This window comes from Hippopotamus amphibius, chromosome 8 (genome assembly GCF_030028045.1).
Source record: "Hippopotamus amphibius kiboko isolate mHipAmp2 chromosome 8, mHipAmp2.hap2, whole genome shotgun sequence".
Taxonomy (NCBI): domain Eukaryota; kingdom Metazoa; phylum Chordata; class Mammalia; order Artiodactyla; family Hippopotamidae; genus Hippopotamus; species Hippopotamus amphibius.
In genome coordinates, this window is record NC_080193.1 from 67,370,632 (window position 1) to 67,442,720 (window position 72,089).

The window sequence follows — 72,089 nt, forward strand, 5'->3', positions numbered from 1 at the left end:
GTAGCATGAAGCACAAACAGAATACTCTCTGGGCAACAAAAAATAATGTGTAGCCCACCAGAGCAATTAATAAAATGAAAGCACAGTTTCTTGCAGATGGATATGTAGGGGAATAATGGTGCAGGGCTGCGCTGAGCTGTCATGCATCAGATACTACATCTGTTATGGAAATCAGGGGAAGTGGGGGCCTTTTGTTCATGTGTGAGCCCTCCCAACAGGGATTTGGCTGGAGTAGATTTTCTTGTTATTAAACATGATTTCTGGCTAGTCGAGAGCAGATGCTTCTGCAGCATTTGGAACTGATAACCAACCTTCAAGTGCATGCCACCCCTTAAAGAGGCTGGTACTATTGGAGAGACCAATTTCAGCTCAAAGATAATGTGTTCAGTTCAGTTTCTACTTTGCACATGAATGACACTGATACCAGATGAGCCTTCTGGCCTAGAGTTTGCTGGAGACAGGAAAACAATGCCATTGGCCCTAAAGAAGATCAGAGTTTTCCAGGTGTACTTGTGAAGGACAATTCAGAATCAAGACAACAAGGATGACTTTAGCTGGAGAGCAGAGAATGGGAGCAAAGGGAAAGCTACGTGAACTCATACTGTATTTGGCAGGTACCCCCAGCCCAGGCTCTTTCCAGGCTCTCACATCTGGGCTGTGCCTTTTGTTGAATGAAAAATGATTCATGGGGGCCATAGGCCACCACCTAATCACTAAAGAACAGTACGTTTTCTGGATAAAACACTTGAATTCAACCGCCCAACATGTTACTCTTGAATTTTTTCCCCTATATTTCTCTCCAAACACAACACATTACTTTAACAACAGCAACAGCAACAAATAAACAGATAAAACATTCTTTCCAGCCTAACTCTTATGTAGATGATTCTTTTTAAATAACAAATAGGCATTTGGATCAAAAATTTTGCAGTTACAAATGAAATTTGAATTAAAGTGAGGACTTTTTTTTTTTGGTCTGAAACTCAAAATCAATATTTGAAAAATCCTAAAATGCAAAGACTAGAAACAGCAAATAAATATATTTTTATATTTGGTAGGTATTCTTATTTTAATAGATATGCGTATAGATATAGTCAGTGCTTTCACTATTCACCTCAGGATCTTTTTTATTCCAGGAAATATCCTGTAGCTAGAATTTACCTCCCTAGAAATGAGACAGTAATTCTGGACGGAGCCCGTGCCAACCATGACAGAGCTTGAAACGGCAGCATATTAGGCATTTCTAAGCGTGAAAATAAGAGTTCCTATTTTGTTTTTGTAACTTTGCCCACATTTTAGAGGCTGAGTATTGAACTTGCTTACGCAACCCTTGATTACAGCTTGAAACGCTAATCCTAAATATATGAATTTTGATGTCCTCTCCCAAACTTTCCCCTATGATTCTCTGTGGCCCATCTGTTAACAGCTGCCTCAACCTGTTGAGCTCCCACACACTCCATAGGATCCCCTCTTTGACACAGATCCGATTCAATATTAACTAGCAAATCACCTAGAGGCTGGGTCCAGAGCACTGAATTAAACTGGAAGTTTTGGTTGATAGAGTAAATCTACTCCTGAGAAACGTGCCTGCCTATTCATAGATAAGCCCTCCAACCAAGGCTTTCCAACGTTGCTACCTAGCTGGGACCTGCAGGCACTAACACCATAACAACAACAACAACACAGTTTGCATGTGTAAGTTGCTCTCAGTTTATTGTGTGCTTTCACATGGTTGAGGGTATTTGATTCAATTCTCACTATTATTCGGAGAAGGTAGTCGGTGACTATTGTCACCCTCATTTTCCAAAGAAAGGAACTGAGGGTGACATGGGCCACGTATCTCACTGGATACCACACAGCCAGAAAGTGGTGCAGCTAGGACTGATTCCTGGGACTCTGACCAGTAAGGAAGGGTCCATTTAAAAGAAACTCATTTGTAACTCTTTTATATTCTGTTCCTTTAAAAGTGCAATTGATATTTCCCACCCTGAGATTATAGTTAGAATTCTTGCTAAAATCCAGGACAAATAAGATGCATGAGCACTTTCGGAGTTAACACTGTCTTTTCATAGCTGCTAAATCTTTGCCATGTTGTTTGGCGGGCATTAGGGGTATTGAGGGCAAGAAGGCTTTTTAAATGAGATGTCAACCTGGACATCCCAGACACTTGTGATCTATAAAACCATGGTGGGTATATATTTTTTATGATTAATTTTTCACAAACAGGGTTGTTAACCCTAATGCCCTGGCCAGTTTCCAGATAAAGGATTACAATTTGCCTTGCTAAAAACGTTCCCTGCTGCTTTAATTAGATATGGTATTTTCCCCTCCCTTTTGGGCACAGTCTGTAGCACGCTCTGTCCTGTCAACCAGCTGCTATCACTCACTCTAGGAGGATGAAATGATTCTTCCAATATCAAGAGACAAAGCAATAGCCACAAAGCTGGATTTCAAAACAATATATAAACTTAAATGACTGATGGTTAATATTTTAAAATAAAACCTTAGAACAGGAAAGAAGCTCTGAAGATTATCCCTTTAAGCTGGGTCAGACAGAGGCCACATTGCCAGGAACCCAGAGCACCAAATTAATTTAGTCAACTCTGCTTTTAAATAACTACCCAATTCTGGCAAAAGGAAAAGAACAGGAAGAAAGAAAGAAAAAGAAAGAAAGAAGAAAAGAAAGAAGGGAAAGAGGAAGAAAGAAAGAAGAAAGAAAAAGAAAGAGAAAGAAAGAAAAACAAAGAAAGAAAGAAACAAAGAAAGAAAGAGAAAGAAAGAAAAAGAAAAAGTCAAACCAACTGTTTTTTGTAAGAAGGTTTACTCAGGTGTTTTGCTATTATATGTGCAGAGTAAGAAAGGTAAGCAGATTCCTATTTATTATCATGATGGCAGATAATTTTAAACATTTTAAATTTGATAAGGAAGCATTTATTTAGCTAAGTGAAAACCATTTAAATTAAGAACCAAGAAAGCAAAAAAAAAAAAAAAAAAAGAAAGCAAGAAAAAGAAAAGGAATATTCCACACCTTGGAAGTTGATTTGTGAAGAAAAATGAAATATTCATAACGTGTGACTGTAAAACAGTTTTCATGGGATTATGTGGGAAAGGCTATATCCCATATGGTGTTTCCAGACTGCATCCCAGAGAGCTGCCATAAGGTGAGAGCTGGCTTGACAGAGGCGGCGTCCATCTGCATTTGGAGATGCTGCCACCGACAGGGCAGATCTCCATATCTGGACCTGGCTCAAAAGCTGGATGGTCCACTTCGAGCCCACACAACGACTGTCCTTTGCCTTACAAGTGAGATTGCTGTGTCTGACTCTGCCTCACAGATAATGCAAATAACTGCCTCCCCACTATGAAAATAATTCCCATTTGGGTTGCTTCCTGTATACATACATTTCCATGGATTCCTTTTATTCATACTGCTGCCGAATCTCACAGTTCAGATGCTTCTCCCTTCTTTTCTGTTTCACCAACCCATTTTCTCCCTTTCATTCCTAATGAACCACAGAACTGGAATTTGAAAGTGGCAAGGACCATTCTTCAGGTGCTTAAAACACTCATTTAGGAAATTAAAAATCTACCCAATTCTGGCGAAAGGAAATGTCTGAACATTTGCGTAATAAATCCATGGAGTTTCAATGGCAAACATAGCAACTTGTTATGTTTATAGCATAGCACATGGAGCTCATCTTGAATGCTTGTATTCAAAGAGGTTATCAGGCCCAGCAATATGGAGTGGTGGGGACTGTGGAAAACTGAAGGGCTCATTTCCTGTATAAAAGGGGGAGCTTCTAGTCAGCATGACATTTGATTTGTGAATTATAGTAACTATTCAAAAAAATTTTTAATTCCATCAAGGTCAAGATAAACACAGGTATGTCCACTGGTATATGTATTTGCATTCTCAGGAGAATAGTGAGAATGTTTACTGATATTAAATTAAGTTCAGTGAAGCAGCAAGGATTTACTGTATAACACAGGGAATAATGTTCAATATCTTGTAATAACCTATGATGGAAAATAACCTGAAATATATATACATATAAAACTGAATCACTTTGCTGTACATCTGAAACTAACACAATATTGTAAATCAACTGTACTCCAGTAAAAAATTTAAGTTCAATGAAAAACTAAACTATAGAACAGTCTCAATAGTTCAAAGATGAGAGGTTGGTTTTCCTAGTCATCCAACATAGGCAGAATTTTCCCTCAGTCGTGGTCCTGTGAAGAGGACTGACACATCACATGAAGGGCAAATCAGATTACTTCCAAATCTAAGGTAGGATTCTAAGACTAGGGACATTTCCAACCAAGCCAAGATGCTTTTTTCTCATTACTGCACTTCATTCATCTCTGAAAGAATTATTTTTAAGTGTCTGGTTAAAGCAGATAATGGGACACTTATGGAACTGTAAAACAAGTAAGTAATGCATGAAAAAAAAGAAAAGGAATACAAAGCAATTAGAGTAACTGTGGTTGGTAACACCAGGGTGGCTAGCAGGACACCTGATTTCTTGGCTTTGACCAGACATGTGTCCTTGGGCAACCCATTTAACATGGCTTGATCTTGTATAAAAGAAGGTAGTTGCACTATATCAATCTAGTCAAAGACCCAGGTCGGTCTTACATTAACAGCAGACTCATTTTTCAAATTAATTTGCGTATAGAACCCACTAACAGAACAGATAAAGTGGAGTAGCTTGCATGGGAAAATGTAAGGCCTCTGACAACCTGTTGAAATTACAGGAAGGGCTTCTCCAAGCCCATTTTGAAGCCACTGGACAAAATCATCTCTAAGTTCCTTTCTACTATTGAAATTCAGATTCTCAATTTACCAGACATACATTAAGTTCTACCCACAGTGAAAAGTAAGTGATCTTTTTGGCTCAAAATAAACTTCTTCCACAACTTCATTATCAATATTAACAATCCCCTATTAAGTGCCTGTTGTATACTAAAAATTGTCCTTGCCTTCAAGAAGCAATATATTTGTGATGCTGAGATTTTAGTATGAAGTGACTCTATCATTATAAATCCACTAATAAGAATGACAAATAAACTTTACAAATAATAATTGTGTTACATATATCACACGGTTTATCTGGTAATAAATGAGGTCATCTTTATTTTATGGTCCAAATGACACTGATTCAAACTCCTAATTCCATAATATCCTCTAATTATTGCTGGGACTCCCCAAGGGTTACTTCATACTTGTGCTCACAAAAGTCTGCCTGCTGGAGTCAGTCTTCACCCTCAGCCAGTAACTAACTGCTGTGATCTTTCTCTGTGGCTACAGTTCCCTCCGTCAATGTCAACTGTTCTCCAAAGGGACTGTTGGTTAGCCCGCCTCCAATTCTCCTCAGGAGACAGCCAGTCTTGTGGATACTCCAAAAGTCCCTCCTATGTGAGCTACGGCAGCTTCCAGTTGCCGTGGAAATGAGGAACATTCCCAGGAACATGCACGCCCATCTGTTTAGTTCATCTTCAAAGCATCTCTCTGCATTTCCAGAATCCTGAAATGACTCTTAAGAGCTGGCACTCAGATTCTTCACTCTTGATCATGTGATATAAACGCTCAGCTCAAGTCTCAGTAATTTAACACCTGCATTTAAATAAATTATGCTTTCAGAGTGTTCCCCCAATACTGGAAGGGCACCTTCTTTATGTTTGTGGAGTGAAAGGTGCATTTTGAAGATTTTCTTAGTGTGTCATTCAGAATTCGCAGGAACAACAAACAACCCCTAAAGCTTTGTGACTTAAAAATCAAGATTAATTTCTTGCTCCTGCTGTCTGCTAATCATGGGTAAGCTATATGAGTCATGAGTTGATGGACTCCGGCTCACGGAGGAGAGGTAACTTGGTGATTTGATGGGCTCTTTTCTATATCATCCTCTAGAACCAGACTGAAGTTTCAACCACTATTGGTTATATTGCTGGTTGCTAAGGCAGAAGAAAGAATTCGGAAAATCACTCATTGACTGGATGCTTACAACCAGAAGTAACGCATGTGACTTAAATTCTCAGTTCATTGGCCAAAGTAAATCATGTGCCCTTTCCTAAGTTCAAAAGAGCAGTGTGGTCCTACCATATGTCCAAATATTTGACTAAAGCTAATGACCACCACACCCCGAAACAATCTTCCACAAAAGTTAATTGGAATCTCTATGTCTAAAGATAGAAAACCCTTGCAATTTTAAAGGCCGTCCTCTTTGCCCATCTTCTTCTTCTCAATATCCCCAAAAATCTCAAGGATTAGTATTACCCAGCAACTTGACTTATGGTTGTTAAAACAGTTCAGAGGGAGCAGTGGCTATTGACATGGGGGAAGTTAAGGAAGGTCAATGAAAAGGGAAAAAGTATGAATTGGACCTCGAAGGAGAGGATTTAGATTTTTTAAACGGAAATGGAAAAGACTTGCTGGAATCACAGACATAGAAACACAAAAGGGAGAGTGGGCTGGGAGAGTGTGGGGATCCGTGAGTAGAGTTTGCTTCACTGTGTTGTATATACTTTGTCATAGAGTAATCAGCAACGTAAGGCTGGAGTGGTAGTTTGGAAACAGATTGTGGAAGGCCACGATAAAGAATTTGGTCTTTGTTCTACAGAAAATTGAAGCCATTAAAGACTTTGAGACGAGGTGATGATTGCAACGTGAGAAGATAAATCTGTTCATGGAGAAGTTGATGGATTGGAAGAGGGAAGGCTGATAGAAGAAACTAATTAGTCCACTGTTGCCATCTTGAAGGCCGAGACAAGGATGGTGACAGCAGGAACGGTGGGGAAAAACAGCTGGGGAAAGCTTGAAAGATTTTAATAGGATTGGATGTGTGACTAAAGGAAAGGAGAAAGGGAGAGTAGCCAGGTCCATGCATACTTACTCTTCTGGTTAACACTGCCAGGATTGACGGCAACCTCTCAACACACTCTGCATTTGTGTGTGTGTGTGTGTGAGAGATGTGTGTGTGTGTGTGTGTGTGTGAGAGAGAGAGAGAGGTGAGGGGGAATGGATATCTGTGGCTGCCCCTATAAGACTTTTTCTTTTGCATTTAGCTGTGTATATTAACTTGGCCCTGGGTACCCTTAAGAGAGACTTACTGTCCAATAAATTGGGTAGTGTTATGATGGAAGCTTACTGTTTTTAAGGTAAATGGTGATTTTGCTTGTTAAATAATATGCGTTGCTGAACTAGTAGGACCATTTTGTGATGTCAGTGTTTTACTCTTAAAAATCCTTCTCTTGGACTTTGCAATTCAAATTGCCCTAAAACACAAACTAGGTTTGACTTTTCAGCTAATTTGTGCCAACAAGCTCTTCTTGACGAGTTCAGATCATACCTTCGAACATTTTTATCCCCCTACACAGCCCCTTGATCAGACTTCCCTTGCAGCATCAGAGTCTGTGCCTTAAGTTTTACCATATTTTGCCTGCTAACATATTTCCAGCAACATAGTATTAATATTTGTAAATATTTTCTTTTAGCTCATTCAAGAGGTTTTGCTCATGGAGTTTTTCCAACTGACTGATTCAAAGGATTCACAGGGCCAGCTGTAATTTCTCCAAGTCACTCTACTTTCTGTACTTCATCCTCTGCGTCTGGCAACTTTGGGCTGTAGCAGGTATTGCTGTTCATATAGGATGCAAAAATATGTGCTTTATTCCCAGCCCTCCTCCCTTTCTTTAAGTGCTGCCTGGAGTCTGTGCTGCCAACGATAAAACACAACTCAATATTTGTATTTCATACCCAAGCACTTGCGCTGTAGAGCCAGTTCACAGTGGAGGGAGACAGTCACCAGGTTACTGAAGACATTCTTATTCGTAACTTTATTAAAGCCACCATTGTGTCCAAGTCAATTATTTATAAGAAAGAAGGTAATTTTTTAAAGTGGTGTTTTAAAGAATTCCATTTTTTCTTAAAAATAAATTGTTTAATACACCTCTAGCACTGAAAGTCAACACTGAATCAATTTTTAATCATAATCTGAACTACAGTATACTGAGAAAGGTATCATACTGATGTAAGAATGCACTGATATAAGCAGCACTGAGAGTAAATGAATTATTATCCTCCAGAGTTTGGAGTCATATTTGGCCTGACTCCAGTAATTACAATCCTAACAGCCACTCTTGGGTTCTTTTGTTTATAAGATGTCAAAGCACCATGCGACTTTAATAAAACAGTGTGGAGCAGCCATAATAATAGATAAATAGATCCTGGAATACAAGATAGATTCCAAAAAGATGTGTTTATGAGAGAACTTGGTACATCATGATGGTAAGGAAAAGACGAATTATTCAATAAACAGAACACTTTGGGAGAAAAAGGAATTGTGGTCTCACTTTCAACAATATACCAAGATAATTTTTGGATGCATTTAAAAAACCAAAACTATGAAAAGTAATAGAAATAATGTGGAATGATTAACATATGATTGTGGTTTCATTTATACCTTATACAATATTATTCAAGCATTAAAAATAAGGTTTATCTATGTGTGCAAATATGAAAGGACATCTATATTAAGTAAAAATAATTTTAATATAAATAGTATTAATTCCTTTTATGTAATAAATGTGTGTGTATATAAGCACATATACACATATACTCATGTATGTACACACACATGCACACAAGGAACTAAGTGAGGAAGGATAACCCTCACTGCTAACAGGAGACTGGTAAGGAAACAGTTTGTAGGTGATGGAAATATTAGCTCTTTTTCATTTATATTTTACTCTATTGCCTACTCTAATTTTTAAAAATTCAGCAGAAATTTCAGTTACCTTGAAATTAAAAGATATTTATCCTCCAAATAAAAATATGGTATTTGCTACGTTCTGTGATGATGGAAGGAGACAAGGACATCGTCAGTTCCTTCCAAAAGGCCTCCCTGTATCATTAGGTGAGCTATTATTTGTCCATGGATTTGAACGAAAGCCTCCTGGACTCCTCTCATGCCTGCAGTCCAGCGCCCATTATTCCCGCCCATCAGTCCTCATAGAGATGACATGTGGAGAGCAATGCTCCAGCCCCTGGCTATGTCACCTTGGATGTCACTTCTGTGGATTCCCCTATCTAAATTGCTCTGCTGTTTTAAAACGTGCTGTGTTTCTTCCTGATACCATATAGCATATTTCTTTATTTACTATCTGCTTACTACTCTGTCCTGATCATGAGGACAGGGATCAGGTCTGTGTAGCTCCCTACAGAAGTTTCATCATCTGTCACAGTGCTGCCATGAAGTAGCTAATAAGGTAAATATTGAATGAATGAATGAATTGCACAAAATAAATGAATTGCATGAATAAACAAACATGGATTAAATGAATGAATGAATAACTTACTCAAGGCAGAAACCACTAGTTGTAAAATATATCCACCAAGGAGAAAATAGAAACCATAAATATCATTTACACAAAACCAGTGAGAATTTATACACAGGTACCCAGAGAAGAAATGGGCAGTGAATGAACACAGTCTCCTGATTTTCTTAGAGTCTTTTTGAACAAGAAGCATGCCAGGAAGCACTAAGTGATGAAGGTCAGATTTGTTATTTACAGAGCTGCCTGAATTTTCCAGCTGCATTTCAGGTCAGGACTGGCAAGATAACAGGATACCCAGGAGAGCTCTTCTTTGATTCTGTAAATGAATGTTCTAAAAGAAACATATTGGTGAAAGACACAGCTCTCAGACCCTGGAAGCAGCATAATGCAGGACTGGCCTGAGGGAAGGAAAAAAATCAATAGCTTTAAGAGAGAATGAGACCAGCTTCTTTATAGCTAATGTTGGCAAAGGGGGAAGCCTCAGGGGCCCTGCTATTGGCACTGTCTCCATCAATTTCCTCTGGCTCTGCTTGATAGCAGATACCAGCAGGGCTTAGGGAAGCAGTGGGGTTAGCTGTGCCAGAGAAGGGGAACCAGGGAAGCCCAGCTGGCTTGCAGAGATGATTTCCCCTGTTCAGTTGCCTCCACTCAGCCATTGGAGGCCCAAGGGGCATTCACTAGGCAAGAGCCTGACCCTGGGAACATTAATTATATGCCTGAATCGAAATTAGGCCTCTAATCAAGAGCTTTTCCTTCATCAGCCATTGTATTCTAGCCACATAATGGAAAAGAAATTAAAAGACTTTAACAATTAAAATCCTTCTATTGAGGCTATCTCAAACCATGCAAAGAACTAGGCATAGTCCTCCTCAATCCAATTGGTTAATGATGGACAAAGGTTTTAAACATAAACTTTGTCCTTATCTCAGGGGTCTGTGTTCTCTAAGGAAAAGAAAATGGTTTCCCATGACAGTATCCATTAATCAAAATCGATAACCATAAAAGCTTTTTTTTTTTTTTTTTTTTTTTTTTGACTTAGCAGAGGAGAAACCATCTGGAAAGAGAAACTTGACTCTTTAGAAAGGAAACATCCTCAGCCCAGCTTCCAAACTAAATAATCCCTTTACCAGAAAAAGTAAGGTCTTTTTTTTTTTAAACAATGATATCATCTAACCTTAGCCTGTGATATAGTCTTTCTGTTTGTGGTTTTTTGGTTTATTTATTTTTTTAATATAAGCATCACTTTAGATTCCGGACTCTCCTTCCTAACTTTAATTATGGCATCTTTCTAAAATTACATTGTCGAGATGGGTGCTCTGACCTATCTCTTCTTGGTCCATCTTTTATAGGTAACAAATTTTCATGACCATGACTCTCTCATCACTCTATCTTAACTACTTTGCCTCAATTTTGAGTTTCATGTGCAAATGACATTTATTGGTCATTTATTTATAGATTGTAGTATTTATTTAGTATATGCTACAGGCAATCTACAATTATAGAAAATTAACTTAGAGCAAGTTTGACTACAGGTTTCTGAATTTTAATTTAAGATGAGAATAGATAAGATTCCCTTGATGTGAGAGGGCAAATGCCCTATTTTTGCATTTTCTAGTGCATAATAGGAAATATAAGACCTAATTATAAATCAGAAGTCTCTCATTTTACTATTTATAGAGCAAACATTATTACTATTCATGCAACTTCAGTGTAGTTCTGTACTAGCATCTTTATTGGGTTCTTCTGATTTTTTGCAGTCACTTGGAGATGACTAAGTGAAACGTGGAGGAAGTCAACCTGGTCCCAGTTCCAGAAACACAGATACCTGCCTCACCAAAGTGGCAAACTTTTGAGTTCTGCATGTGGTCCAGCTGACAGCAAGAAAGTTTGACCTCTACCTGGCTTAAAAGAAGGAATTGCAAAAATTATTCGACTAACTTCAGTTGTTTCTCTCCAGTTCTCTCATAACTAAAAACACATACTAGCATTTTTAAAAGGCAGAACATAAGCTCGCATGACCTAAGAAGCAGGATAGTGCAATCCTGAAGCTGCTTGGAAATCAAGCAGGTTTGAGTTCAAATACCAAGCTCACAACACATTAGCTGTATAACTTTGCACAAATACATAAATGCAAGAAACCAATACATATATGCACATATATAGTGATTAAAGTCAATGGTTATTATTAATCATTGTTAATAGCAGTTGTATTTGGACAGTAGTATTGAACGACTATATGAATTGAATGCATATATGTATTTCTCTTCTTTGAGCCTTAGTGTCCCCATCTGAAACCTAACTTAAAGAGTTGAAATAATGCATGTAAAGCCCTTGGCACCTAATAGATGTTCAGTGATTCTTATTTTTAATATATTTGATTTTTATTGTATTGAAAAGTACAATGAAAAATAAAAACAATAAATATTTTCTAGTAACAAAAAGAGAGTAGACTCCTTTCCTTTCCTTATGAATGTATTTACCCAGAGACTATGTTGGCCAATCTGGACATTGAACAGAAGCATCAGTGCATTTTTTTTCCCTAGGCGATTGTGGTTGAGTAGTAATGAGTAGTTTAAATAATTTTTCCTAATAAAATAATCTTATGACTTTCTATGCTATAAGATTTGTAGAAATTATCCTTCATTTATGTGCTAAAACTGGCAAGACTTGCATCTTAAGAAGAAATCTAGTGTAACCTGCAGTTTCTTCTTCTACCCATCTCGGTGAGGAGGTGGATGGTCAGAAACCTTCAGACTCTCATTTATTTATTCATAGATGCTTTCATCAGCCATTCAGTAATATGTGAACTTTCATGAGAGAAAAAGTCCTCAAATTACCTGATCTGCAAGTAGCATAAAATATTTGTTTGAGAGAGGTGATATCTAAAAGTAATTGTCTTACTGTTGTTTCAAGAATTAACTTTTCCTTTATTACACAATAGCAACATATTTGTCAAAGGAAACATTAGAAACATTAGAAGTGCAGATTTTAAAAGTAGTTCAATCCTACTATCCAAATATAACTGCTATTAACAATGCTTAATGGCAACCACTGACTTTAATCTCTATGTATATATGCATATATGTATTGGTTTTCTCAAAATGGTACGTAGTTTGAAAACTTTCATTTTCCTTAAAAAATAAGAATCATTACGACTCCTTCAATCACAAATGCCATATGGCTGAAAAGAGGGAATTTATTGGAGCTTGTATTGAAGACATGAATTGATCCAATATAATCATTTGGCAATTTTGATAGTCCTGTGAGGTATATGCTGTGAAGGCAAAACCAGATGTGCACTATGTAATACAAGGTAAATATTTGTACATGTGTTTCAAAATAAATATCTTCACATCAACAAATACATTTTTATAACATTAAAAGGGAAGATATTCTATTTCTTAGAATTTTCATGATTTATTTCATCAATTTCTTATATGCATAGTAAGTAATATAGTGATTAAGAAGACAGGCTCAGAAACTAGTTTATTTACATTGGGCAAGTTTTCTAACCTCAGTTCTCTCATCTGGAAAATGAGGATAATAATAGCACACACCTAATAGAGTTATTTTAAATTTGAAATGGATTAATTCATGTAAATTGTTCAGAGCAGTTCCTGGCATATAGTAAGTACTCAATGAAAGGTGGTAGTATTATTATTATAATTACTACTACTATTTAATGTCAGGGTGAAGAATATATTCCCATACATGAGGTAGGAATTTTAGCATAATGTTTCTCTCCTCTTTTCCTATTCGTTTATATAAGCTTAGATTTGGAATCCATATCAGTATTATTATGGTATTAATTTCTACCTTACAATTCCTTCACATGTTTTGACAATATTTTGACATTTATATTTTGTTTTGTAGCTAAACTTATAGCTGTGCTGTATGTGTGTTTTTTAAATGCTTTAATGTTGACAACCAGTGCCACTTTATAACATGATCTTCTATTTAGCTCCTCATTTTATTTTTATGTTTTCCAAGAAAGATACATAAATGTTACATTTTCTATGCCTATTCATATCTAACTGTGCATTTTTGATTTCTTTACACATTAAGAACAATTTGACTAAGTATGAAATCTTGACTTAAAATTGTTTCCTTTCCAAACCTTTAGATCTAACTCTATTATTATCGTTGTTGCTGGTTCTTTGACATTCTGTTGTGTATATTGAAACTGCCTTATTTTCTGTTTCATTTGTAAGTAAACCATCTTCCTTGAACTCTATACAGTTTTACTTTATACTTTGGCCAAGATATACTTAGGTGTAAATCTTTTTCATTGACATTGCCTAAAGCATGGTGATCCCATTTAATGTGGAGCTTCCTAAGGACATTTTCTTCTATGATATTTTTCATTGTTTTTCCTATTCCATTTTTTTTGTTTTGTTTTGACATGCATGTTATTTTTCTGCCCTTTCCCTTCCACATAATTCACTGGGTTGGATATTTTCCATTTGTCTCACACATATAGTCTCTATCTTTTCCACTACGTTCTATGCTCTGGGAGTCTGATCTTTATGACTGTGTAACTGATTTTCCTGGCCCTCTGAATTCCAGTTGTCACTGGCCAATGGGAAGCATCTTCGGAAGATCAGAGGGCAGGAAAAGTTGGATATTATTTCCTCAACTCCCTCCCCGCTGGGTCAAGGCTGGGCAGTGCCTGAATCTTTCTACTCTAATCACAACCTCTGCGGGCCTCCTCCTACTGCCTTCTCCAGGTGTCACTGCTTGCTGCTCCTTCACCCATTCCAACCTGGGGGTGGTAACTGGTCCACATTATTGTTGGTTGTAGATGCTTCATCAGTATCTGTTGGTTTTCCTTAACCCTACCCATACCATTGCTCATAGTTCCTTCTTTAACCCTCAATTAGTCTATCTGATTATCTATTCAATAATTTCCCACAAGAATTTCTCCTTTATTTATATAATCATTTTTCTCTAATTTTCCTCATATTTTTGTCTACTGTTCCTCTGTGAAAGTTTTTCAGTTTTATCTACAGATAATGGCTCTTTAATGCCTTCATTGGATATGGAGATATTATGGATAATGAGGTATTAATCTACTATATGTATACTATATATTTAGAACACTTGCATTGATTACTTATTTTGTTTCTTTTTCACTTTACTTAGATGCTTAAAAAAAAATCTCAACCTGTTTTCTTTTTAATAACTGTCAGTTCTTGCTTTGTAGAAGATGTATTTTTCCTTGCTATTTTGTTAGGTTGCCAGATGTTTACTGACATTTTCCCCTTAAGACTACAGACAATCATTTTCAAAGACAAGATCTTATAATGAATCTTCTTGTCACTATTTCCTTCTCTTTTCAGCAGCTTTCCGCCTTCCTCATAGGCTGCAGTTTTCTTTCTCTACTTATCCTGGGCTGAGGTGTCACAGTATAAGCAGCCTGTACCTTTCTCTCTTCCTTCTCTGCTATTCCTGGGTGGTATGTAATTTGCATACGTGCAGAAAGATGCTGACAGCAAGGATAATCTTTCATGGAGAAGCACCTAGGGATGGATAGCGATGGGTGCCCGGTTCTTGACTATTACAGGTTTAAGTCTTAAAGCAACAGACGTGTATCAGGAGAGCTGTGAAACATTTACCTATGTTTTTCAGGCGACCCCTTTTGTATAAAACAAAGCTGTGATATATCAAGAAGTAGTATTTTATAATAGTTAAGAATATAGATTTCCTTGGTTTAACTGTCAACTCCACCATTTAGTAACTTTATGTGAGTCACTTAACTTCTCTGTGCATCTGTTCTCCTCAACTGAAAAACAGGAAAAGTTTATAGGATTGTTTTGAAGAGTAAGTGATTAGAAGGAGTAAAGTCTTAGAACCATGCCAGGCATACAGTAGATACTGTATAATTGTTTGCCATTATTGCTGTGACTTGCACCCTGAGGAGGTTTTCCCTCAATCCGATTCCTTTATAATTAATGCCAATTATCTAAGATCTGAGTAGTGAGTCCGTTGTCGGTTATGGTTTTTGATGTTGTTAAGTTTTCATTTTCTTCTTTTTCTTCCAGGTACTTTATGAAAAATGCATTGAGAAGTTTGGGAGTGATCTTCAGACTTTCTTGAAATAAGCTGGACCACCAATATATTGTGTAACCAACCCATAATTTCTGGACGCTGCAGAATTGCTTTTACTGAAATGGGTTTTGGAGTAATCTTTAGGCTTTTTAGACTGAGGCTGAGAAACCAAGCTTATAAAAGTCAACATTGCAATTTGGAACTTTGGAAATGTTTTATTCTAAAAAAAAGAGAAGTATTGGGTAGGACGTATGTACTGTATTGAAAGAGGAAGGAACACTACCCACATGTGCTATGGTGAAATATCTCCAGACAATCTGGAACCAAGCTTCAAATACTACCTGGCTGCTTTCAGTCTAACACTGCTACGGGAGACCTAGACTTTTCACAGGAAATTACAAAGGCAAAGATTATACTGGCTTTGAAAACACTTGAACAAGTAAGAATTCTTTTCCCCTTTTATCCCCTTCAGGTTGCACACACTTATGCAGAATGATTATAAGAAAAGAAAAACAGATGGGAAAAATGGCCTCCAGCTTCTATTGTTGATATTGTCTCTATATTTTTTAATCCATGTTAATATCCTGCAGTTTCTAACATTGTTTTTGCTTATATGAAATTCCGACAAAAGCATTAATTACATAATTGAAAAATCCCCAAAGCAATTGGGAACAATATTAAAATATGAAGCAGCTCAATAAATAACTTGTTCCCTAAGGTATCCACAGCAGTTCATGTTTGACTTTTTTAATCCAACTTTTAAATGTAATGTCTTTTCTATATGTATACATTTGCAACATGAATTGTGATTTAAATTACTGGGAATTAATAAAAATTGCTATCAAAGAAACTGTTGAGCCATTCAATTACCCTTTACTGCACCAAACTAATGTCTTGCACTATCAATACAGCCATATTTTAAACAGCGTCACAATTTACATGAGCCTGAGAATTGATAGAATGTGAATTACATGGGTCCGAAACAACAGGGATGTAAATTATTTCTACAGTGGCATTTTATTTAAGTTATGTGATAATTATCTCAACTCTAAATAGGCATACTGAATGTTCTACCAAAACAAATCGGTGATAGAAGAAATTAGGAAGGAAAAATGTCTATGTGTTAAATCTGGCAGACCTACCTAACATGTAGTGAAGAAAAGATTCGGCCATTGTCTAATTATTGTAATCTAATATGGAGAACCAAATTGAGGAATGTTTAAATTAACCAGAAAATTAACAAATCTCTGCTTGGTTATGGCTGTGTAGATGAAAGCTCAGGGACATCTCTGAGCAGTGTTTTGTTTTTAACGGTTTGCTTCTTGTGTCTTTGCAAAGAATCAATCTCAGTAGTATACTCCAAATGTGGGTATATATGTGTGTGTTTTCCCTCAAGCAAAAAATATAAATACGGTGCTAAAATTGTGGAAAGGAGAGGACCACACATGTAAATAAAAGAAACTTCAGAGACTAAAATAAAACTAATGGTATATTTAGGGCCCTTTACATAGCAATATGTGCTTTGATGAGGATGATGGGAGAGTCGGAAACTTTTATGTATGAGAAGCTAGAAGGATAATCGTGTCTTCAGCAAAAAGGCATGCATAAGCTCTGCTACAAGTTTCACCTCCAAATGAGTGGAAGGTCAGGTTTTATGTTCCGGAGTTTACCCATACAGGAAGCAATTGAGTTTCTAAAGATGAAAGCCTGTAAAAGGTCCTGGGAACTAGCCAAAAACAGCTAACATCACTGACAGGATATGAAGGATGATAAAAAAATATGTAAAGAGTAGAGATATAATCTTTGGGTTGCTTGATTGATCTTTTATAAAGAAAGATTTTAAATATGCTTAAAGATATAAAATCTTGAGTTATTTTAATATCTAAGAAAAAAGGTCTGTTTTTAGTGGTGCTCACTATTTACCTATCAGCGAGCGATATGAATCACTTAGAAATGTAATTATCTTTAAAGTGATATTTTAAAATAAAAGTGACATTTTACGTGTAAACCTAAGATTGACTAGAGCATTTTGCATAGAAGATGGAGTCCCATGTTGTCATTTATACGACTTTCACATATATTTCAGTAATAGTATTGCATAACTTTGTTAAAAACAGAAATTTCAACTTTTCTTTGTCATTATTTTACAAAATCCTATTTCTACAAGTCAGTCTCAACAGCTCAAAACACAAAGTAAGGTTTCTGATTTATTTTCCTCCTCCTTGTGTTCCATGTGTCTTTAAATCCCCCTATCCCCTGGGTTTGCTCTAATGAGGCATTTCTTTCTTCCTTTCTTCCTGTTTCAAAATTTATCCCTTCTCCTTCCCTGTGAAAACAACCCATCTCTGACTAATTTTTAATTACTAGACTCTGCTAAGGAAACTAAGAAACTGATTCAACCTAAATCAAATAGATGGTAGTAGTTTTTTACATCACTTCTCCAGTGAGAAGAGAAAAGCAGTCCCTGACATCTGGGAGCTGGCCTGGTGCTCACAGCTAGGTCTTGGTGTTCTCCTATTAAACACTGCTAATTTCATAGACCATCAACATCAGACCAGGGTACTCGGGGATCATGACAGATCAAGGCAAAAACAATAATGTTCTATAGTAATGTCTGAACATGACAAAACATGAGCGTTTTCAATGTCACAAAATACCATCTACCCCCTTGCCCAAATAATATGTGTGATTATTGCTTATTTACCAATGACAGATTTAGTGTCCCTCTATTCTTCCTTTCTTTCTACTTAAAATTCATTAAGATATCCAACCATAGAATTAACCCCATATTCTGACAGCACTCAATCCATGGCGCACTCTCTCCTTGCATCCTTCCTCAAGTCATCTGATACAAACTCAGATCCTACAAGTCACTCCTAATACTTTCTTATTGAGATGCCCAATGGTTCTCTGGTTAATGAGATATAAACCCCATGGGACTCTGATATAGATGTATTTTTGGTCTTTTGTGTGGAGGACATTGACACCAGATAACAAGCAAAGTTTAATAGCTTTGAAAATTCAAACTAGTGACTGAAGATGAGGTTTTTCAAAAAGCGAATGGGCAATGCTGAGGTCCTATTGGTCAGGTAAGATTTCTCTCCTAGATGTAAGAGAGTGTTGTTTGAGTTTGTACATCCATTTTCATTTATTCAATCATATATTTGCTGAGTACGTATTAGAATGTGTTAGAATCAAGGAATCAGAAAAAAATCAAAGTGCCTGCACTTGTCAAACTTACAGGTTAAGCCAGACATTAATTAGATAATTATTTACAATTGCAAAAAATGAAGAGGAGTTTTGCACTATACACTTAGACATTTCCTCTGTCACTCTGAAATTAAAACTGCTCCAGTCAGGTACATATTCCTATTTTGTGCTATTTATTCAATACATGGGGAATAAACATAATAAACAGTTTATTCACTACAGTGTTAAAAGGTCTAAGAGAAAAAGGATCTTCTTGCTACTATAACTGAGATCTCAGGGTAAATATTAAACACTAACAATGATTCAAGGTACAGTTTTTTAAAGTCTTTTCTGATTTGATTACCTAATTCTAATACCAAGAGTTTAAGTTCCTTTTCATGCCAGTAGAAAACAAGATGGATCTCTTAACCTTGTCAGCATAACAAGATATGGAGTGGAATAAAGAAGAGTCTAGGTTACAGCCATAACCTTGTCTAGTGAATTTCTGGACACACAGATGAAGAGCTATTGATAATGACATCTTCCCATGGGAACAGGGGGAGAATTTTCCAAGCCACGGATGTGGCATCACCCAAGGGTTCAGGCACTGAGCTAAGTATGTGCAGTGCTGTATCTCTCAATCTTTACTCATGCATAGATCTATTCTTTCAAGCGTTCACTCATTAAGCTAATTGTTCTGAGCATCTACTAGTTCCAGGTACCGGGCTAGATACTGGGGACACATATTAATCAAAGAATCATAGATATAACCATAAGGTTACAAGGTGGGATATGTGCTAAGGAGGAGGGGGCACAAGGTACTAGGGAGTGTCTGATGGGGAAAGTGAAAGTGACACTGTTGGATGTGTTCAGAAGAGCTTTCCTGGGACGGTGCTAATTATACTAAGAACTAAAAGAAGTTAAGATGGTCAGAACAAACTGAAAAGATGTTCAGGACAAACCTATGTTATATGTAATATCATAACCACGTCTAAAAAAAGAGAATTGAGTCTCAGCTGTAACTAACAATGGAGACACGAGTGAGCCAGGATTTGAACCCCTGTCTCTGAGATTTTTACATTTCAACATGTATCCACCACATTGAGCAACTCTGTATATCCTTCCATTAGGATGTAGGGAATAGGCTCTGCTGGGAATATGTGTACACATCTGCCTTTCCAATTAGACTGAGATATCCTAGAGGGCAGAAACCACAGCTTACATGATACACAGTTCCACTTAAATGTGTCACTCTCAACAAGCTGCCTAGATGATGACATGTTCAGTGCAATTTTCCTCATTTTAAAAGATCTTTTTGGCAGTGAAGGGAGTTTGGAGATTTTTATGTATCTTAAAACCAAATCCATGGAATTTTGAATTGATGCGCTTTCTTTTCTTTTCTCTCAATTGTAAAGGTATTCACTAAAAGTCATTCTATTGAAATTAAGGCTGTTCTTAAAGCTGTATAATTTTATTTAAATAGCCTTTGTGGCCTATAGCTATTTGAAGGCTTCCCTCTTTGTTTGATATACCAGGAAAATGAAGGCCAATATTGCGGTTTATTCTAAAGCAATTTCAGATCTGTGTGATATAGGTCTTGATCCAATTTATTTTCCTTTCCTCATTTTTCTGTTTTTGTGTATTTATTTGTTATCTTGTTTTGAATATATCTTATAAGTCACTGCTAATCCTTCTTGGAATATGGCAAGATATAAATGAATAAACAAAAATTATTTTAAAAGACCTCACAAAGGAAATTAGATTTAGAGAATGAGCTTCCATAAATCTAGTTCCATTATTCTTCTCCTATGTTTTATTTTAATTTTAATCTTTGTATCTGGGAAAAATTAAGGAAAGCTCTTCCAGGGAAAAGAAAACAGAAAAGGGGATCTGAAGGGGCGGCATGGAGGCGGAGCCATGGCAGGAGTTAAGTGGTGGTGAGGGTGATGAGGGTGATGATGATGAGGGAGACTTAGGGGGTAATTGTGTGGATATTTTCTACAGGACCTTTGCACCAAGAGTAAATAGTTCTGTCATCTGATTCCTGATTCACTGCCAAGTGCCAAGATCGAATGGGTAAATAAAGGTAATAGAACGTGAAAGATACGAGTATTAAGACTGGTGAATGAACAAAGTAAAGTGGAAAAAAAGGCAAACTTACAGTCCTGGGGGAGTGTGGGTGGGAGAGGAGATGGGCATTTCATGGAGTCGGTGTTCTAGAGGACTTTGCTTCCTATGTCTTATTTTAGAAAAATAAGAATACACTCATAGATCTCTTATGAAATTAATTTATTTCAAGAGCAGATGTCTACAGGGCAAGCTTTGTGGCTAGGATTTCTACATCTTAAAAGTTCACCTACATCGCAATCATAAATAGCAATCTAATAAGAGCCCAAGCTTATTTTCTCCAAAGTCCTCAAGCACTTTACATTTTAAACCGATTATCATCAATTTTCAAAATAGTCTTTTAGGATAGCTATGTAACCAGGTCTTCTAAAACTGAAAGACACCTAGCGAAGAAGGAAAAAAAGCAAACCCTGATCTAAGGTTAGTTTTTAAGGCAGATACTAGATTTTGGCCAAACTCCTCCGCAGCAGGAGATTTTAAAAAGCTATATGTTTTTAACTCAAAGGAATTCTCTTAGAATCACCAAACACAAAAGACAGACTTACCAGCTTAATACAGCGAAGAGAACCTAAGTCTCCTGTGAATATTACACCTGGGCTAATTTCACTGTTTAGTTTTATACAGAGATCTAGACATCCGAAAAGAAGAAAAAGTCAGGACTTTCTTCTGGGTATTTTATATTGATGTGTGAGAAAACATCGACACTGTGGGGGATTTGGTTTGACTCTAACAAGCCTGAGTGGAACCACTCCCTTAAAGAGGACATGTCAGCTAATGGTTTCCACAAATCAGATTGCTCATAAAAGCAGAAGCATCAAGGAGATGGGAGAGAAAACAGTGGGTATATCAACTCAGGCAAATTCTTCTGCATTATTAGTTCAATCAACCGTTAAACCAATACTTAGTGAATGTGTATAAAAGATGCCGTGGAGAAATTCAAAGAATACTCACGGTCCATACCCAGGCAATGTCAGTCAGCACTCTAGTCTTTAATTTGAGTAATGGCTATGATAATTTTAATAACAATTTAAATCCCTTGCCAGTTGCAACATAAATTGCTTATATTCTCGGAAGAAGTGTGCTACTCTTTACTCTGGTCATGATGGGGAGATTCAGAATTCCCTTCCATCTTTAATATACTATCTTATCCTATACCACAATATAACTCAATGATTCTAATTCCTATAGAGCATGAAGTGGGCCCACTTTGACATCTATCCAAGTATATTTCACTGCTATAATACGTCTTGTTAAAGAAGGCAATGTTTTTAGTGTATGATAATTTTTTTCATTGTTTATTGAACAAATATATGTTGGGTATTTGTTTTACATTAGATACTGTGTTAGATGCTGGGGATATGACATCTAGGCTCACAGATCTTACAAGTGAGTGGTCTTTATTATAGCAATTCACTTGACAAGGTTTGGGAGGCTTCACCAAAGAATTCAGATTTAGAGAACTATGTTCTCAAGAAGCTAGTTCCACCTTTCTTTTTAAAACTTTTTTAAGTTCTTCAACTTTAAAAAGAAAAACAAGAGTCTATAATCTTCATTTAGCCTCAGCAGTACACTAAGGTGCTCTGAGAATGTCATCAGGAGAAGTAAAACTATGGTGAGTGATACACAGTAATGGAAGCAGCTACATTGGGTTAAAAGAACAAGAACTATGAGACAGTGAGAAAAAAGCAGGGAGGATGAAAAATTATAGATAAGCGAGCCAGAAAAAGTCACTACTGTGTAATTATCTGTTACTTAAGGATGTGGCCCCTGTGGTTTCGGATAGACTTGTTTGAGGCATGTTTGTCTGCAGGGTTGGCGGGGTTATAGGCAGGGATTGGAGGACAAAGAAAGAGAAATCTTTGCGGTGGAACAAGCACAGAAGAAACTCTACTATGAAGTCTCCTAGCTCCTGAACATTCCCAAATGTCTCCTGGACTAGATTGTTGGCAGCTGTAGAAGTTATATGCATTTTGAAGAAACAAACCAAAAAAGTCCTGATGATATTTTCCCAAGAGAACAATGAGAGAATTTTACTAGCAGAGGATGTGGCATCACCCCAAAGGCCGGGCACTGAGCTAAGCGTGTGTCATTTTATGTCTTCTAGTCTTTATTCATGTGTGTACAGTTGACTCTGGACAACTTGGGAGTCAGGGGTCATGTTAGGGGTGTCAAGTAGCTCAGTCAAAAATCCTGAATAACTTGACAGTTGACCCTTCCTATCTGGGTTCCACATCTGCCGAGTCAACCAACTGCAGACCTTTTAGTACTATAGCACAAATTTACTGAAAAAAACAAAAAACAGTAAAAACAAAAAACAGTAAAAACAAAAACTGCATATAAGTGGATCCACACAGTTAAAACCCGTGTTGTTCAAGGGTCAGCTATATTCGTTCTTTTAATTATTCATTCAGCAACCTAAATTTATTGAGCATCTATTAGGTTCCAGGTGCTGGACTAGATAAGGACACACATTAATTGAAGAATTATAGACAAAAATATGTTTACAGCTGTGATTCATGCTAAGAAGGAGGGGCACATGGTGCTATGAGAGTGTCTGATGGGGAAAGTGACATTGTTGGCTGGGTTAAGAAGAGCTTTCCTGAGATGCTGCTAATCATGCAAAGATCTAAGAGAAGTAGTTGAACAAGCACAGAAATTTGCTATACAGCCTTGTACCTCTAGTTAACAGTACTACATTGTAAACCTAAAAATGTGTTAAGAAGTAGATCTCAACCTGTGTTCTTTTCACAATAAAAGAGAAAGGAAAGAGAGAAAGGAAGGAAGGAAGGAAGGAAAGAAGGAAGGAAGGAAGGGAGGAAGGGAGGGAGGAAGGAGGAAAGGAAAGGGGAAAAAGGAAGAAATTAAGGTATTCTTGGCAAACCTGTGTTTAGGTATTATTACATCCCTCTCCTAGGAGAGAGAATTGAGCCTCAGCTATATCTAGCAATGGAGAAGTGGATGAGCCAGGATTTGAACCTGAGTCTCTGTGCATATCTACCACACTGTGGTGCCTATGCTGAGCTCATGATGCCACCAGTCACGATGCTGAGGGCTAGAAGGGATCTCGCGGTGGGAAGTCTTCATCAGCCTCCCCCCAAACAGGTGGAAGCTTATTTGAGGACTCCAGTGCTTCCCTCAATGTCCTTCTGATACTAAATGTTTCCCATTAGCAAGTTCTTCTTTGCAGCAAAGTGTATTCTAACTATTCAAATTACATTTTCTGTTAGCTTCCATTATTTATTTCCTAAGAAAAATGAAAACTGTTGACCACACTCTCTCACAGTTGAACAACAAAGTTGAATTCCATGAACCATGTTTGAAAAACAGGTCTTGTTACTTCATTTTCTTATCCTGAAATGACATGGATTACTTGAAAGCAGTAATGAGGTTAATTTTCATATTTAGAATATTCTCATTTTTCTTAAGTTTGTTTTGTAATGAGGTCTACTCTGGGCCCTTCTATTCCCTCTTCTGTTTGAGAGGCCTGATTCCAGCATCAGGCTTTGCATTAAGTTCCTTTGAAAATGTAGTGCAAGGTGAGGTCCAGGTTTCCTGAAGACTTTCTTCCTTATTCTTACCTCCCGCTCCAAGACTGAATATATTTTCTTAAACATGATTGCTTACTTTTTTCACGTATTCACTTGGGGTCGTATTAAAAATGTCCTAGATTCTTTTCTTATTTTCTCAAATACGGTTAATTATGTTCCATATTCTATTTTTACAGTTTTCCATCCTTCCCTCCCCAACTCTATGTTTAACTCCACACATGTTCTTGCCGAGTTTCAATCTCTTGGCTTCAGCTGAACATAGCCCTCGTCTGTTCTCTTCCTTTCTCCTGGGGTGGGTTAGTATTGGCAGGGAGAATATGGAATATTAACTTTGTGGTTCATTCAATAAATACGTATTTATCGAAAGCCTATTGTGTGCCAGAAATCAGCCCTGATGTTTGGTTATAATGGTGAGTAAGACAGATATAGCCCTGTTATACTGCGATCCATCCTATGATACAGGAAGTGTCATAGATCCAGATAACAGGAACATCTAACCCAACTTGTATTGTCAGTGGTAATATACCTGAATCAGTAGTATCAGAGTTGAGACTTGAAGGGTCAGAACGAGTTTGCCAGACAACCGTGGCCAGCCATGGAAAGAGAGAAGAGTCTTTCTGGCAGAAGAACCAGCATATGTGAAGGTCAGAGAATATAACAGCAACATGCTTTTCTCTCTTTTTCCTAATTTTCATGCAAAGTAAGGAATGCAGAAGATCATACATTAATAATTTACTTTTACTATTTTATCTGGGAGGAAAACAGCTTGTATCTTTATATGTAGTATTGTATAATTTCCTTGTGGAATAATTGCCTATAAACTTTGGGTTCAGATTATGACCCACTTGGAGGATCCATTCGGAGGGACAACTGGTCCATGGACTGTGAGAGTCATTGATTTAGGAGAATTTAAAGAAGATCCTTAAGGCTGGAGCAGATCACAGGAGGGGAGGGAACCAGTGCCTGGGAAGAGAGAAAATGTCCTAAGAAATGAGACTCAACTGACGAGCAAGGAGCAGAGGGGGCCGGACCTTGTAAGTCACGTAAAGATGGTAGAATATGGTCATGAAAGCAATGGGAAGCCACAGTTTCAAGCTGACTTCTGCTGTTTCACCAGGGAGGGTAGCAGGCATCAGATTCTAACCATCCCTTCTTCTCCTATCCCTTCCTTTGCTCTCTATTAAACTAGACATAATATAAATAAAAGTGAATTAAAATGATTCTTTCTCCTATCCCAGTTTTATGAGAAACAGCACCACTAATAATTTTAGAGGGGGTTGTTGATTAGAATGGATCCATATTTAAATTATCACCAGAAGGATATCCAATTGTGGGCAGCCCTTAAAGGGAGGAATACATATCAAAAAGCAGAGATCTGGAGTCTGCTGTCTAGAAGCTTAGTAAACACTACTCTGCCTGTGGTCTCTCACAAACTACTATTATTTCTGTACCTTGCCTCAACCTGTTTGGTGTCTTTAGGGAACTGGAAATCCAACCCAATTTTTCTCTTGAGTGATGTCAAGAGATGCCAAGGAAATCGGCAACATTCTATCGAGAAAGCGATTTTCTTCCCACCTTGGCAGGACATCAGAGAGTGACAAAAGTAGCCATGATATGAAAGGGCCACCTGATGAGTTTTGGTTCCTCTTGGCTGACAGCTTCATTTCAGGATCTTGCTTTGCCAACCACATCCCGACCCACACAGCTAGAAGATTTACTTCGATAAATCTAAATGGTTTTTTAAGAATAGAGGTAACCTATTCCTTTTCCTCCAGACACCCATTTCTGTATAATTAAGTCAACATTATAGGTATTTCCAACCATCTTCCATTTAAAGCTGTGGAGAGAATGAGTAAGTCCTGCCTATGGTGTGTTTAACAGACCCTTGGTGAGCATTTTGAGAGTCTCACACAGAAAAATAACTTAGTATGAGAAGGAGAGACGGTACTTTCGTTATCTCTCATTATGGACGTAAGGATTTGGATTTGGATTTGAGTTGCTGAAATCTGTTCTCTAGGACAGCTCAGCTGTTACTGCTCTTTTGCTCCTGAGGTTAATTGATCCTACAGGTTATATCAGTATCCCTCTTTGTCTAGAGACACACTCACACTATGTCTTTATTAAGAAAACGTCACTCCTTTTATTATTGATTATGAAAGTAATACCCTCCAGCTTCTGCATGTAAGATCAGGAGAACACCTGAGAATTCTGCCTTTGAATCTCAGGAAAAGTGTGAGTTTGCATTTGGAGGACAAAGACACATTGTTTTCACCGGTAGAATTGGATACATCATTGTTCTCCACTGAGTTACAGAGGGAAAAAATAGCAACCATTTGCAATGTGATCGCTTATTTTTTGTCCTCTAATACTTCTCAGAATCTGTGTTTGAGATTTAGGAGGTGAGCAGAGGACTTCAATAATAATAATAATAACAGAGAGAGGAGAAGGCTGTTTATACTTCCCCGATGTTACTTTTCACTCTGAATCGTGGTTTTCTTTCTCTTCGTCTTTCTCACCCATGAGACTGGCATTCATAAGGACTAGGACAGGTCTAATTCATCCTTCTCTATGCCCAGCACAGAACTCAGTATCTGACACATGGAAAGTACTCAAAAATTATTTGCTGACTACATGGATGACTGGGTCCAAAAAGGCAAAGGGCATCACTTAAACAATGATCTCCATTGTATCACGTTTCACGCTCAGAAAAGTTGTGTTGCATTTGCCAGCAGTGCCACAGCTGGATTTAGAAGAAAATATGTTCTCTGGTTTTATCAAATGGGAGATTCACAGTGGCTGGGCTTCCTCACGCAATAGTCTGCTCACCGGTCAAGGTCTGAGAGACTAGCCACTCAGGAGGCCCGCTGGTCTCTGCCATTAGCATCCTTCTGAGTGTAGTTGTGCTTCCATTCTCTTGTTTGTAGGAGTGGGACACAGGAACTCCTAACCTGGAGAGCACAGATTCACAGATGAATACCACGGCGAGCCTGTGAGCTTCCTGAGATGGCGAGTGACATGTTATGGTATTATGGATATGTGCACTTAATGCTTTCTTTAAGATAATTAACTAATTAATTAATAAATTAATTTATTTATTGGCTGTGTTGGGTCTTTGTTGCTGCACACAGGCTTTCTCTAGTTGCGGCGAGCAGGGGCTACTTTTCGTTGCTGTGTGTGGGCTTCTCATTGTGGTGGCCTCTCTTGCTGCAGAGCATGGGCTCTAGGCACTCGGTCCTCAGTAGTTGTGGCACATGGGCTCAATAGTTGTGGCTCGCGGGCTCTAGAGCGCAGGTTCAGTAGTTGTGGTGCACGGGCTTAGTTGCTCCGTGGCATGTGGGATCTTTCCTGCACAGGGATTGAACCCATGTCCCCTGCATTGGCAGACAGATTCTTAACCACTGTGCCACCAGGGAAGTCCTTACACATTTTTTTGAGAAAAAGGGTTGATATTTTTCATCAAGTTTTTTCAAGAAAAATAACTTTTAAAAAAAGATTAATTAAAAAAATTTTTTAAAAAATGTTAAGAAACTCCTGAATAGCTAACTTTTACTATCCCTTTCCCCTATACAATTTCTATACTTCTAAGAAAACTTCTCTAACTCCTTCAGCCACAGTACTTTTTTTCCTCTGATTGTTCATTTGCCCCTAATCATTGACAGCCTAATGACACTTAATCTATATATGTCCAGGTTAAACTTCATCTGTATTTTTTGAATCTGGAGCTTCGTATTTTACTTCTGCAAATGCCCGCGATAAACAGTGATTGAAAAAAAAATTTTTTTTGGAGAATTCTTTTTTTTTAACTATTTTTAATTTATCTATCTATTTATTTTTGGCTGCATTGGGTCTTCATTGCTGCATGAGAGCTTTCTCTAGCTGTAGTGAGCAGAGTCTACTCTTCGTTGCAGTACACGGGCTTCTCAGTGTGGTGACTTCTCTTGTTGTGGAGCACAGGCTTTAGGCTCTCAGGCTTTAGTACTTGCAGCTCATGGGCTCAGTAGTTGTGGCTTGAGAGCTCTAGAGCACAGGCTCAGTAGTTGTGGGGCATGGGCTTAGTTGCTCTGCAGCATGTGAGATCTTCCTGGACCAGGAACTGAAACTGTGTTCCCTGCATTGATAGGCGGATTCTTTTTTTTTTTAAGCTCTTTATTGGAATATAATTGCTTTACACTGTTGTGCCAGTTTTTGCTGCACAACAAAGTGAATCATCTGTATTTATACATATATCCCCATATCCCCTCCCTCCCATGACTCCCTCCCACCCTCCCTATCCCAGCCCTCTAAGTCATCACCCATCACTGAGTTGATCTCCCTGTTTTATGCAGCAGTTTCCTACTAGCTATCTATTTTACAGTTGGTAGTGTATATATGTCAATACTATTCTCTCGCTTCTTCCCAGCTTCCCCTTGGCCCCCCACCCCATGTCCTCAAGTCTGTTCTCTACAACTGCAGCTTTATTCTTGCCATGTCACTGGTTCATCAGTACTATTTTTTAATATTCCATATATATGAGTTAGCATACAGTGTTTGTTTTTTTCTTTCTGGCTTACTTCACTCTGTATGACAGACTCTAGGTCCATCCACCTCACTACAAATAACTCAATTTCATTCCTTTTTATGGCTGCATGATATTCCATTGTATATATGTGCCACATCTTTATCCATTCATCTATTGATGGGCATTTAGGTTGCTTCCATATCCTGTCTATTGTAAATAGTGCTGCAATGAACATTATGGTACATGTTTCTTTTTGGATTATTGTTTTCTCAGGGTATATGCCCAGTAGTGGGATTGTTGGGTCATATGGTAGTTCTATTTTTAGTTTTTTAAGGAACCTCCAAACTGTTTTCCATAGTGGCTGTACCAATTTTCATTCCCACCAATAGTGCAGGAGGGTTCCCTTTTCTCCACACCCTCTCCAGCATTTATTGTTTTCAGATTTTGTGATGATGGCTATTTTGACCAGTGTGAGGTGATACCTCATTGTGGTTTCTCTAATGATTAGTGATGTTGAGCATCTTTTCATGTGTTTGTTAACCATCTGCATGTCTTCTTTGGATAAATGTCTATTTGGGTCTTTTGCCCATTTGTGGATTGGGTTACTTGCTTTTTTGGTATTAAGCTGCATAAGCTGTTGTATGTTTTGGAGGTTAAACCTTTGTCAGTTGCTTTGTTGGCAAATATTTTCTCCCATTCTGAGGGTTGTCTTCTTGTCTTGTTTATGGTTTCTTTTGCTTTGCAAAAGCTTTTAAGTTTCATTTGGTCCCATTTGTTTATTCTTGATTTTATTTCCATTATTGTAGGAGGTGGGTCAAAAAGGATCTTGCTTTGATTTAGGTCATAGAGTGTTCTGCCTATGTTTTCCTCTAAGGGTCTTAGAGTGTCTGGCCTTACATTTAGGTCTTTATTCCATTTTGAGTTTATTTTTGTGTGTTTATATATGGTGTTAGGAAGTGTTCTAATTTCATTCTTTTCCATGTAGCTGTCCAATTTTTCCAGCACCACTTATTGAAGAGGCTGTCCTTTCTCCATTATATATTCTTGCCTCCTTTGTCAAAGATAAGGTGCCCATATGTGCATGGGTTTATCTCTAGGCTCTATTCTCTTCCATTGATCTATATTTCTGTTTTTATGCCAGTACCATACCATCTTAATCACTGTAGCCTTGCAGTATAGTTTGAAGTCAGGGAGCCTGATTCCTCCAGCTCCATCTTTCCTTCTCAAGATTGCTTTGGCTATTTGGGGTCTTTTGCATTTCCATACAAATCATAAAATTTCTTGTTCTAATTCTGTGAAAAGTGCCACTGATAATTTGATAGGGATTGCATTGAATCTGTAAATTGCTTTGGGTAGTATAGTCATTTTCACAATGTCAATTCTTCCAGTCCAAGAACATGGTATGTCCCTCCATCTGTTTGTATCATCTTTGGTTTCTTTCATCAGTATCTTATAGTTTTCTGCATATAGGTCTTTTGCCTCCTTAGGAAGTTTTTTTCCTAGGTATTTTATTCTTTTTGTTGCAATGGTAAATGTGATTGTTTCCTTAATTTCTCTTTCTGATCTTTTGTTGTTAGTGTATAGGAATGCAAGAGATTTCTGTGCATTAATTTTGTATCCTACTACTTTACTAAATTCATTGATTAGTGCTAGCAGTTTTCTGGGAGCTTCTTTAGGGTTTTCTATGTATAATATCATGTCATCTGCAAAGAGTGACAATTTTACCTCTTCTTTTCCAATTTTGATTCCTTTTATTTCTTTTTCTTCTCTGATTGCTGTGGCTAAAGCTTCTAAAACTATGTTAAATAAAAGTGGTGCGAGTGGGCACCCTTGTCTTGTTCCTGTCCTTAGAGAGAATGCTTTCAGTTTTTCACCATTTAGAACAATGTTGGCTTTTGGTGTCTCATATAAGGCTTTTATTATGTTGAGGTAACTTCCTTCTATGCCCACTTTCTGGAGAGTTTTTATCATAAATGGATGCTGAATTTTGTCAGAAGCTTTTTCTGCATCTATTGAGATTATCATATGGTTTTTATCCTTCAATTTGTTAATATGATGTATCACATGGATTGATTTGCATATATTGAAGAATCCTTGCATTCCAGGGATAAACCCCACTTGATCATGGTGTATGATTTTTTTTAATGTGCTGTTTGGATTCTGTTTGTTAGTGTTTTATTGAAGATTTTTGCATATATTTTCATCAGTGATATTGGCCTGTAATTTTGTGGGTTTTTTTGTGACATTTTTGCCTGGTTTTGGTATCAGGGTGATGGTGGTCTTGTAGAATGAGCTTGGGAGTGTTCCTCCTTCTGCTATATTTTGGAAGAGTTTGAGAAGGATAGGTGTTAACTCTTCTCTAAGTGTTTGCTAGAATTCACCTGTGTAGCCATTTGGCCCTGGGCTTTTGTTTGTTGGGAGATTTTTAATCACAGTGTCAATTTCCGTGCTTGTGGTTGGTCTGTTCATATTTTCTACTTTTTCCTGGTTCAGTTTTGGAAGATTGTACTTTCCTAAGAATTTATCTATTTCTTTTAGGTTATCCAATTTATTGGCATATAGTTGCTCTTAGTAGTTTCTCATGATCTTTTGTATTTCTACAGTGTCAGTTGTCACTTCTCCTTTTTCATTTCTAATTCTGTTGATTTGCTTCTTCTCCTTTTTTCCTGATGAGTCTGGCTACTGGTTTATCATCTTTGTTTATCTTCTCAAAGAACCAGCTTTTAGTTTTATTGATCTTTGCTTTGTTTCCTTTCTTCCTTTTTCATTTTTTTCTAATCTGATCTTTATGATTTCTTTCCTTCTGCTCACTTTGGGTTTTTTTGTTGTTGTTCTTCTTCTTTCTCTAATTGTTTTAGGTGTAAGGTTAGGTGTTTATTCCAAATTTTTCTTGTTTCCTGAGATAGGATTGTATTGCTATAAACTTTCCTCTTAGAACTACTTTTGCTGCGTCCCATAGATTTTGAGTTGTCGTGTTTTCATTGTCATTTGTCACTAGGTATTTTTTGATTTCCTCTTTGATTTCTGCAGTGACATCTTGGTTGTTTAATAGCATATTGTTTAGCCTCCATGTGTTTGTATTTTTTACAGTTTTTTTCCTGTAATTGATATCTAATCTCATGGCATTGTGGTTGGAGAAGATACTTGATATGATTCCAATTTTCTTAAATTTACTGAGGCTTGATTTATGCCCCAATAAGTGATCTATCCTGGAGAATTTTCAGTGTGTACTTGAGAAGAAAGTGTATTCTGTAGTTTTTAGATAGAATATCCTATAAATATCGATTAAGTCAAGTCTAATGTGTCATTTAAAGCTTGTGTGTCCTTATTTATTTTCTGTTTGGATGATCTGTCCATTGGTGAAAGTGGGGTGTTAAAGCCTCCTACTATTATTGTGTTACTGTCAATTTCCCCTCTTATGGCTGTTAGCATTTAGCAGGTGGATTCTTAACCACTGTGCCACCAGGGAAGACCCAGTGATGGAAAATTTTTGTAGATTTATTTTATCCCAGAACACTGAGTATTTTCCCCTCAAATCCTCTATGTCTTCCAGGATCAGGGCTATAAATATCATCATCCAAAAGGGGCTCAAGAGACAGGAGAGGGACCATTTGCTAAGACTGTCCACATAAGAGGCTAATGAGGTGAGATGCTCATCCAGGAACTTTGGGAGACACCGAGTGAAGAGAGAGTGAAGATTTCTGACACTCACTAGCACTGACAGGTAGGCAATCCCTAAAAGGAGTAGTTTGGGTCTGTGGCAGCAACTCCATGAGCAAAGGCCGTCACTTCATCATCTAAAGGCGTCAAATGTGAAGGAAGAGTACAGTTTCAGCTAGCATACCTGTATCAGTTTCCCATTGCTTCTATAACAAATTGCCACAGACTCAGTGGCTTAAAACAACATAGATTTATTATCTTATTCTTGAGATGAGAAGTCTAAAATAGGTCTTCAGGGCTGCATTCCTTCTGGAGGCTCCAGGAAAGAATCCCTTACCTTGTCCTTTCCAGCTTCCAGAGGTTAACTACATCCTTTGGCTAATGGCCCCCTTCCTTTGTGTTCAAAGCCATCAGAACAGCATCTTCAAATCTCTTTCTCTGTCCCTCTGCTGAGTCTCTCATCATGTTGCTACTGTGTGACTCTGAGTCCTCCTACATCCTTCTTACAAGGATTATTGATTACCTGGGGCTCACCTGGATAAGCTAGAATAATCTCTCCATCTCAAGATCTTTGATCACAAATGCAAAGTCCCTTTGATAAGGTACCAAATAAGGTAACATTCACAGTTACTGGAGATTAGGAGGCAGACATGCTTGGGAAGCCATTATTCAGCCCATCACTATACCTTATGTTTGCTTGCATCTATTTATTTATTATGCTACAGTTTTGTAGGAAGAGTCAGGTTCACGGATATTATGTGCAAAGGGAAATTACTTAGCTAAGTACATGAACAAGCAGTAAGAAAACAGGGGAAAAACTATGTGCCTGGAGCTGAAGGGAATCTAAAGTTTTTAACAAAGGAAGCTAAGGAATGAAGGAGTCTTCTCTCACCAGCAATTTGCCGCATCTTTCACTTCTATACCATTCATGTGTAAGACTGGAAAATTGGGAGGATTTCAAAATAATAATTATAGTATTATATTATATATTGTAATAATATTATAATACAGTTGACCTTTGAACAACGTGAAGGTTGGAGCTCTCATCCTTGGTGCAACTGAAAATTCAAATACAACTCATAGTTGGCTCTCGACATCCATCGTTCCTCCATATTTGTGGTACCATGTCCTTGGATTCAACCAACCATGGATTGTGTAGTAATGTTACCCCCTATTGGACTTCTAATCAAGCACAAAAGTCTAAAGTCCTTATACAAATACTCATTGATGACTGGCAACCACCTTTACATTCACACTGCTCTTCCATAGTCGCCATAAATGGACCTCAGCCATTAGGATGCACTGGAAAATTCCTTTTGCACCATTATATCATAGCATTATGTGTGGTGTAACATGTGCCTGTTGCTTTGGTACCTGGCTACATATTGGAATGTTTCCCACCAGCCAGTATCTATGACTCAATGTCCACAGAGGTCACACCTGGATATGGTACATCATGGTTTGTTTGTGGCTGTCTCTCTCTAATCTATTATAAACTCCCTGGGACAGAGATTTGCTTTGGTCATGATTATGTGCCAAACCTAGAAAAGTGGCAGGCACATAGTAGGCACTCAATAAACACATGGTCGATGGAAGGACAAAAATAAAATCTGGGACATTTACAACAAAATGCTAATGTCAAAATAACCCATCAAAAAGGACATGCAGCTTTAAGAGTTTCAGGAGTCATAAGGGATGAGGTGATTCTTTTTTTATTCCTTCTAATAAAAAATAATTCCCTGGGTTATTTCTAAATTTACATTTAAGGCACAGTCCCTACAAGGCCAGAATCTTCTAAGCAACTATTCCTATTCCTGGGAAAGATTAATAGAAGTGAGACACAATGAAAGTCTTACTCAGAATTTGAAAATCACCTTTTAGTATTTAAAGAGGCATTAATCATGATCATTAATCAATAGAAAGGAGTGTTCATAGAATGCTTAGAATAAATGTTTGCTGAAGCAAAAAGTCAGAGGAGAAAAAGAAGGCATACAAGCCTAGGGCTGAAGACCAACTTTTTCCTTTTTGGTTTAACAAATTAAAGCCGCTGGAAAAGAACAATTCACCAGAGGGAAACATTACTGTACAACCTATCAAATACTGCCAAGGTCAGCAGAAACGCAGCTATTGGGTTTTTTTTCTCCTGTGTCAGTCATTGCTGAGAAATCAGCGTCTTGCAAGCCGGATTTAGATGTTATGCCTAAGAAGTTACTCAACAACAAAGATTAGGAAAGTACTTTTATTTCCTTTACTACATGCCGACAAGAATGAGTTACAAATATTTTCAGTATTTCTGTGTTCTTTAGAAATTTTGTATGACTATCCCGTAATGTCAAGTTTCTTTAATTTGTTCACTCATGCTCGATCCTCGGTTTTCCCTCTGCTTTGTGTTTCTGAGAATTATTCCCAAGCAAGTCACTATACCTCAGATTTCTAAACCCATTTTGAAAAAAAGCGAGGATGCAGTTTTTTTATGAGGTAACTTAACTGTGTAGAAATAGCCGAGTTTTTTTAAATAACTGTGAGATACTCCACATGGAGTATCTTTGGACATTTCTGTAACACTTGCATGTAAGAATCTTAGCGAAAGACTGGGTTTATGGGCACCCAAGGCCTCTCTTGATCCTAAGCTATTCCATGCTGACTTTACAGCTTTCAGGTCACTGGGGAAGCCTGTATTGTGTTCTCCTGTGTTAGAGATGCTGTTACCGTAAACAGGCCATTTTTCTTTTTCTTTTTGGGGGGCTGTTTTCCCTTAATTGTTGCAATAGCCCAGTCCTGGGTCACTTATACAATCGGCTTCTGTGAACAACGGCACGTGTTGCAAGGTGGATGCTGGTTTAGGAAGCGTGGCTTGGGGCTCCAGAGGGCAGGGTAGGAACTAGGCTCATCCTCACAGTTAAACCTGTGACCTGAGGCTGCATCATATTGTTTTATTACTCAATAAAGTGTTAAAGGAAATTTTCATATTTTCTATGAATTAATCCTAGGCAGTGTTGTGGCTCTTTCTGTTTATGGTCAAATCACTGGGTCTAATTACACTCCATGTCCTTCTTGGGACCTGAAATCATCACGAAAACCTTTTGTATATGCAGGTTTATCTTCCCCTAAGAGACTCCAAGTTCCACCAAGAATCAAAAAATTCCAAGGCCTACTCACCAGGAAATGTGAGGCCAGATTTTGTAATCATCTCTATTAAAGAAAACTAAACAGCTACCTCAGAAAGTAGGTAATGAAAGGCAGATCACATTTAGACAAAGACATGGTTACTTTTTATTTGAAGAAAAAAAAAGTATGTTTCAATAAATACTGAAGAAACATTGACCAAACAAACATACAAAGTGACTTCAACATTTAAAAAACTGCAACGAAAGTTCTGCTTTATAACAGTTATAACTTATTTTCTTTTTACAATATTTAAATACAGAAAGCACTTGCCAGCTGTTTCGTAATACTGCCCAAAGCATTATGCTGCATCAACCAAAGCAGAGCATGTCGGTAAAACGTCTGTACTTCGTGGGAAATGACTGGAATGGTATTTTCTTGCAGAGACAAAACAAAGTGCTTGTAAGACACAGACTGAGTGTTGTAATTACCTTAATCTCCTCTCCTGCCACAACTGAATGGGAGCACAGCTTCAACACTTCAAAAATGAAGCTTATCACTGGAAAGAAAGCTTGTTTTCAACAAGCACCGACAATAAAAAGGTCAGATCTGGTTTCTTCTCTGAAAGAAGCTCTAAAAGTAACTGGTCAAAAAATATCTGTAAACTATTTTAAATGCTGACTATTTTATGTAACGATAGTGATCACGTATCAATCACGGGCCTTGGCGGAATCCGGTTAAGTGAGGTTTAGCAATCACTCTCTAGAAGTGCCCTAGGCTAGTGTCAGGATGGACATTACATAATTTTCCTCTAAGGATTCTCGAAAACTTGGATCAGAGGGTCCTTCTTTATCATGTTCATTGAAAGTGAAATAAACCAACTGATGATCCGATGCTGCCAACATCCCAAAATAGGCCTTTTGCTTTGTACTTTTGGTATCTTAATTCCAGACGGCTTAACTCACAAACTGTGCTTTCCGCTATTATCCTTCATCTGTTACCTCTTCAGGTGAAAATAGTACCTACATTTTTCCCCCTTGGATCATTCTATGACGTCACACCAAGACACCTTTTATTTGACTTTGCATTTTTATCAACGATGGCAAAAAAAAAAAAAAAAATCACACACCCTCTTTTCTAAACAGCACACAAAATATCACATTGAGCAATTTACCACTTTTTAATGACAATCACTAGGATGAACAGAATCATCAGACTGAATAAAAATCGACACTTTTTTTCTAGTTGACCTATTCGATCTTGGTAGTGCTGGTCTGCATATCCTGCAAGACTGCAAAAGCCTTTCTTGAGAACCATCTCGCTCAGCTATCTTCAGGACGGCAAGATTTCAAAGCCTCACCAACTTTTCCTCTGGATTTCCCATGGGTCCTGATACAATTTCCATTTTAATGATAAGCTAGGAGGAAATTAGATCACATCCTCCAGAAAACTAAACGCTAAGGTCACAGTGCCAGTTCCCCCATGAGGACAGTATATTAATATATACTTTTTGTGAAGGAGATTAAAACACTTAAAAATTAAATCAAAGTAGAGATCCATGAATAGATTGTAACAAAGAAAACAAAAACGCAAGCACCATTCAGAGCGTGGTGTTTCTTCCTGGAGGTACTCGCATTCCTCCTCCTCAACCTTTAGCCCATCTGAATCTCTCTGTTTTGGCATATTTTCAAGTCACACTTCAAAACTCTTCAAGGAACTCACTTCTCACCACTTGTTCTACATGCCGAACCTAAGGACAGGATTCCAAAAAGATGAGCCTCCTTCTAAATGCCTCGTAAGCCTCCAGAATACGTGACTTTGGCTGTGCACTGTGTTCGGACTTCACCTTTTTGTTTTGTTGGTGGTGTTTTTTTACACTAGATTTCCTTGTCCTCATTAAAGATAACCAGAGAGTCACATCACAGTGCAACTCTTGGCTTTGTCCTTTCGTAAGTCCGTAGCCACTGCCGCGAGCTCCGGTCTGCTGGGCATGTGTGAAATCCGCTTTGTCGCCCTCTGCGATTTGTTTCGCTTAACGTGTTTGTTTGTCTTGTTTACACACGCCAAGGTGGCCACGTGAAAAATGTCTCTGACGCTGTTTTCTGACTGTAAAGCTGAGCATTCGATGTAAGTAGCTGCTCCGATCTGTTTGGCCATATTTGCCCCCTGAGAAGCAAAAGAAGGGATTGTGATTAGCGATAAGTCTCTGGAGAAAGCTATAAAGTATCTTCTGACACCACAAAATAACAATGCATCGCAAAATGTTTCTAGTATGTTAACCGAACTTTCTAAGTACTGACGAGAAAACGTTTTTAATTTGAACTGCCTTATTATTGCATAAATATTTGCAGTCCAAACTCAGTCCTAAGAGGTTCAATTATCATCACTCAGTAGACACTGCTTGACTTCCCAGAGGTGCTAAAGGCTTATCTAATGTCATTGGGTCATCAATAAACAAGGGCCCCGATCCTCAAACAGTTAGTATGGGTGATTCCAAGAAGTAGGAGAGGACTTAAGGAGGTGATTCATCTTCACTACCCACCGTAACCAAGGGCAACTAACTAGATACTTAGGTCTTCCAGGTCACAGCAAACTATAGAATTGCCCAGAGAATTTCACTATTGGAAAAGAGTCAAAAAGCTGAAGATTATGAATATAAATGCTGCACTTTCCACACGGCCCAGCGGGCTGAGCTGGCCCCTCGAGCCTGTGCCAGCACCTCATGGGGCACTCGATGTCTCTTTTCTCGAGTGTAGACGGCACTCAAGACTAACGACAGGCTGTACAAAAAACAGGGGTAAGAGAATTTAGAATCAATTTTGAAACGTATATGACTATGTCTTAGGGCCAAAATAAATTGAGGAAGGGAATAATGCTGTTATAACATCTGTAATTTAGGAGACACGAAATATGTAATTTCTAAACGTGGACCAGACCGCCAGGGGACACAATAATAAGCATGTGTGCACCAAAACAACTCCTTTAAATAGCCAGATTTTTGATAATTGGAATGAAAGGCAAAGAAGACCACAGAACGAATGGCCAAACAACGAATACTAAATAAAATTCTAGCTGTTTCAACATGGACTCTCTTTAGAATCTGGTTGTAAGTTTCAAGAGCGTGAACTTCTGAGATCAATTCCTCTCCTTTCTAAATACCTGGGGACATGCCTGCAGGAATGATGAAACTCTGAAAGACAGTTTTCTCGAGTTGCTCTATTTTACCGACAATGGCCTTTTTTTTAGTATTGTATTTTGTGTTGCTGAGTGTAAAAGAAGATGATCTCTCTTTAAGAGTATTACTGATTTTGACCACATTCTCTCTTAAATCTATTTACACCCAGTGAGAGCTGCAGAGATACAAAGGGTTGACGATGAGCCACTGTTTCTGTGCTCAAGTGATCAAATATCACGTGAGTCCCCTACAGAAGGACAGGGTATTTCACATTTTAAAGGATTTGTGTGCATACACACACACGAGTCCTTACACAGTCAGCTGCTAAATAAATACTGGAAAGCTTTTTGAGAGAGTCCAGAATCAGAGTACCACCATAATTTCAGCCAAACCTTGTCCCAGATCACTTTGGTGCTCACTTGGCAGTTTTTACATTAATCTGAGCAATGGGCTGCCAGGAAGGGGCTTGGGTGCTTGCTGTGAAGGCAGAGGCACAGAAACGCCCTTCCATCTGTGTTTATAGATGGCCATGGCCTGGACACATGCTGCTCATCCTGCATCTTAGGAAAGAAGGGGCTTGCACTGGCCTTGACCCCTGGTTGAGCCTTGAGAAAAACGGCTACTTTTTCTTGTATTTATTATGAGTGATGCTCCATTTCTGTCATTCTTTAAAACCCACGTGTGCACACAGTCTACATACATACCTGGTCATAGGACACTGGTGTCTGCCTGTGGTTTGAGAGCTCTACCAACGTGGTGACATCTGTCCGAAGATCAGATTTGCAGCCGACCAAGAGCATTTTCGTATTGGGACAAAACTCCTGGATTTCACCTTTCCACTAAGGGGGGAAAGAGAAGATGAAAAATTAACAAAGTGCTGGCATCCCTACAACGGAAAACAAGTTCTCCACTGGCAGGCACTGGAGATGGGACTCAAAAAGGACACTTAAAAGAAAGTGTCACTTCAGATGAAGAAGCAAACGCATTTATCCTCCACGTAGATATTAAATGTTCCTACTTTTAAAGTATGGATCCATTAGGGAACCACATGATTATCTATTCTCCTTCTTTGTGACTCATTAACTGTCCTGACTGCAAGAGACTTGCTGGGTGTTGTCAGAAAGTAGCTAAGGCAATTCCTTAATTATTGGGGTATCTCTGAAAGATAAAAGTGCCTTAAGAATAATTACATATTCTAACAAGTGGCTGTGTCCTCGGATATGTTGAGCTGGTACTTCCCAGCATGGAAGGCTGGTAATAAGGCAGAGCCAACACAAGCACAGATATGCATTCATGACCCCACCTAGAAAGACTGAGCAGCCACCATGTGCTGATTTCTCTGCTGAGATTCCAGAGACCGGAGACTATAGAGTTAATATGACAGCATGTCCTGCCTTTAAGCAGCTTCCACTGGAGTGGCTGCGTCAACAAAGACCATGACATTTGCAAAGGCTCATCTCTCACCTTGTTATCAGCCAGGCACCTGGTCCTATGGCTCATATGCCCTTGAGTTAGTCTTAAGTTACGTAAGTTATGAATTTAGTCTACTTTGGCTAGTTGTTTCATGACACAAGAGCTTTCAGAACCTCCATAAATGCCTGGCAGGGAATTCTAGTTGTCCTTCTAAAGAGCAAAGGGATGACTTTTTGTGGTTTCATTTCCCCAAGCTTGAGAGGACCATCAGGGTGGGAGTCAGGAGTGCAGAGTGTTCACAGGAGAGCCCAGCTCAGGTGCTGAGGTCAGGAATCTGTGCCTGACTCTCCCTGCCCACATTCACAAAAATGTATTCAGTGCTCTGCTAAATACTGTGGTGGTTACAGAGATGATTAAGACACAGCAGCGTCTTCCAGAAAGGAATTCATGAAAGAGTGGAGGTGATAAGGTCATGTCTATAATGCTAGATAAAAAGGCCATCCTGCAGGGGTAATTTCAAAGACCCCTAGAGGAGCCATCTCCAGATCTAAACTGTGGGCAATGAGCTCTAGTCCAAGGTACACCAGTGGATTGAAGGGAGTAATACATACTTCTCATAAGAACCTAATTTATCCACCAACTCCTCCTTCCCTTCCTCCCTCTCTCCTTCCCTCTCTCCATCCCTCCCCCCTCCCCTTCCTTCCTCCCTTCCTTCCTTCCAGCCTTATTTAGAGGCATCTACCATGTGCTACATGACACTCGAGTAAGAACTAGAAGGTGAATTGAAAAAAATAAGATCTTTCCAGCTCTAAGTCACTCTAACCTCTTTGATATTCAAGGACTTAAAAAGATTCAATTAATCAAGACAAACCATAGCAGGGGTTATCATGGGCCTTAAACTTCACACGAAGGTAAAACACACTCATTAATATCTCTAAGGCCAACGTCACTACTCATTTGGTCTTAGCAGACAAAAGCAAAATAAAACAGCAGCAAGGCTTTTCATCATAAATTATGCATAACCCGATACTACATCAAGTGAGAACTCCAGTAAATAAGCAGTCTCTTTTATCTACAGACAAGCACGAGACAAGCTGCTATGTCGTTCTTCAGCTGTGTGATGACTCTGGCCTCCCCTCATGTCTAGCAATTACTCACAAGCATCGAAGGCAGGAAAGGTGTATTCCTGCCGGAATCTGACAGTCGCATTATTTGTGTTAGATACAAACATTACTCAAAATTGAAAGGAGTTAAAAAAGCTAAAAAGAGCCTTTAATCTTTTAAGAAATTCACATTTCATTGAACTAACTGTGTTTGTCATGTTTAGTAAAGAGATGGGATTGCGGGGGATGATTAACCTTCAAATCCTAATTCTGTAGTGACACACAAGGCCAGTCGTCAAACATGATAGGGAAAAATAAACTAATAAAACCGCACAAAATACAAGGAAACTGCCTTGCTCTTAAGCACATCCTCTGACTAAACCTGAGTGCATGCAGAAGGGGACTCTAGGGAAGGTCTGACTCTGAAACCCCGCAGCACTCAGGCCAGGACTGGGGAGTCAGCTAGAGGCTAATACACGCTGGTCCTTGGAGGGGTATATGCCTTCTCTAACTACCCAGAGGCTTAGTCCTAGGCTGGTGGAGCCCAGGGAATGCTCCTCCCTCCTCCGGCCTCCCCAGAACCTGTGACCCACCTGCAACAGGGTCCCTTCCTCCTGAGCTCCCTGGGTTCCATCCAGAGCTTCCTCAGGTTACTTCCCCACCTACAGAACCTCACTACCTTTGCCTCCAGAAACCAGCTATGTGATATCGTCGATGACACGACTGTGTTTACTAGTATCTGATATCGCCCTGATCACAATTCACCTGGTCTAATGTCTGGAAACGCACCCCTATTCCTCCGTTATTCATCTATTTCTGTTTCTAATAAAGAACATCATTACTAAAATACAGCTTCTTTACTAAAACAGCTATTACTGTATTCATTTCAATCCCTGAATTGAGGTCAAATGTAAACCTGTAAAGTAAAGCACAATCTACAGGCTACGTGAAGGAAGGAAGGAAAGAAGGAAGACACACTTAACAGTAATGGAGTATCACTATTTTTAGCTGCCCCATTGCCACCCAAAGGATAAACACAGAGGCTCTTAAAAAGGTATTTTGTTTCCTAAAACAAAATAAAATGTTAAGCAGGTTCATCATCAAAAGCTGGGACACATGAGTGGAATAATGTGAGAGGGTCCTTTTCAGTGTTTTATCTACAAGACATATACAGCAGGGTTTAACTGGAGGGTTTGAGCTCCCAGCCAGCCACATGTTTCTACTTTCTATCTGGGCCAGTACTGATCTGTGTCATCACTCCCCAACACTTGCCTTCTTTAGGACACTGTCCAGAGTCTCTGGTCTACTGATGTCAAAGCAAATCAGCACAGCATCTGAATCTGGGTAAGAGAGAGGCCGGACGTTGTCATAGTAAGGAGAACCTGAGAAGAAACAAAGATACACAGATTTTTAGATGAAAATCCCCTCTGCCTATCATGCATGAACTCTGCCCTTTTGAGTTGAATCCTTGGACAGTCACACAGCTCCCATCTCCTCTAATTCTCAGAAAAGAAAGCAAACAAAAGCTGAGTAGTACCATATTCATTTCTACTAGAAGACAAGGAAGCCTCATTTGCATCTGACTTAAATTCAAGGGGAGGAGCCAAGGATCTTGTTGAAATCTGCACAGTTCAAAGAGTTGAGCCCGACGGCACCTGGGTGAAGGGCAGAAGCATCTGGAGCCAGAGGGTCTGGAGTGCAAATCCACCTCCACCACTGCAGGAGGGAGGCAGGTGGCTTCAGGTCTCTGTGCCTCCAATGCTTCACTCATGAAAGGAAGATGACAACAGTATCTACCTGGGATGCAGTAAACCTGGGCAGTGCCTGGCACTTAGTAAGGGATCAAGATGTTTTAACTATGGTTATGGCTGTGCTATTGTTATTGAAAGCTGAGTGGCAGCAAGCACTGTAACTGGAGCTACTTCTTGGGAAAGAGCCCAATATTCCAGATCACTCTGTGAGTACAATGGAAAGCGGGGGAGGGAGGAAAAGGGTGGGTTCGGCTGAGCAAAGGTAACCATCGGGAACTTTATCAGCACCACCCTGTCTTCAAGTTACAAGTTTGTATAAGCCATGACCTTTGAGCTTGCTGACTTAAACTTATCCCCAAACCCTGTACAGTTGCTCTTCCTGTTACAACCAAAGAAATGTAATAAATGTCTTACTGGATCCTGTAACTTTTTTATACAGTTCCATCTCTGGGAGTGACACCAAGGATCTGAGCCTGAGTTAAATCTAGGGTTCCCTAAAGGTTCAAGTTACCAGCCAATTAATTTAACCACAGAACCCCCTCTAGTCGTTTAGGAAATTTCTTCTATTCTTTTAAGAATCCCAAAGGATGGGCAACTGCATGAGGCCAATTATAAAATGGTGTGACTATAAAATTAAATAACAGCTTGCCATGCTATTTATTTTTGAAAAGTTATTTTCAGTATACTAACATTTCACAAGCACAACATGAAATCATTTTACTAGGAGTGTGTGTGTGTTTGTGTGTGTGTGTGTGTGTGTGTGTGTATAATTTGACTCCAGAATAGACCAAAAAAAAAAAAATCTAAGCCACCAGTCTTTTTGAAATCCAATTTCATTTTGACATCACCTTCCATTTCTAGCAGAAAAACATGACATGTTATCCCCTGATAAATCAAAACCTCAAAAGTCAAAGTCAGGGAAAGAGAAAGACTAAAGAAGCTTTTCAAATAATCTTTTCTATTTCTATCAAAACAAAATTTTTCAGGAGGCTGCTCTTGAGATCTTGAAGTTACTGTGTGTAGTTAAAGTGCCTCATCCTCTTTTCACAGGAAGTTGTGGGTCCCTAGCACTCACTAAGCAACCCCAGGAATGCTGTGGCCTTTTCACCAGCTGCTTTAGGGATGGAGAGTGACAACCTCAAGCTAGGTGTGTCTACCAAGCAAGAAGGAAGGGAATGTTCTAGGAATCAGGAAGAAAAGTATGAGTAAATACAGACCAACTAAGCCAAAATCTATCCTGAGCTGCAGCAGCTCCCGGCCCATATCTGGAATCAGGGCCCTGATGGAGTAGAGACCGACAACAGAAAGACAGTTTCCAAAAGCTTAAAGGGTTTAAAGGTTAAAAAAAAAAAGCCATTTAAAATAGTAAGGCCTACTAGAATAAGGCTGTTTCTGAAAATGACACACTGTGGCTGCTGCCTTTCTAGCCACTCCAAAAAACACCTGGGGTTAAGAGAAAAATTCACAAATAGTTCATTAACTTCAACATTTTTGAGAGGATGAGAAATGAGCTGGCTTATCGCTATACAAGGATACACTGGTGTTTCCATATTTGTTCTGTGAAGTTCAGACTTTCTAATTGCAGCTTCTGTTTCCGTGTCCAAAGTCTAACCTGGACACAGTTTCTGCTGTAAATATTGGGGAATCTCTTTTTCAGAAAATTGCAGATTGTAGAGTGGAAATCCAAATACCAGACACGTACACGAGGGTTCCCTCTGCTCTTGCAAGTTAGCAGGAGATGACCTGACCCCAAACCCAGAAAGTCACAGCATTCCAACAATTCAGAGTGTCAGAAGCCTAACTAGGCTTCAGAGTTCTCCTTTCTTGGAAATCACTCCCATGAGGAAGAAAACCACCTCGCTGTGGATACTCTCCGGTCTCCAGCAGACCTGAACTTTGGAGGACAGCCTTCTCTAGGTGCTTTACTCCTTCAGGACACAACCTTTGACTAAGATGAAAGTAAGTACACACAGCTAATCTCTGATCTAAGACTACCGTACATAACAGCGAAAACCATCTTTTCCAAACACAAAATTAAGGAAAGACAGCTGGAGAATTACAAAGGTGCTAAAATAGAGTAATTAAAATTCGAACTACCAGGAAAATCCACACGAATGGTTTTAACTTCTAAGCCACCACGTGGCTGCACAGAATACCCTTCCCCCATTGTGTACTGGGTTTCCCTCCCCCTCCCATTTTATGGCCACAAAGGGGATGTGTCTTTGTCTTCAGCCCTCTGTTACTGCCGGAGACTCCTGCTTCCTAGAATCAACAGAATTGCCTTCTGTACTGAGTGGGTGTACCCAGATATCTGCAAAATGCAGACACTGGCCTGACTTTAGAAGGAAACGGATTTCGCAACTTAAACCAAATTCTTATGGAGGTTTGATTCTGCTTTTATTTGGTTTAATATTTTTAATGAAAATACATACATACATACATACATATATATATTAAGGTTCATGAGAAATCTCCTTGCTTGTTGAAGTACAGAAGTAATTTTTAACAGCTTTAACAAGGTGTAATTAGGAATGACGCTTTGATCTGTCCTATTACTTTCACTAATGAAGAGTGCTTTTAGATCAACAAGAGTGTCCAAAGGTAGTAATAAAATGATCTCCACATTTATTAGTTATAAGCATAATTTGTCTAACCACTAACCACAAGAGTCATTTGTCATTTAAAACAACAAGACCACTTATTCATTATATTTTTTGATAGGGCAAGGTTAAAACTTTTTTTAAATAGAAAAACCCATGGTCTGTATTTTCTCATAGTTAAAAAAGAGAAAACTGATAGAGAACTATAAAAGAACTATCTTACTAGGAAGAATCTAGCAATTCATCAGCTAAGCAGGACCTTAGGGGTGGGAGGGTGGAATCCAATATAAGTTGCTAGTGTTGACTCTGTGTTTAAGCACTTGGAATACTTGCCTATAAAGCCCAAGCTACTGCGCAAAGCAAAGGAGAAAAGCAAAGCTTGAGCGTGCATGGTGTAATCGCAGGCATGTGTGGGATAACTCATCAGCCAAGAGAAAAGGAAGAGGAATTCCAGGAATGCCCCTGTGAAGTGAGAAGCAATACAGGGAGGCAGAGGTGACACCAAAGGAAGAAGCAGAAAGTAAGCCGATGAGACAGGAACAATACCTGCCCCTCACTCCTCCCTTCCTCCAGAAAAATCTTAAAGCATTCTGTTAAGCCAAACAGTAAAATATTAACTTCTACAGATTTTTTTAAACAAAGATGCATGTGAAAAGCTTCCAAGGTAACTACAGAACTAAACACAAGGCAAGAAAGAACATTGAATAATTGCGTATTACGTAGAAAAGTACTGAACTTTAACTGCAGTACGTAGTAGGTACTGGCATACATATAGTAGGTACTCTAGTACCCAAGAATGTACTAGAGCTAAAGTCAGTGAGTCTAGGTACTGAGCTTTGCTTGTCAAATAAAACTCCTCACCATGTGGAATAGGCTTCATGCACATGGGATTTAGTTCTCAGATGCAGCATTTCTCTTATACTTTGTGTAACTTTAAGCACCCAGCACTACTCCAAGGTCCTTTCTATGTAAGCATCAGATCATCAATGGGAAAATTTCAACAATTTCCACACTGTAAAGAAACAACGACACCACATACGCAAAATGTGTGCCCCGGAACCTCACAAGGGTCAAGCTTTGCTTGGGTGGCAACTGGAATAGCGCCGTGTGAGGTTCTCTGAGTTCCCTGAATTTGGCAAACATCAGCAAAGTTCCAAAAGGCTTCTGAAACTTCAGGTCTACCCATCTTTGTCTTCAAGATCATTAATTCTGGGCGAGAGCAGTCTTTCCAGCCCAAGAATAGCCACAAAGTGCCTCACCCAGAAACTACTTCTGCAGACACATACCTGTCCGCTTAAGTCATCTCTTCACAAAGACAGAACACACCATATATGTACATAATTCAATGTATATGTAAGAAGATTCATGCCCCAAAGCGAATCTTTATAGAACCTGTTGTGAAACCAGTTCAAACACTGGGAGGCTTCATCGGAGCTTGAGAACTGAAAACTCTTCTGGTTAAATATTTCATTAATACAACTTCTTTTACTTGAACCTTCAATTGAAAAACTTCTCTTTCCACCATAAGAAATTCCTACCTAGAACAATAAAATCAGGAATACTGCACATTTTGGGCTGGGAAAATATATTAACTTTTGGTATTTTTAGTGGCCACCAAGAGAACATCTGTACCCAACAGCAGCTACCATGTGGATGATCTGTCCAGTTCTTACAAGATTCCATTTCCTCATGCCACCTCCCCTCAGAGCAAAAGCTCTAACATCAGCAATCATCTCAGGAATGTGAATCAAGTCCAGGCAGAACTTTGTGTCTGGCTCAGTATAAGACTGTTGGACTCTTTTTCCAAGTAGTCTGCACTACAAGCCCCAGGCCCTCAAATATTCAACAAGTATTCCCACGAAGGATATTTTATTTGTTTCTTCTATAGATTCAGATAAACTGACATTATAAACAGATCTTATGAAAATTTGGGGGCATTTCTCTGTTGCTATGAGAACAGAATCCATATTTTCAATTTCTGGGGACAACGCAGATACGTAGTTGTAGAGAAAGTCAAAGAGGTAGAAATAAGACTGCTATTTTTGAGCTTTAAATAAAGGTTTAGGGTTAAACTCCCAATCTTACTGAGATACTTTAAATATATAAGAATCAAAATAGTTTACTTAAAGTGGAACTATAATAAGTCACAGAGCTTTAGGGATAAGAGTAGCTAGGTATACATTTAAAACATTACATTATTATTCAGTAATAACCCATGAGTGAATCTGCCTTGCCACACACTATGTCAACAGGCTCATTTTTCAAAGCTAATGTGAGTAACACCTGGTTGGACTTCTGAGGCAGCTTACGTTCATGCCAGTGAAATTTCTGTTTGGTCAAGGGGGTCTCTGAGTAAAGTTGCCAATATACAGTAACTGAGAAGACACTTAAAGGGCATCAGAAAATGGTTGAGACACAAATAAGTCATTTGGCACAGCGCACCAGGCACCATGAGCTAGTTAGAGGAACTACTGGTCCTTGGTGTCATATCTACCTGCAAAAGAATGGATTAATGAGAAAATGTCTGGGTGTTTCAGGTGGCATCAGAATGACCAATCTGGATGCCTCACTGAAAATGTGCAACTTAGCAAGAAAACAGATTGGAAAAAACCCAGCACTAAATGGGGTTTAAATAAAAAAATAAAAAGAAAAGAAAAGAGAGAGAGAGAGAGAGAGATCCAGGCACAGATATAAACTTAGAAAGGGAATTTATATCTTTTTCCTTTTTTTGATCTACAGTTTAAATGGAAATCATTGCATAGTGGGCAATTCTCCAAACGTAGTTTATGCATTTCTTACTGGATATCGCCATCCAAACTCAGAGCTATTCTGCCTTAACCCACATCTCTCACAGAGTTTCAGGGTAAAAACTCAAAATAAGAGTCAAACCTGGCTTTGAAACTCTGAGCTCCTAGAGCTCATTATGACTACCTTATGACCTAACTGGTTTTGTGCAATTTCACCCTTGATTTTCACAATGTAAGCACCCATGCTTCTTTGGCCTCTTCGTAAATTCTTGCCCTCTCCCTTTCTCTAACGAGATTCACTTAAGTTAAAATTCTTCAACTTTCAGAATCTTGTTTTCCCTGATAGCCAGTTAACTAACGTAAGCATGCTTCCAAGTGGGGGGGGTGGGGGGGATGCTAAAGAGGTCTTAAGAACCGAGTCAGCTTCTAGAGAGGAAGAAACTGTGGTGGGCTTCGATGAGTCACAAGTCAGGGGGCTTGGGCTGGCCCTGCAGCCTTCAACACTGCTTTGGATCTTCTTGCTGCTGAGTGAATCCAGCTTTAGAACCTCCAGGCTCAGCCTCCTATAAACAAGTACTAGACTGTGAGCACCCTGAAGGCAGGTGCTGTCCTAGCCAGGTTTGTCTCTTGTCCCACAGCATTTAGCAGAGTTCATGCACACAGAATGCCCTAAAAAATGTTTACTGGTTTCAATCATTTCACATTCTTGCCTTTATGTGTTAATTTACATCTTAAATCACAAAAAAAAGGGACCAGTGATTACTTTGATGCTGCTTTTCTGGATTAATTATAAACTAATCTCCACACTGCTGACACATTTCCATCCCTGTTAACAAATGTTTCAGGAGTGCTTGTCACTGAGACCATTCTTCAAATCTGACGTATTATCTACAAACACAACAATATAGATAGACTTACGGTGTCTAGGAATTCGCCCTCAAAGTCAGGCCATGAGTAACTAAGATTTTCCTCTCTTCCCTTATCCTTTAAGTATAAAATTTAAAGACTACTACATTCTCTGTTAATAATGCTAAAAACTAGTACAGGAAGTGCTAACTTTAGCACTCATGGCCTAAAAGAACCTTGTAACAGGACAGGATTCAAAAGAGTGTTTATGAGGCAATAGTATAGTTATTGTGGGGGAATATTAGCAGCTGAATTGAGTAGCTTAAAACTAATAATATGCCTTAAGTAAAATGTGCATTAACTTGCCCTGGTTAAAAGCCAAAATGAATGATTACTCTCTAAATCACATGTGCTGCAATTATACCACAATCAAATCACTTAGGAAAAGATATGGTGATCCTTAACTGACAAAGTTTCTATTATTAGTAGACACTGTCTTCATGCTACAAATTGCCTGTATGCTTGGCAAATGAGGCAGATTCTAAAGCACAAGACTACTTTGGTCTCACTTATCACTTCGAAATGTTAAAACCATTACCCACTGTTTTGCAGAAAGTCATTGAGTGAATTTGAAAAATCAATAGGAGCATTTCTGCAACTTTTAATCAAAATGGTCATCTTATCAATGAAAAGATAATATGGAATATTTCTTATTAAAATCAAGAAATCAAGGACCTGTATCCAAAGATACCTTTAAAAATGCTCCCTTTTAGAGGAGTTGCAGAGCCGTTATAAATTTATAAGAAGGTTTTTTCCTTTTTTTTTTTTTAATTTTCATTGGAGGGTAGTTGATTTACAATGTTGTGTTAATTTCAGGTGTACAGCAAAGTGAATCACTTATACATATAGATACATCCACTCTTTTTTAGATTCTTTTCCCATAGAGGTCATTATAGAGTACTGACTAGAGTTCCCTATGCTATATAGTAGGTCCCTGTTGATTATCTATTTTATTCATAGTAGTGTGTATGTGTCAATCCCAATCTCCCAATTTATCCCTCCTCACTCTCCTTTCCCCCCTGGTAACCATAGGTTTATTTTCTACATCTGTGGTTCTATTTCTGTCTTGTAAATAAGTTCACTTGTATCAGTTTTTTAGATTCCACATATAAGCGATATCATATATTTGTCTTTCTCTGACTTCACTCAGTATGACGATCTTTAGGTCCATCCATGTTGCTGCAAATGGCACTATTTTGTTCTTTTTTATGGCTGAGTAATATTCCATTGTATATATGTACCACATCTTCTTTACCCATTCCTCTGTCAACGGACACTTAGGTTGCTTTCATGTCTTGGCTATTGTACACAGTGCTGCAATGAACATTGGGCTACGTGTATCTTTTTGAATTATGTTTCCTTTTAGGGGGGCTGGAATAACTTCAAGCAGCCATAAGAAATTGACTGGCAAAGTGCCATTTGTGGTTGCTTTAAATAGTGTGTGTGTTGGGGGTGGCAGGAAGTGTTTCCTACCTGAGCAGGGTCTAGAGGATCTATCAGCATTAGGGATGCCTGACAAGGGAAATCCACAGCAACCACATGGAAAGGGCACTTGGGTTTAAGACTCTGACAAAATTGGCCCATCAGAAGTTGCACATGAGCTACACTGAGGGGGGAGAGCTTCCTTCTCCCCACTCTCTGCCTTACCTGGACTTATGTGTCTTAGGGGCAGGATCATATTTTAATTAACACTGTATTTCTAAGGCCTGCGAGAGGGCCTGCACATAGTAGATGCAGAAAGGAAGAAGGGAGAGAGAGAAAATGGGACTCTACATTACTGTGCCTCAAAAAGTGGGGAATGAATTAGCTTTTCTCTTGGTGCAAAGAGGCCCCACAAATCCTACTTCCCCTTGATGTTCTTTCCTACACCCAAACTGGCAGAGTTCTGCCTGTGCACAAGCGTGTGCTGCTGGGGGAAAAGGAGACCCCTTATGAGAAGCTGTCCAAGTACAGAAACCGGATATGAGAGCAGCTTCCATCTCCTGATGCCTGCTAGGAGGCTAAGCAGGATGTGAATGCCATCCAAAGGACAAAGTGTATGCCTCCTGTCTCCCTCTGTAAGAGAAGTTACATACCTCGTTTTCCCCTGTAACTTTCGCAAAGTTCTAGAAAGGGAAAAAAAAATCTGACATTTAGGACTTTAGACACTTGGCTTGGATCTTTTCTCCAGAGTTAAATTGATGGCAGTTGGAAAAAATAAATGTATCAAGAGGCATCAGGCATACACAGTTATTTCCACAACTCAAACTAAACAAATGTCCTAGTGGGCAAAGAAAATGTCAAATGTTTGTCAAAAAAAAGCCTGTTCAGAAATTTGCCATGAAAAGCCTGAGATGAAATAAAATACTGTTAAAGATACTTGAAATGATTAGTTGCTGACACAATGGTTCTTGCTAGATGTATTTCACTCATGAATGATAAATCATTTTTGGTGGAAACTGTCTATTCTTAGAATTCAAGCAGTGCTTCATAACTGTGTTTAATTAACTCACATTTCACCTCACAGGCTATATAATGGGATTCTAAATAATTCCCTTATGCCTTTTTTCCACTATGTGTAAATCTCAATCTAAATTTGAACTAAGATTTCATTACTGGATAGTTTTGCTGTGTGCTATTTTCTTAATCACAGATTTTTCAAACCTCTATATTTTAGTTAAATATGCATAGGTTTTGTTCCGTTAAACAAAAATACAAGTGACTATTTCACTACAGACTTCATTTCAGGTGATTAGCTTTAATTGGATGGAAGGCAATGTTTATGAAGTTGCCATTCTTTGTGCACAGGTAACAGTACTAATAAATGTCAGGGAATCTCATCTCCTTGGAAACGACACATGATTATTCATTTGTTCACTCAACGGATTTTATTAGATGACTACTGTGTGCAAGGCATGATGCTCTGTGTGCAGACTACACACTGTAGTTTTGATTAAATACTTGAAAATACCTGAAGTGATATTTATCTGCACATGTGAAGCATAGCCAAAGGTTAGAAAACAAAATGTGGGCAGTTTATAGCCACATTTGGTTTTCTACCCTTTGAAAACCATGTGCCTTTTATTTCCTTAAAAAAAAAAAAGTCAATTTAGCCCTTTGGGCACCTAATTTAAAACCTCCGCTGGTGGTCCTGTGACTCTTGAAGCTTGAGACAGGGGATGCATAACCCAACATTCCTATAAGCCCACCCATGCCCCCTCCCTGCTCAAATGTGTCTCCTTCATAAATCCACCAGGAAGCAGCGGCTCTGTTCAGAACCTGGCTTGCTTGTAGGTGGGTGAAAACTGCAGCATGGGAGGCCAGATCCACTGGGACTAAGAGCTGAAGCCAACCAATATCCCCGGAAACAAAAAGACTTGCCCATCTGGTGATCTAAAGCCAGGAAGTATACGGCTAGGAGAGATCCTGCACATTACGTGGCTCTGTATCCTTTTTTTTTTCAGATGATGAAATGAAACTCAGGGAGGTAAAGGATAGGCACATGGAAGTCTGTGGTAACCAGTAGCTAAGATCTAAACATTGCTTTGTATCAACGACTGGATCACACTCACAGATCCCGTGTCTAACTAATTCTTATCAGGCATTAGGTCCAAACAGGCTGGGGAAGGGGGTGAGTATCGGTGTTAATTACTGGTACCATACCAGCTGTCCTGCCCACTAGGCATAACAAATACCATGATACGTCTGGGAATTAGAGCCCATTAAGTACTAGGCTGTGTACAAATCTGATCATGGAAACTACTGAAGTAAGAAAACACTAGAATTCTGTCCATCACCACCTTCCCTACAGTTTCAAGTGTGTGCAATCCTCAATACAAAACACGGTGAGGTCCCGATTCTGCTGCCCTTGGCGAGGCTCCAGGAAGAGCCTGACTCTCCAGGGAGAAACAAAATCGGCACATCTTACAGCAGTCCTCGGAGCATCTGGCACCAACCGTGAGAGGCGCTCGCGCGAGACTTCTCGCTTGCCTTTGTGCAGGGACTGCCTCTTGCGACCCTGTCAGTCTCGTCTCTTCCTTGTGCTCTCTAATCCCCTGCGTTCCTCAGGGGCTCCAGAGGTTAAAGCCGAGGGCTGTGGGAAGCTCGCACAGCCCAAGAAGCACCTCCACGAGGCCACTCCCAGCTGAGCGCAGGTTCACCTGGCGGGCCTCCCCACCCGACAGCAAAGCCTGCGTGCCGGCGCTTGCGCGCTCCTCCTCCCTAGTTTCACCCGGGATTTGGCTCGGTTCACCCGCTGCAGCCCAGCTCCCAACTAAACTCCCAGACCTAAGCTCAGGGGCCTTCACCCGGCCTTCCGGCTGGCTCCTCCTCCCCCTCCAGAGGCTACACCCTTCCTGGAAACGGCCCTCCTTCTCCGCCAGGCACCTCAGGCAGGGGCGGCGGGTGGCTGGGTTCCAGCCGAAGCTTGCAGGTGATGCTCCCGCCCGCACCGAGCCTGGCCCAGCCCGAACCCCTAAGTGCCGCGCGGGGAAGCCTTCCCCTCGGCGGTGTAACCGGCCCTCCCTACCACCGCGCGCCAGGTAGGTGGGTGGGCGCGTGGGAAGGCGATAACCCAGCCTTGAACCCCAGACCCTTGAAAATAATTCACCACGCCAATAATTCAACTGGACGGGAAGGTCAAAGGCGAACAGGACGGCCCGCGGCCTTGTAGACTGGAGGAGGGTGATGCAGTGGGTCGGGAGGGACTGGCGTGGGCCGGGGGACACCAAGTCATCACACGGGCGGGGGAGCTGGGATCTGCAGGTCGGCACCGGGGCGGCGCGGGCGGCCGGCAGCGCGGAGACGAGGCCCGGCGACCGCCCGCAGGGTGCTGCCCGCGCCGCCAGCGCATTCCTGGCAGTAGGCGTCACGAGCGCCGCGGCGGCTTGCGCTGCCTTTACTCTCTCCCCGAGCAGGGAATCCGCAAGTAACTGCGTCGCTTCGGGGGTTTTCTCCCACCTCCCACCACCCTCTCCGCGCTCGCCTACCCGCCCAGCAGCAGGTTAGATCCTGGAGGGGCGCTCGTATCCGAGAGCCAGTTGATTCCATGGCGGCGCACGCATCCTCCCAGCATGTGGCCGCCCCGAGACGACTGGGGCACGGCTCCGCGGGCCAACCGCTCCGCGGCCACCCGGCTGCAAGCATTTTCCACCGCGGGATCACCCTCAGGGCACAGAGCTCCCTTCTCTTCCCACAGCCTCCCCCGACCCAGGGTCGTTCCCCCATCCCCACTCAGAAGGGACAAAATTTCCACCCAGCAGGGAATCCCTCGTGAGAAGCAAAGTTAAAGGAGGGGCGCGGAGCGAGCGCTGGTGGCGCGCCGGCCGGTGCTGAGAGAGTGCCAGGCGCGGGGTCCGGGGACCCGCCGCGCACCCCTGAGCGGCTGGAAACCCGCCCGAGCGCCACGCGGTCCTTTGACTCTCTTACCCGAAGTGTCCCACAGGCTCAACTCTATTCTTTGTGTGTCGATTTCAAAACTGGCCGTGTAATTCTCAAACACCGTAGGGACGTAATTCTGGACAAGATGAACAGAGGAAGGAAAGAAGAGTAAACAGGTTATCTTAAAACTGACGACCCCGCAGAACACCCTCTGAAAATCGCCTCCTCACGCTCCACCTTAAAAACGAAAACCCGCACCCACCAGATCTCACAGCTAAACACGCGGACCCTTTCCGAAACCCCTAACTTCCCTCTCGCCCCGCCCGGGATCCTCCTCCAAGACCCGAGGATCCACAGCTCCCGACCCCACGTTCTGCACACACGGCCGAACAAGTTTCAGAAGCTACCAGCAGAATGTGCGGGCGCATCCCCACCCCTCAGCGCTGCCAGCCCCCTTTCCCTTCCCGGGCTGTCTAACCAGGGGCGAAGTAGCAAGGGGTGAGAAAGACGGCTGAAAAAAAAAAAAAAAAACCAGAATAGCGGGTGAAGCGAGGAAAGAAGCCAGGGGAAACCCACCTGGAGACGGGGATCCCCCGGGCCGCCCCCTCCCCGCAGCCCTGCCGGCCACACTCACCTCGGGGAAGCAGTCTTTGGCGAAGACGTGCAGCAGCGCGGTTTTCCCACACTGGCTGTCTCCCACCACGACTATCTTGCATTTCACGTTCTGATTAGGATCCATGATAGATTTACTGGATAATTTCTGGCTGGCTCTTCTCTCCTTCATTGATCTTGCCTTATTTTCTCTTGAAACAGGAATTTTCACTTAAGAGGGGAAAAATATATATTTTTTCTCTATATATAAAAAGCAGATATAAAAATAAATCGCAAGGCTGGTGGGAACCCCTGAAGCGCCGCGCAGACGAGGAGAGCTAGAGGAGCAGGCTCGTTCCTCTCCTCCAACAAGTTTTCTGCCTGACTCCACACGGCGCTCCCCAAGTCCAATTCCGACCCGACTGCTTTGTTTCACGCTCTCTGCGCGGCTTTATACGCCCGGCCTTCCAATCCTCTTTCTCAATGAGAGAAGGAAACCGATCCGCCTCCTCCCCTTTGGTGGGGCCTGGGAGCGAGCGCCGTCGCGTTGCTTGCAGAACGTGTAGGCAGTGCGCCCTCTAGAGTGACCGGGCGGGACGGGTTTCCAGACCGAGGCTCTGCGACGGCTTGAAGACCTTGATGACGCTTTGCTGAGGGATGGGACTGCACAAGGCCAGGTGGAGATGGGAAACTGAATCTTCTGTGCATATTGATGTTATTAGAATTTCTTGAAAAACGTTTTCGCAGGGGCTGATCTGCAGAAGCCTCATGAACATTTATGAAAGCAAAAACATGTCTCGCCCAACACAGGAAACGAATCTTGGGCGGGGAAGGGTGAAGTGATTGTATTTTCTTACAAAATGCTTTGTATCAGGTATATAGGTCATGGAACAATAGCTAAGCCAGGTTATTTCCGATGCCGGAACTGGCTTGCCTGGGTCACAGCAACAGACTGGCTTCTGAAACCTGTTCGTTTCAGTGGCTCTGGAGGAGACAGAAAGGTTTTGAGGAGAGGAGAAGGGAGGCGGGAGAGGAGAAGAAAGACCAGTGGAAGATGCTCGTAACTGAGTGGCCAAAGCCATTGGAAACTCAATCCTACTGCGCTAGGGCCCCAAATTCACAAGGTGCGCCGTTGCTCCTCTTTCAGTGAGAACAGGGGTTAGGAGAGATTCTGGTCCTGTCCTTTTAATTCTTTTATCTGTAGCTTCCCTTTGCCTGAAATCAAAGCACCCTAGGCTAGACCCGGACAATACAAATGTGCTTAGCTGAAAAATGCAGGTACAGCCTTTTACTCCTTCTCCACCCTGCCTCCACATCCAGGCCCCACCCACCCAACTGAAAGTCTCAGAGAGGACTAAAAATGGCCACACATTTGTTCTCTCTTTCCCTATAAAAAGCCCTTCTTTTCTCATCTTCCTTACCTGTGCTTCAAGTGATCGCGAGGTTTCACCTATTGTTAAAATTTTTTTATTGAGGTATAGTTGATTTACAATATGTTTCAGGTGCACAATATAGTGATTCATTTTTTAAAGATTACACCCCATTTATAGTTATTATAAAATATTGGCTATATTCCCTGTGCTGTACAATGTATCCTTGCAGCTTATTCATTTTATACATAATGGTTTGTATCTCTTAACCCCCCAACCCCTCTCTTGCCCCTCACCCCTTCACTCTCCCCCCTGGTAACCACTAGTTCGTTCTCTATATCTGTGAGTCTTTTTCTTTTGTTATCTTTCTCTCTGACTTGTTTCACTTAGCATAATACCCTCCAAGTCCATCCACGTTGTTGCAAATGACAAAATTTGCAGAGGTTTCAACATTGGCCCAAAAAAAGGGTACAGGTTCCCCCATGGGCATTTCTAGCTTTGTAAATGAGAAGAAGATGAGGTGAAAAACCAGAAGGTTCACTATGGGGAGTAAAAAGGCACAATGAAAGATGGTTAAAAGCATAGATGTAAATATCAGCCCTATGACCATGAAGCCTCAGGGATCTAGGGCTGGTCTCCTCTTACTTTCAGAATGGAGAAAACTGGAGCCGCCCAAAGAAGACTGACTCAGACTCAGTGTGTAGGGCTATATTCATATATGCAGAGGGCTGACCCACAGAAAAAGGGATCGCTGGTCCTGCTCAGGTTCCTAAAGCAGCACTGGCCAAAGTTTGCTCTGCAGAATGGGTCCTCACGCAAAGGGTCTCTCATCCCAATTAGTAGTGGAGACACTGTGCCCTTATCACCCTTGAAGATGTACCAAGCACTTTGACATACCACAAACAGTAAAAAGCTCTATAGGAAGGTAGCATACCTAACGTAGTGTAACCCAGCATTCCCCAAAACTACTTAACCAAAGGAACCTTTGATCAAATTATTTACTTGTCTGAGAAGCAATGGACGTAGTGGTTGGGAGCAGGAAGTCACAAAGAAGTGCATCCGTGTGACCTTGGATGAGTTACTTAACCTCTCTAAGCCTCAATTTCATCATCTGTAAAATAGGGGTTATAATAGTAATAAAGAGGAAATGCAAATGAAGTTTGCAGGATAGTTTCCGGCACAATAAAGAATCCTCGACCTACTTTATATTTCGCACATAACTCTTATTTGCACTTCTCAGAACTGTTGAACATATCTTGGGAAATTCTGGCCTCATTAGTGGACTCACTAATTGGTGCTAAGAGAATAGATCAACTCTTTTTTTTCCCTCAGATTTTTAACTTATGAATTTGCTCCTTTCTGGAGATATGATTTGACCTTCAACTTTCCTGAATTGATATAGTTTATGTGGTTAAACTGCTCCAACTAGCAATAGTTATGGATTATTAGTATTTGGCTGACAACGAATAAGATGCCCAGGTAATTTATCACATAAGCTGGGACCCTTTTGAGAGCAAAAGAGGGTACCACTAATGGTCAAAACAACAGTTGTAAACAGGGTCTGGCCCAGGCAGAATGAGAGCCCAAATCACTTTAATGAATGATCTGGAATCACAGACTATTTTTGGAAATCAGGTGACCTGAATCTCCAGGATCTGCCAGTTGCTGAGTGAAATTTAATGGCTGTGTAGTAGGGTAGAAAATCACCTGGCTGAAGCCACAGGCTTTGAATCCCTTTAGGGTAAGAATTCTTTCCTTGTTTTCTTTGAGTCTCTGCTACTCAGTGTATAGTAGGTACTCATTAGAATGAATATGCTGGACTTCCCTGGTGGTACAGTGGTTAAGAATCTGGCTGCCAATGCAGGGGACACGGGTTCCATCCCTGGTCCGGGAAGATCCCACATACTGTGGAGCAACTAAGCCCATGTGCCACAACTACTAAGCCTGTGTGCCACAACTACTGAAGCCTGTGTGCCACAACTACTGAAACCTGTGTGCCACAGCTTCTGAAGCCCGTGCACCTAGAGCCCATGCTCTGTGCAACAAGAGAAGCCACCACAATGAGAAGCCCACACACTGCAACTAGGAGTAACACCTGCTCGCCGCAACTGGAGAAAGCCTGTGCACAGCAACGAAGATCCAATGCAGCCAAAAATAAATACAAACATACATATATAAATAAATAAATAAATTCTAAAAAAAAAAAAAGAATGAATGTGCTAAGCTCTATAAAGACAAAACAGGATGACATGATGAAGCACAGGAAGGTGGGGATTAGACCCAGTGGCCTGGCAATGCCTCTCTAAGGAGGTTGAGTCTTCAGTGGTAAGAACAAATCAGCCATGAGAAGGTCCACTGGAAGGCAAGGGAACAGACAGTGAAAAAGTTATATGCAGAGAAAGAACTCGGCAGGTAGAAGGAACAGAAGGAAGGCTGGAGTCAGAAGGCCCACTGAAGGAGGAGGAAAATAGGAGAGCAGAAGGAAGAGGGCAGGAGATAAATAAATGGGCCTTGGAGATGGGTTCCTAGAAATTGGATTTCATTCTAAGGGCAATATGTAGTCAGACATAGGAGGGCTTGAAGCAGGGTAATGACTTGATTATTTGAATGAATGAATGAATGAATGAATGAATGGCTCCAGTTCTAAGTTTGCAACTGTCACTCCACTAACTATGAAACTTTGATGAAACTGCTTCTCTTCAATGAGACTTTTCAGATCTAAATGATACCTAAAGTCCTGGAAAAGAGTAAAATTTTAGACTGCAATGAGAGGCTTTCCCTAAGGAAAACATTCACTTGGAAGATGTGCAGCCTCACGTAGAGAATCACACATTACCTAATGTCCCTGCTGTTATTCTTCTTGTTTCCTATTACTCTCTGCTTTCTCTAATTAACCCCTAAGTTCAAGAGAAGAGAAAAAAATAGCAAACATTTCAATATGGATTGGTTAATACATTGTGTGCATTCAGCATTCAGTTGCCCTAAGAAGTTTCAACCTAAGGATTCCTTCCACTGTGGTTAACCCTTTACTTATTAGAGGGAAATGGCCCCTCCCATAGAAACTTCATCCCATCTGACACAAAAAGAGTTGATTCCAGGCTGGGATAGAGGGCTAATTGAGAGAGAATAGCCATCTAGGGATGGCGTAGACCTGATAAACAACAATAGCTCTGTGTTCTTTCTGTAAGCACTGGACTACAAGTCAGGACATTGGCTTTCAGTCCTGGCTAAACTAAAGCACTGTCTGAACTTGGGCAAACACTGACTGAATTCTTTTCCTTAGTTTCATCCTTACAAGACGATGATAATATCTGCAGTCCCACAATAAGGCTGCTTAGAAGATCACGTGCCCTCTACTTTCGAACATTCTTCTTTAGAAACACACATCAGGCTCCCCTCCCCCTCCCTTTTCAGGTTCAGTGTATTTATGGAGATCTGGGCTCACAGCAGGAATATTGTAAGGCATAATCCTAATTGTTGATTCGCGGTTGCCTGCCTCTCCTCAGACGCCAGCAGAAGTGTTTGAAGGAGCAAGTGTGCCTTGAGGAGAAAGCCCCTTATAGGCACCGTCCACGGAGCAGAGACATGACATAAAAACAAGAAAACATGCCGGATGCCTTCGTAGACATTATGTCAGAAAATACAGATATGAGTCATAGGCATTCTCTTTGAGAATTTAAAAGGATGGTGGATGTGAAGTAGCTTCAAGTACATGAAGTTCAATATAAAATAAGAGCAGGGTGTAAACTTGTGACCTGCTCTGTACTGCAGGGTGGCACTTTTACAGCTGTCCCTTCTTTGAGATGGTCACTCAGCTGGCCTTATGTAACATCAACCAAATAGGAAGCAATATTTTTGGAGAAAGAGGGATTGAGGAGAGAAGGTTAATAAAATTAAATGAACTGAACTTATTTGGGAAGAATTTGTTCTCTTGGAGAGGAATCTTTTCTTTTCTTTTAAAATTATGGCTGATTGTGCTGTCAAGGGCATTGCAATAAGCTGTGTAGGCTGTTTCATAAGGGTTCTCAGATCCGACTTGCAGAATCTGGTCCTGTTTTTCCTCATTAATGCTGACTGCTAATATGATTTACCACTGCTGTGTGGACTTAGCCCTCACCCTTTAGCTGACAGGAAATGACACAGCTGTGTGAATGTGGGATAATGTCATTGCCCAACTGATCATCCTTTTCTGTTTACAGCAAATTCGACAAAGAATTTGTTGCATTCTTTAGAAACGCAGGTCACATGATTTTTGTTCTGTATATCATAGGGCACATACAACCCTTTCCAACTGCCCCTTCCAAACTTCAATGTCATTGATTCCTAATGAGACTTCTTTTATAATTCAGGATTTCCTAGGGGGTAGAACAAACAAAGAAGCAGAAGATTAACATTTGAAGAATTAATACAGGATGATAAGACTCACTGATACTACTAAACATCCAATTTGTCAGTGCAATATGAAAACTATCTAAGGAATTTCCCTAAGAAAAAACTTTAAAGAATGAGTTCTTTATGAATTGTTGTCTTTGAAAAACATATAGTACATTCAAAAGATACTCCATTTTCAGTGTTTTAGGAGGTAGTCAAAGAAAGGCAAAGATTATTACTGAACACTAATCAGACCATCTTTCAGAGACTACCAGAGCTTCATTGCCAATCTGATGTAATATACAGAACTGAGTTCCTTATGGCTATGTCCATGGTCAAGGGGCATTCAATGTTTTATTTTATTTTTTAATTAATTTTTATTGGAGTATAGTTGCTTTACAATGTTGTGTTAGTTTCTACCGGCATTTAATACTTTAATCCAGCACTTAAAAGATGGAGTCATAGATGCCCTATCAAATTTCTGGAATAATCCTTTGTGGAAATTCTTGTCCCTTATGTTGAAATACTTTAACAAAGGAAATGTGAAAACTTCGTTGAGGTTAGCATTTGTTTACTGAAAAGGCAGTAGTTGTTAGATCAAACTTATAAATGAAACACTCAGTAACCACTATTTTATTATTTCTGAACTCAAAATGAGGAAACAGGAAATAATTGGCTAGAACAACTTGAAATGAGTCATTAGCTTAGGCAAAGACAAAGACAGACAGTAGATTGTAAAGTGAAATAACCTCAGTTTGCTGATACTACTCTTTAGATCAGTAGCTCTCACTTTATGCTTAGGCAGAAGGCTACAGCTTTGGTAAATAAAACCAACCAACCAACAAAAAAAGTTCACAGATATTCCCTGGGAGACTGTGCCCAGAACTAGAAGTCGAGTTGCAACAGTTTTAATCACAAACCTGTAAGGAGATGTCTAGGTCTGGTACTTTGTCTATAATATTTATTTAAAAATTGAGTGCCTTAGATGGGATTATATTAGAACTTGAATCATGCATGACCCATGAACAGGAATTATAATGGATAACGAGTGATTCTAGACCCTGCATTTGAGAATCACTGCTCCAGACCAGTTTTTAGGGGCAAAAGATGTTTCCTTTTGACAACTGATTTGACTTCAGCAGAGTGGATTTAGTACTTCAGTTCATAAGCTCAGCTGGAGAGGTAGTGCTTACCAAAGAGTTTATGACTATTAAAGACTAAAAAATATGACAGTATCAATTCTCTCTTCCTTTTTGTTACAGAAATGAGAGCAAAATTATTTCATTTGCTTTCATTGAATTATTCAGTATGTCTTATGTTCTTATCCTAGAAGATCCTTTCAGTTAAATACTCTTAATTTCCAGGGTGTACGTGAAAACCCCAAATCTTATTCTTTCCTTTCAAGGAAACCTCTTTGTGGGAAGAGGGCATCCTGGAAAATATACCGCAAGTGCTCAAAATAGTGCCCAAGAATATCTAAGATAATACAGGGCCAGATAAGGTCTTGCAACCACCAAATTTTGAAAACATATATAAGGGAGAAGGAAATTATTCTTTTATCCCTGGCCAACAAGAATCTTGCCTTCTATAAACATCTTCGAGTCTGGAGGGTCCTCTGGGTCCTCCTTCTCCCCTCCAGCCTTCAAGGAACCCGCGCTCTGAAAGGCACCGCTTTTTGCCAATGCTGGCTATTACTCACTGAGTGCTGTCAAATGTGATTATGAACTGACTGTTAGCGCCTTCAAACTGTTCACATAAGTAGAGGTCAAATGACTCACCACAGTCTGATCCTGGCCCTTACCCAAGACTTTTCTGTAGGTCACATCATTGTCACTAAACCACTACAGACTGGGTATAGGTTAAAAGAATGTGTAAGCCTTATGATGCAATGTCTGGTAACTAGCAAGATATGTAAGTTGTGTGGGAAAAAATCCCTGTCCTGTCCTATGCTTTAAAGGAGAAGAGGAGGTCCTAATACATCAATAATATAATTTATCTTAATTTTAACTCAGAGGAAAGAGCTACTGTCAGCACATTGTATGTAGCCATTGATCTTAATAAATATTTACTGAGGATTTATGCCAGTGCACTTTGTTCTGGCTTATAGCCTCCATGCTGCTTCTGAAAATGCCCCATGGAGCTTCCACATTGTCACAGCAACGCTATGGAATCAATCCAATGACTGCTCTCAGGAGTACGCCATGTCATCAAGTCCCACATATAGACATCAAGATTCATATTAGACGAGGTCGCTAAAGGCTCTTAACACATTGGCACGAGAGCACTTACGGTGGCTCATATATAATTAAAACAGACATTTGAAACCAAATTTCAAAGTACATCATAAATCTTAGCATGATGAGAAGAGAAGAAAATTAGGGAAAATATGAATGTATTTTTATTAAAAAACATGAATTAGAAAGAAAGGCTAACATTAGCATCTTAAAGAGAGGCTTATTTATTATACAGTACAATGGAAGGCATTCAACTTTGATTCATTTTCCATAAAAACTGACTAGCTGTTGCCCAATTAATACATTTTGGAAACTTTCCAGAAATGATGCTTTCCATATACATATGTGAATTCACAATGTTACTCCCCGCCTCCCTGCCCAGTTCTCAGTTTGTATTTTCAGCGGTCTTGGTGAATGCTACCTGGACTGCACGTCTCAGTCTGAGGACCTGGGAAGTCAGGTCAAAAGAGCTGGGGGAAAGAGAATCAGCAGACTTTGCAGTTCTCCGGAGCTCACCTACTAGCCGTCCATGGACTGCAAGACCTCTTGGGGCCTCCCAAACTGACTGGTGATGACAGAATTTCTCACAGGGCTCTGAAACACACCAAGGTGAATGACTCTGGGAACAGCAACTCTAACTGTGAAAATCTGTTTCTGTAATGGTCCAAAATGTCTGGGTGCAAGGATAAGAGAGGAAGTCCTTCCAAGGGTCAATGATTTGGGTAATTCCAGGCCCCCAATATCCACTGTTCCCACACACACAGCCCTGCAAAGCTTTTTCCTACCACGAAGAAAGTCAGTTTGCATTAAAATATAAACAGAGCATTCGACAGCAGACCCAGTCTCCAAAGGAAATCTGGGAGACAAGCATGGTCTCTAGGTTTCCTAAAATTACACAGGAGTAAACACAATGAGGTTATAGTTTGGAGGGCAAAATTTTGCTTACATCATGAAAATATAAATGACCCTCACATTTATTTTTAAAGCCCAATAAAATTACTATGTTTAAACTCAATGCAAATGAACGGTTGTGTTCACCTCATGGTTCAATTCAATGATGCACTGCATTCCCCTCTCCGGTCTTAAAACCTCTATGGAGAAGTGCCTGGAAGAAACTGAAATGCAGTGCCTTGCGATGAAACTTTTTCTCAGTCGCAAGCCAGCTCTAGAGGCTTATGGGCTCAGGCACAGTTACTCGCTCTTTCCTTTCTGGTCTAAATCTGGTTCAAGTATCTATCAGAGAAAAGCTTACAGGGATTGAGGGAGAATGAAGAGTGTATGCACTGATGGGCCACTCACTTTGACTTTGAAAATGGTGCATAATTAATTATACGTGTGAGAGGCATCCAGAAATAATGACTTCATATGGTGTTGGGAATATGGGTATTTTGATTACTGCTAACCAGCTTGGTGACCATGGGCAAATATTTAACCTCTCTGGGTGTCAAGTTCTCCACCTGTAAAATTAGATAGCTGACCTAGATGCCATCTGAGATCTTGGACAGCTTTAAGGTGCATGGCCTATGACTCAGATTGTTTTTTAGATCAGTGGGAAGAAACACGTCCCCGTTGCCTGCCTTCCATCAGCCTACAGCACTGGGCTCCCAATGTAGGGCTACAAATTCAATTTCTTTAACATAGATACTCTTATTTAGGTTACATATTTCTTCTCATATCCATCTTGGAAGTAATGTTTCTCAAGGAATTTGTCCATTTCATCTATATTGTTGAAATTGTTGGCACAGAGCTGTGCGTAGTATTTTCTTATTATTCTTCTAATGTCTATAGGATCTATGGTGATAGTCCTTTTTTCACTCTTGATTTTGGTATTTTCTTTTTTCTATCTTTTGTTTTTGATTAATTTTGATACAGGGTTCACTTGTATTAATTTTTTAGAAGAACCAACTTTTGATTTTTCCAAATGTTAATTTTATATTTGAGTTTCATTTCATTGATTTCTGCTCTTAACCTTTATTACGTTCTTTCTTCCACTTCCTTGGGGATTGTTTTTTTGGTTTTTTTTTTTTTGGCCTTGCTGTGCAGCATTCTGGATCTTATTTTCCCAACCAGAGATCGAACCTGTGCCCCCCGCATTGGGAGCACAGAGTCTTAACCACTGGGCCACCATCAAAGTCCCTAAATTTGCTTTTATTTTTCTAGAATTTTAAGGTGGAAGGATAGATAATTAATTTTAGATATTTCTTGTTTTTCTAATATAAGCATTTAAAGCTATGGATTTCCAGTGATAAAGAATCTACCTTCCAATGCAGGGAACTAAGTTCAATCTCTGGTCAAGGAACTAAGATCCTACATGCTGTGGGGCAACTAAGCCCTCAAGCCACAACTACTGAGCTTTGGCGCCTCAACTAGAGAGCCTACATGTGGCAAACTACAGAGCCCATGCACCCTGGAGCCCACACACCACAACTAGAGTAGAGAAAACTTGCAGGCCACAACTAGAGATAAGCCTGCGTACCATGAGGAAAGATCCTGCATACGTCAACGAAGATCCTGTGTGCTGCGGCTAGGACCTGACCACAGCCAAAAATAAATAAATAAATAGATAAATATTTTTTAAAAAATATGGATTTCCTTTTAAACACTCTTTTAGCTGCATCTTATAAATTTCAATGTCATATTTTTTATTGTTTCATTCAAAATATTTTATAACTTTTCTTGTTACTCCTTTGGCCAGTGGGTCATTTAGAAGTATTGCCTAAAATTCAAATACTTGGAGGGATATATTGATATCTTTTTGTTATTGATTTGTTATTGATTTAATTATTGTAATACAATTCTGTTGGGGTCAGATAAAATACTCTGTAATTTCAATCCTTTTAAATATATTGAAAGTTTTTAATAGACTAGCATATTGTCTTTTTTGTTTAATATTTTATGTGTACTTGAAGAGAATGTATATTCTGCATCTGTCAGATGTAGTATTCTATAAAAATCTATTAGGTGACTTAGTGCCATTCAAATCTTATATATTGCAATTGACTTAAAAAAATTTTTTTTGTTCTATCAGTTTCTGAGAGTTTGGTTGTTAAGTTCTCCCATGATGATTGCGAATTTATCTATCTCCCTATTTAGCTTTCTCAATTTTTGTTTCGTGTACTTTGAAGCTTTGTTATTAGCTTTATTACATTCAAAATTTTCATGTTTTTGATAAATTCAATTTTTTATCACTATAAAATATCCCTCTTTATCTTGGATAATACTTCTTATTTGAAGCCTACTTTAACATAAATACAGTCACACTAGCTTTCTTATGATTGGTGCCTGGAAGGTGGGTTTTTTCCCCCTATCTTTTTACTTTTAAACTATTCGTGATTCTATATTTAAAGTGTGCTTTATATTGGCAGCATATAGTTGGGTTTGTATTATTATCTATTCTGATAATTCTGTTTTTAATTGGAGAGCTCGTCCTACTTACATTTAATATAGTAACTGATATAGTTCAGTTGACTATGATTTTTTGGTAGCTTTTGTTTTTTCATTTTCCTGCCATGCTAAGTTTCTTTTTGTCTTTATTATCTAAACAGATTCCTAGGTGTCATCTGATCAAGTTGGGCTGCTTTCCTATCTCTCAAAGGAAGTAAATCAATAGAACCACATACATGCTAAACATAACCAAATAAAGAGGGAGATGAAAAATAAGTCAGTTGGGAACATAGGTTCTAGGATGAATCACACAACTTATGGTCATTACGCAGAAAGGACTTAGAGGATCAGCGTCTATACTGGTGGTACTTGTCTGGGACCAGCACCAGCCTTGATATTGCTAAATATTTTCTTTGGTGATTTGTGAGAATTATAATTAAGGGAGTAAGTGATATATTGCCTGGTGGAAAGGTTGGCCAGTCCATGGTTGCCCAGATTATAATAATTAGATAATATGTTGGAGGAATAATCAGTAACAAACAAAATGAGTGTTAATTAGGTAAATCTTCAGCTGATACACTTAAAAACAAAGCTAAAAATATTCAAAGCTAATAAGGATGAATAAGATTAGCAGGAAAAAAAGTCTTGAGGTTAACATGGATTATCAAATGACTCTTTTACCACTGAAGTCCAACAATTTAAAAATATTATTGTGAGACTAGGATTTAGAAATAATAATAAAGCAAGTCACAGTGATGACCTAACTCCTATATTTAGCACCAGTGTGCTGTGTCCAGTTCTAGATTCCCTAATTAACCTGGGAGAACTAGATAGATTTCAGGGAAGCATCAGAACTTTTGTTTTAGAGCTAGACAAATTGTCAGGGATAAATCTGCCCAAACTTCACATTTACTGATGATGAAACTCAGAAAGGTTGAAGTATTTTATCCAAAGGCACACAGTTAGTTAGTGGCAGAATTGTAACTAGAGCCTTAACTTTTAATCCTTTGCCTATTGCTCTTTCCAGATCTCCAGTGAACAAGGGATTTTGAAATGAGAGGAGATGAGGAAAGATGCAGGGAAACGAGATTGTTCATTATAGAGAAGAAAATGTTTAGATTAGATACAATACCTATCATCAAGCTTATGAGAATTTCTAATTTAAAAGATGATGATCAGACACCCTTCATCTCCTCTAACCAGGGACTTCATTTCCACGGATGACTAAAGGAGAGGAAATGCACAGTAAAGTGCTACAGGAAGAAATTAGGAAACACATAGTGAGAACCGTTGCTTATTAGCATGGTAACTCACAATATCTGTTCCCCAGAAGTTTGATTTTTTTAAAATTCGATGTTTCACCTACCTAAAATGGTCATCTCTATGAATGGGAGGATACTGGATCATTTTTATTTGCCCTTCCTGTGCACCTTTTTTATTATTCTCTTACAAGATCTTACTCCAAGAAAGAGAAATAAGGCTTGAAACCAATTACATATTCTTGTTCTTAGTGCCATCCAATACCATTCCCAGAGTGAGCTGACTCCCTGCTGAGCCTTTATTATAAGATGCCACTTTTAGCTTTTATTATAAACTACAGGGTTGTGGTATTAGGTGAGACAGTTTACCTAAGCATGCCCTTGGCTGACCAAAATGTACTCACAAAATCTGTTGGAAAGTATGGTGCTACTTGTCAGTAGCAAATGGAATTCTTAATTAATGCTATGGCAAAATGTTATATTGTGAAGTTATGAATTGTTCAAAATAATAATTTATTACCAGCTTATTGGGGAAATAAAAACCTGGATACTACAAACTACATGAAAAACTACAATTCAAAGTAATTACCTGTAGTGGATTTTGCTTATAAGACCAATACTTTTTAAATGGAAAACAAGTTCAAGTAACATTAAAATCTGTATTACATAATTTCAGACATATAGACTTGGAACAACTTTAATGATCTCCTTAGAAATTCAGAGATTGATTTTTGTTGTTACTTTACTCTCCTGTACTACAAATAAAACAATATCACATCTTTGAGAGTTGAAAGTAAATTGAAATTCTTTTTTAGGCAAGTACTTTCAGTCAAGAAAAATACCTGTGTTTTAGTTTATTTCAAGATTGATTCTTTTCCATTATGCAAGAGTGTTTACAAATATTTTTGACAAAGTTCACACAACCAAATCATTATTTTTCTTTAAAGAATTCACCTGTGTAAGAGATAACAAAATGAGAACCAACCAAAGAAAGTAAATAAGTTTGTTTACTTCTCTTGAACATATGTGGGGATAATTTGACTTGTCCACATCTGAGATAATTTACAAAGGAAGAAAAACAATTACACTGCAACACCCAGTTGTTTGTAATGGCTTTGGTGTTTTTAAAAATATCTCATATTTCTTGTTGTTTTCCATCAAGTAATATGCACCCATTATAGAATATTATAAAGTATTTTGCTTTCCCATAGAATCTGTGGCACACATTTTTTAGGCCCAGTCATATTTCTTCATATATAGAGAGAGGAGTTATGTGTAGTAGACTGGCTAAGAGCTTGGACAATGGAATTTGAGAGAGCTGGTTTCATACCTGGACTCTATTTACTTCCTGTGGTGAGCACTGTGGGCAAGTCACTTAACATCATCCACAAGCTTCTATGTGCTTGTGGATGATGACTCAATTATTCTTTTGATTCTGGTAACTGGGAAGGTATTATATTCTTTTGATTCTGGTAACTGGGAAGGTAACATTCATCTCTGATTTCTGGGTTTTTTTATTTTTATTTTTTGCTTGTTCCTATGCTTACTCGCTGTGAGAGAAGGCAGAACAACCTCTATAAGTCCAAAAAAGCTGGTAGTGATGACATTGCAGCCCTATAAGATACCCCACAGTATTCTCCACCCTGGAGGAAACACCTGTACCCTTCTCTGTCTTGGACAGAACAAATCTTAAGCGATTATCTTGACTGTCTGTAAAGACATAGATTTTGCCTTTGTTTAGTTTAAAATTATGCATGTGGTATACATTACCTGAATATTAATTAGAGTGATACCAGAGTCAGAGCTTCCCTCTTGCAACCTAATAGGGTGGTTTTTTTAGAGCTAGATGCTGTGATTTCCAGACAGCCAAGCATTCCACAAAGAATAACACTAGAGCTATTCTGAGGACTCCCATGGACCTCTATGGCATATGCTATTCATTTCTCTGTCCTTTTAATAAGTATGGAGACTGTCTTACTTAGCTTGGGCTGCCATATCAAAAAAGCATGGAGACTACGTGTCTTGAACAATAGAAATTTATTTTCTCATAGCTCTGGAGGCTGGAAAGTTCAAGATCAAGTTTCAAATGGGTACCGTTTCTGGTGAGACTTCTCTTCCTACTTTGTAGATGGCCATCTTCTTGCTGTGTCCTTACACGGCCTTTCCTCTGTGTACATGAAGAGAGAGAGAAAGAGACAGAGAGAGAGAGAGCAAGAGAGACCTCTTCCTTTTCTTATGAGGTCCTCAGTCCTGTCAGACTAGGGACCTCCTCTTGTGGCCTCATTTAAATTTAATTACCTCCTTGGGAGCCTGTCTCCAAATACAGTCACATTGGGGGTTAGGATTCAACATGTGAGTTGGGAGGGGGCACAATTTAGTCCAAAGTAGACAATAAATATGGAGATTTACTGGCACTGTCTTAATTTCTTAAAGCATTTTTATGAAAAAGGCAATTATTTAAATGTATAAGTAAATGTGATTTGATTTTTTTTCACCAGTGCTAGATTTTTTAAAGGTAAAATACTTTTGCATCTTTGACTTTGCTAGACTTTTATATTTATGAAATATATTTCAGATTTTTCACAAATCTGAAAATGACCTTGTTACATCACCAGTTGTTGGGGTCAGAAGATCACCATAGTTTTATAAAGTGTCTTTAGAAAAACTGTGTGGAGAGCAAAAGACATTAACATCATATTATAAGGCCAGAGAGATTGAGTACAGTGCCTCCGTGTAAAACTCATGAAACTAAGGTCTAAAGAGAATCACAAATAGGTAACTGAGGCACTTCTGCAACTTTGAACAGCCTCTGACTCTCCCTGAACTTTGCTTTCCCCATTAACTCATCCACAATCCATCTTGCTCCTATCCCGGTTCTGCTAAAGTCCAGAATTAAATGTAAAACTCTTCTGTGGAATGCATTCAAGGTGTAACCTGAACCTATAGCTGAAGAAATTCTTGCGCCTGTGAAGTGTGGCACAACTTTGACCTTATAAATTGATCCAATAAATCTGAATTTCAAAGTGAGTAGAGATTCCTGGGAATTCTGTAGGTCGTAAGATGACCTTACTTAGGAGAATAAATAATGTAATAATATACAACCACAAAGAGAAAGACATCAACTGCGGACTGAGGCAATTTATTTAACACTTGAAGTTGTTGGCATATTTAACAATCATCAGATAGACCACAGATTGATAAAGCATTATATGGGTTAATTTATAAAATGTATTCTTAGCGGTTATCTAATAAACAACGTTTGTCATTGACTGAGTACTTACTGGCATAATTGCTTTGCTTTCCAAATTGAGATTATCTTCCAATGTCACATAAAGTATTTTAAACTACTATAAAACATACATTCATTCTCTCATAAACTGAAGATTTTATAAGGGCAAAATAGTTAAAATTTTAAAATGAAAATCATAGTTTTTTTAAAGGTAGCAAATCTTTTATTATATCCAACATTATTGAGTTCCGTTGTAGTGAAATACACGACTCGGTACAGATCAGACATGGGGGCGAGGAGGTACCAAAGGGAAAGGAAAGAAGAGTTCTAAATAAAAGCGTGTCATTGCAGAGTCACACAGGTCTCCCTTTGTGGTGCTGAAATCCACCTGACTTCAGCATATTAGTTCACTTAACCTCCAATTGTCTTTTGCCGCAGCCTGAGTGCCTCAGTGAGACGGGTAGAGAGAAGTAACTCTCTATATGAGCAGTGAGTTGTAAAATACTTTTGCTAATAACAGTGTAGGTGAGCACCTGGGTTAGAGAAGGGGTTAAATCAAGGGCATGGAGCATTCCTGCTTTGGGTGGGAGAAATCTCAGAGATGCTACTGAGCCCAGTGTAATGTAAACTGCCGAAAAGCAATAATTAAACTTAAAGGTAGCAAATATTATCTGAAAGTTCCACCCCTCTGAAAAAAATAAAGTATGCAGTATGAGTCTGCTGTCGTCAGCCGCAATGATTATATGGGACATGTGGTTTGGGATTATTTGGATTAGGAACAAATTGTACGTGTGGACTGTTCAACGCTCAGGAAGTATTAGGATTGTCCTAGGACACAGTCACTATTATATGGTGTCAACATACATCAAAGAAAGCCAAAATCTCCACGGAAGGAAATCAATTCACAATTCATAGTTCCATGTGTTCAAAATAACGAGAAAAATTTAAACTTGCTTTCTTTTAGGTCTTATAATAATAAAATTCTCCATTATAAAATTTCCCTAAATGCTACTTATAAGGAAAATATTGTCCTATAGGCAAAGTGGAGGAGATAAAATGGACTCTGTTGAAAAAAAAATCAAGATTT

The 72,089-nt window shown here is 39.4% G+C and overlaps 1 protein-coding gene across 1 annotated transcript; it reads right to left on the minus strand.

Annotated features, from left to right (window-relative positions):
* Positions 1–35,659: 35,659 nt before the first annotated feature.
* On the minus strand, positions 35,660–55,586 carry RND3 (Rho family GTPase 3). Its single transcript, XM_057744809.1, has 5 exons — positions 55,199–55,586; positions 54,613–54,700; positions 42,475–42,584; positions 39,391–39,525; positions 35,660–37,677 (listed from the first exon to the last, which is right to left on the minus strand). The coding sequence occupies exons 1-5, from the start codon at positions 55,346–55,348 to the stop codon at positions 37,426–37,428; spliced, it is 735 nt and encodes a 244-aa protein (XP_057600792.1). The 5' UTR covers positions 55,349–55,586; the 3' UTR covers positions 35,660–37,425.
* Between the last annotated feature and the right edge of the window lie 16,503 nt (positions 55,587–72,089).

What these genes read in the sequence shown, in the direction of transcription:
- RND3 (XM_057744809.1), bottom strand. Translation starts at nt 55,348, where the DNA reads ATGAAGGAGAGAAGAGCCAGCCAGAAATTATCCAGTAAATCTATCATG. An exon ending in CCAAAGACTGCTTCCCCGAG is followed by an intron (nt 54,701 to 55,198) that starts GTGAGTGTGGCC and finishes CATCTTGTCCAG; the next exon opens with AATTACGTCCCTACGGTGTT. An exon ending in TGGACAGTGTCCTAAAGAAG is followed by an intron (nt 39,526 to 42,474) that starts GCAAGTGTTGGG and finishes TTCCCCCCTTAG; the next exon opens with TGGAAAGGTGAAATCCAGGA.